This window comes from Miscanthus floridulus, chromosome 2, assembly GCF_019320115.1.
Source record: "Miscanthus floridulus cultivar M001 chromosome 2, ASM1932011v1, whole genome shotgun sequence".
NCBI lineage: Eukaryota > Viridiplantae > Streptophyta > Magnoliopsida > Poales > Poaceae > Miscanthus > Miscanthus floridulus.
In genome coordinates this window covers 141,447,818-141,519,906 of record NC_089581.1, presented here as the reverse complement: position 1 = coordinate 141,519,906, position 72,089 = coordinate 141,447,818, and the positions used below count along the sequence as shown (strand labels likewise).

At 45.7% G+C, this 72,089-nt stretch overlaps 2 protein-coding genes, 1 long non-coding RNA gene and 2 pseudogenes across 4 annotated transcripts in view; 3 read left to right on the top strand and 2 right to left on the bottom strand.

The window, feature by feature from the left end:
- LOC136537176 (uncharacterized) overlaps positions 1-215 on the top strand; it is a 3,044-nt gene extending 2,829 nt beyond the window's left edge. Inside the window, exon 2 of the mRNA XM_066529233.1 lies at positions 93-215. Coding sequence (XP_066385330.1) covers positions 93-215 — 123 coding nt within the window. The remainder of the gene's footprint in view (positions 1-92) is intronic.
- A 24,353-nt stretch (positions 216-24,568) lies between these two features.
- LOC136539905 (uncharacterized) lies at positions 24,569-25,858 on the top strand (annotated as a pseudogene).
- Positions 25,859-32,810: 6,952 nt separating this feature from the next.
- On the bottom strand, positions 32,811-38,293 carry LOC136539904 (uncharacterized). The gene is made up of 4 exons (XR_010779782.1): positions 38,178-38,293; positions 37,836-37,946; positions 34,047-34,171; positions 32,811-33,037 (listed from the first exon to the last, which is right to left on the bottom strand). It is a non-coding gene; the product is annotated as an uncharacterized lncRNA (long non-coding RNA).
- A 4,521-nt stretch (positions 38,294-42,814) lies between these two features.
- On the bottom strand, positions 42,815-45,426 carry LOC136539903 (uncharacterized). 2 transcript variants are annotated; one of them, XM_066531887.1, is made up of 3 exons: positions 45,307-45,392; positions 43,934-44,015; positions 42,815-43,331 (listed from the first exon to the last, which is right to left on the bottom strand). In XM_066531887.1, exons 2-3 carry the CDS (start codon positions 44,009-44,011, stop codon positions 43,041-43,043), a joined length of 369 nt encoding a protein of 122 aa, XP_066387984.1. In that variant the 5' UTR covers positions 44,012-44,015; positions 45,307-45,392; the 3' UTR covers positions 42,815-43,040. The 2 variants fall into 2 exon arrangements, with proteins under 2 accessions (XP_066387984.1, XP_066387986.1); XM_066531889.1 differs by lacking the exon at positions 43,934-44,015 and having other exon boundaries at positions 45,307-45,426.
- A 10,093-nt stretch (positions 45,427-55,519) lies between these two features.
- Positions 55,520-56,308, top strand: LOC136539902 (phylloplanin-like; annotated as a pseudogene).
- Positions 56,309-72,089: the final 15,781 nt, after the last annotated feature.

Here is a 72,089-nt window from a genome sequence, read left to right as displayed (position 1 = left end):
GTTCCTACTACCCAGGTATTCGCTTGGTTTTCTTCTTTCTTCGCATGTTTTTGTGTTTTCGCATTTCTGATACCAGTCTTCTTCCTCTTCAGATTCTTGATGCTCGTAGCCGGAATAAATCCCGATTCCTCCACGAGCAGAAGGCAGAGTGGGATCACCTTTCTGAGGAGGCCCAGTTGCGAGCAGACATGGCCGCACAGTTTGCTGCCGCCTAGGAGCGGGAGGCCTAGGCGCGTTAGGACGTGGAGGAGGCCCATGGGATGTTTGAGGATTTGTCGGTGAGGTCAAAGCTGGATGGGGAGGAGATCGCCAGGCTTCGAAAGGAGCGAGACGAGCTGCTGCAGAGGAATGCCGCGGCTAATGAGAAGGCCGGCGAGGTCTTGAAGGAGCTGGAGATGGAGCGGGACCTCCGGCGGAAGGCCGAGAGTAGGGCCATGGCCCTTCAGCAGAAGGTGGACGAGGACGTCGAGGTGGCCCATTCTCTCCGGGCAGATCTCGGTGACGCGGTGAGCCGAAGGTTGAGCGCCGAAAATGTCTCTATCAAGCTGGAAAAGGAGCTTGCCCATATACGAAGGACCCTTCAGACTGAGAGCGACGAGCACGATCTTCTGCAAGCTACGGTCGGGGTGGTCCTTGATGCCCTGAAGGTGGTGGAGCCAGTGGAGACCAGCCTGCTCGCGGCTCGTGCCGCAGGTATCATGGCTCGGGTGGGCCAGCTTGAGGAGAATGCTTTTCATGCCGGGATCACCCAGGCCTTCACTGTCGCCCATGCTCATTATGAGAAGGAAATCAACCTGAAGGTGATGAGCGAAGGTTTCCCATCCACCTATGAGGATGATGAGCTGGAGGCAATGGAGAAGATGGTTGCTCCCCTTGCGAAAAACCTGGCGGATAATCTGAAAGAGATGGTTCTCCCTTCGCGGGAGTAGTTAGTCGAATAATTTTGAGAACAACTTATATGTAATATGTGAACAAGTGTCGGTATTTTCGAGTCTGGATGCAGTTTCGTGATTTTGCTTTGTAATTTCGTTTTGTTTGATTTTTTGCGATCTTACCAATCTGTTCCCCTGAATCTTGCCGCTGGTCTTGATGCGAGGAGATTGTTTTGAAAGAAGGAAGGGAGGTAGCCGTACCTTAACCAGCCCCCGAGTAAGGTCCGACCCCTTGCATTTGCTGGGGTCGGGGGTTACTGGAGACCGGAACGTTCAGACGGAATCACATTCCATGGCTTTGGTGACAGGGTCGGCGAAGTCATTGGATGGCATTGCAATATTCCCCGCCCTGTCTTCCAACAGAATTCCCCAAGCGGGGACTCTATGGGCTCGGCAAGGTAGGGCCTTCGAACCTGTGTCCCTGTATTGATCGGCTCGAGCCCCCGGGCCTTGTTAGGGTCTGATAGGGGTCGGCCGTAATTTGCATGTTACCCCGTCCTCGATTTTCGCAATCGAAGGGGCTGAGTAAATGACACTTGCCTCGATGGCTCGAGTATCGCGCTCAACGAGCTTGCTAACGGGTATGTTCGTGTGGAATCCGAGTCCATCATTTGCTGATGGGGTCGGTAGAGCCCTCTGGTGGCACTTCACAACTTCTTAACCCGCCTCTCGGTAGATGCCCGAGCCGTTCGATAGGCTCAGGCAGCCCGATGGCCTCTCCTCGATGGAGATTCTATGGGTTTGGCTCGGGGTTAGAATCGAACGAGAAAAGGTTGAGACGTCCCTATCCGCTTCTGAGCGGGGTCGAGCAGGGCCACTGGGGCTTGTCTCAGTTATTTCTCCCTGGCTCTGTTCGGCACGAGGCGGCCTCGAGCCCTTCACAGGCCAGCCTTCGAACCTCGGCCTGCTGCCACCTATATCGAATGAGGCGACGGCCGTTTCGTGATGCGACACGAAGCGTTGGGATGTAATGTTTTGCATATGTAATGCTTGAATGTTTAATTTAATCGAAATAAAGGCAGGGTCGGTAACGTTACCTTGGTGGCATGAGTGATAGAAAAGCTCGTACCAGATGTGTCTGTGCGGGGTTCGGGCCCTGATGTTTGCGATGAGGTTGGAGTAACCTGCATAAGAATCGCTATTCTTTGTTTTTCGTACCTCGGTGGCGGTCCGAGGCGTTTAATTAACTTGGGCAACCTGACAGCTTCTCCTTTGGGGGAGATTCTATAGGCGGACCCCTCCGAACCCTTCTTGAGAAGGTAGACGTCGAAGCTGGAGACGCGAGGGGCGTTGAGTATGATTTTTCTGGTGAACAGAAACACCGTAGCTACCGAGGCATAGGGTCTGCTAGTTCACCCAGTTTTACTCAAAGTTCTATGCCCGTATTCTGCACCCCTGGTTTCAAGCGTACAGAGGGGTCGGGTGAAGAGGATGTCTAGACTGGTAGACATCCTCGGTAGCCCCCGAGTGATGTTCGTGTCCCCGCCGTTTGATGGGGTCGGAAGTTCGGTAATAAATCTTTAACGCGTAAAGTAAGAAGGCAGAGATGCTTATCTTTCTTTAGACGTTCATTCATCATCTCTCCTGGGCCGCATGGTCGACCCAAGAGAGCCATTGGGCTCCCCTTTATAGAGGTCCTATCGTCGGATCGTTCTGTGGTCCTGCATGGGGAGGCGAAGGGTCGTCTGCCCATGTGGGCGCCTTAATTGCCACGTCCGGAGCGGGTCAGTGGCAGGCCCTACCCAGGTAGTGTCTAGTTTGACCGGGGGGGGGTACGCCTCGTCGACCGGGGCGCGTCCCGTTAGTTCTGGCGCGTCCCCTCTGGTGTCTATCAGCATTGATTCCGTATTTAAGGAGGGGAAGGGACAGGGTTTTTCATCCAACCTTTCACCTTTCCTTAGTTGTAGTGTCTCCTCTTTAAATAGGGAGGGGGAGGGGAGTTCTCATCCCACCTCTTCTTCTGCCTCTGAGCCGCTACCTCTCCTTCTCCCTTTCCACCGAATGCGTCCGTGCGTCGCGGCGGTCCCTGAGTGAGGAAGAGTAATGCCAGAGAGATAGAAAGCTCACCAATCCGCTCATGAATCTAGAGCCTGATGTCGAGCCGGAGGTCATCCAACGTAGATGAGATGGTGCGTGCCGCCCTTGCTGAGGAGTCGCTGCTGCCGAAGGAGAAGGAGCGCTGGCGGGCGCCGTATGTTGTCGACTTCACCGTCGTTCGCTGTGTTCCTTCCTTGGCGGGAGGCATTTCTTGCTCTGACGCCATTGTCAGGGTTGTGGCTGGAGGCGATGGCGTAGTCCCTGGACACCCTGGCGGAGGCGTCGCTGTCGGGGTTGCGGCTGACGATGATGGCGTAGTCCCCGGATGCCCCGGCGGAGGCATTGCAGATGACGGCGTCTTTGAGGATCCCGCGAAGCGGCGGGATGTCGCCGATGGAGAGTGTGGTGTGGTGGCCGCAGTAGACGAGCTGGCCTGTGTACACGCCCTAGGCGTCGTCGATGGAGAGCGTGGCGCAGCGGCCGCAGTAGACGAGCTGGCCTGTGTACACGCCCCGGACATCGTCGATGGAGAGCGTGGCATGGCGGCCGCAGTAGATGAGCTGGCCTGTGTACACGCCCCGGGTGTCGCCAATGGAGAGTGTGGTACAGCGACCGCTGCAACACTTTAGTAAAGCTAAGCAAAGACTGTAATTGAATAATTTTGTGGGGAAGCCCCCGAGTAAACAGTCCTCTGAATTTATAAGTACATTCATCCTTTTTGTAATGAAATCACTTTGTAAGTGGAGAATTTGTGCCAAAAATGAAAAAAAATTCATCTTTTGCCTACGGCAAGCAATCTTTTTATCTTTCCCTTTTTTGTCGAAACGGTTTTAGTGCCCTCCGACCCTTCTCATGGTCTAAGTCGTAAGAAACTAGGAACGTGGGTGAACTAATTCTGATTGAGCTGGTGAGCAAAGAGGTTGCAGCCGCCGGGGCGTGGGTCTCCCGTAGTCCTACCAGTTGTATTCAGAATTTATTCCCCAAAATCTTAGCCCTTATGACTTGTTTATGAGAAGAATGAAAAACTTAGCGAATGTTTGCAGATATATAACACAGGAGGTTTTTGCAAGCGTAATATTTGTTTTACTCATTTCAGCCCCCGAGTGATGCCTGACCCCTCACGATTTGCAGGGGTCGGAAGTCACTAAGGATCGAGGTTTTGTAATGACAAAACTGATAAGGAAGAGTATATGCTTATTTTAAGGGTAAAAGCGACGTAGCTGCTCAATGTTCCAGGCATTGGTGAAGACCTCATCGTTGTTGGTTTTCAACCTATAGGCGCCCGGGCGAAGTACTTCCGCGACGACGTAGGGCCCTTCCCAAGGCGGGGAGAGTTTGTGGCGATCCTTGTTGCTCTGCACAAGGCGGAGGACGAGGTCCCCGACGTTGAAGGCTCGACCCCGTACCCGTCGGCTATGGTACCATCGCAACGCCTACTGGTACCTAGCTGAACGGAGGAGGGCGATGTCGCAGGCTTCATCTAGCTGGTCCATGGCGTCTTGGTGAGATGCTTTGGCCCCCTATTCATCGTACGCTCTGATTCTTGGTGCTCTATAGTCGAGGTCTATTGGGAGAACGGCCTCGGAACCGTAGACCATGAAGAAAGGTGTGTAGCCGATGGCCCGGCTAGGAGTTGTCCTTAGGCTCCAGAGCACGGTCGGGAGCTCAGCGAGCTAGCGCGCACCGAACTTGTTCAACCGGTTGAAAATTCTAGGTTTGAGGCCTTGGAGGAGCATGCCGTTTGCGCGCTCAACCTGCCCGTTCATCCGGGGGTGTGCGACGGCTGCCCAATCGATCCGGATGTGTTGTTTATCATAGAATCGAACGAATTTCCTACCGGTGAACTACGTGCCGTTATCTGTGATGATGGAGTTCGGTACTCCAAAGCGATGGATGATGTCGAGGAAGAATAGCACAGCCTGCTCGGATTTGATCGTGGATATTGGGAGAGCTTCAATCCATTTTGTAAACTTGTCTATGGTGACAAGCAGGTGGGTGAAGCCCCCGGGCGCCTTTTTGAGTGGCCCAACCAGGTCGAGCCCCCAGACCGCAAAGGGCCATGTGATGGGGATCATCTGGAGTGCCTAGGCCAGGAGGTGTGTTTGCCGAGCGTTGTACTGACACCCTTCGCAGGTGCGTACAATTTGCTCGGCATCGGCTACCGTGGTGGGCCAGTAAAAGCCTTGTCGGAACGCATTTCCAACCAAGGTTCTTGGCGCGGCATGATGACCGTAGATTCCACCGTGGATGTCGCCCAGCAGGAGCTTCCCCTGTTCGCCAGGGATACAGAGTTGTAGAATACCGACGTGACTCTGTTTGTAGAGTTCGCCCTCTACAAGAACGAAGGACTTGGCGCATCGCGTGAGCCGTCGGGCTTCCGTCTTGTCTGCCGGTAGTATGTCGTGGAGGAGGTAGTCGAGGTAAAGCATTCTCCAGTCATTAGGAGGGTCGGACTCCGCTGCTGGGTCCTCTTCAAGCTCCATAACCTCGGGGTCGGGCGGAGCAGTGGGCGGATCGGCCCCTAGGGTCGGACTAGATGGGCCATCGTTGGCTTGTTCCGACCCCGTGTAGCGTACCGAGGGTTTGTGTTGATCGCTAGCAAAGACACCTGTCGGGACTGGCTCTCGGCTGGACGCTGCTTTCGTGAGCGTGTCGGCTGCTTCGTTGAGGCGCCTTGGGATGTGATTGAGTTTGAGACCGTCGAATCTGTCCTCTAGTCATCGGACTTCTTGACAGTATGCCTCCATCTTGGTGTCGTGGCAGCTTGACTCCTTCATGACCTGGTTGACGACCAGCTAAGAGTCGCCCCAGACGTCGAGGCGTCGAATGCCTAGCTCGATGGCGATTCGTAGGCCATTGATGAGTGCTTCGTATTCTGCAGTATTGTTTGATGAGGGGAAATGGAGCTAAACCATGTACCTCATGTGGACCCTGAGGGGGGATACAAAAACTAGTCCTGCTCCAGCGCCCTTCTTCATTAGCGATCCATCGAAGTACATTGTCCAGTACTCTTGATCAACGACTGCTGGTGGCATCTGGACCTCGGTCCATTCCGCAATGAAGTCAGCCAGTACCTGAGATTTGATTGCTGTTCAGGGGGCATAAGAAATGCCTTGATCCATCAGCTCGAGTGCCCACTTTGCGGTTCTTCCCATAGCGTCATGGCTACGGACGACCTCGCCGAGGGGGGATGATGTCACTACTGTTACATCTCACAGAACCGACCAATTTATAAGAATACAAGTACAATGGCAATCCGCAAGGGGTCGCACTGTCATACTTGAACCCATATAAACCCGGTAGTCCATCGAGTACCACGACGGGTCTCAATAAACGATTTACAACAACCAAGATCATACAGGATTCAACATACATGCCACATATTACATAAAGTTCATAGATACATTTCGTCATCAGAGTACGAATAAAAGTTATTACAAACCGAGTTTGATAAATAAAGCGGAAGCAAATAAGTTTGAAGATAAAGTTTCCAACATAGTTTGATACAGTGCCAAGTAAGATCACGGTCCACAAAAGCAAGGATAGGAATTAATAAAGAAGCCTGCCCAAGGCTTACTCCTCATCCACAACGGGATAGAAGCAACTCTTGCAATAACCATGATACACAGTGTCATCTGCAACAATGGGAAAATAAACCCTGAGTACGAGAAGGTACTCAGCTAGACTTACTCGTCATGAACTAGAAATAAAATGACTCTAAGGATTATGCAAGGCTGTATAAGTGGACGTAACTTGACAACATTTTGCGTAAAAAGGCAATTGACCCGTTGTACAATTATGATTCCTTTATCAAGTTAATTATAACTATCCATTTCTAGATTAGCAGCTATCCTATGCCAAACATGTGGTATATCATTTAGAAGCATACAATAGTAACCATAGCAGGTATCATAATTCCATTTTCATCCGAACCATCATGTTTCATAACACAGTTACTACGATGTTGGAGCTAGTCAAGTTTCTCACTATCCGGGAGAGACAGCGATTCAAATCGATTTCAACTAGCTGGGAATTTATTCCTAACACAAACCTAGGTCTATCAGCCACGATAGCCTTAGGTCACCTTTGGTACAACTCTGGTACACAATTCATGGGTCCGTACTACGCCGCACAATCTGGAACACCAGATGCCAGGATGCTCAGGCCAAGCCTGCCCTTGGGCTCAGTCTGATCGTTCCCCAGAAGGAGCGCACAACAGAACGATTCCTGGCCTGAGTTGAATTACTCGGCTTCGCGGTCGGAACAAGTTATCCGACCAGCTAAGTGAGAGGCATGCGTTCAATCTTGTCAGAAGTTCCAACAACGGTACGGTCCTTGATCAACACAGACGGGGATAGATCCACACCCAAGACCTCCATGTCTTGTTGCTTCTCTATCGACCTCCCGTCCGGTCTTCATTTACTTTTACCTCATGGTTCTGTTCCATGATGGCAGATATAGCCAACCGTGCTCTGGTATCCACCTATATCTCGCAGGTGACAGGACATCACCCGACTTCTACCGGTCTAAGCATGGCTAAGCATTTATTCGATCCTAGACCTATACCGGTTAAAGGTGTAATATCTGGACAAGGAATGTATATGCATCAAGTGGTTTCATTCAACTCTTATAACCTAATGCATCAACCATAATATGTAAGTAAACATTTGTAAATTACTGGGAGACTTATAATGCTCTAGGGCTTGCCTCACAGAAAGGAAGTAGGGCGGTGGTCAAGGCACTCCGGAAGCTCTTTAGGGTTCTGCTCCACGCCTTCGGAAGCTGTGGCTTGCGGATCCTCCTGCTGGTTCCCTTCCTCTGCTTCTTCGAATTCCAGCAACGTGATCACTTCCTCCGATCCTAGATGCATGAGTATGGCATAAGTATTACAAATGCATATATGTTAACAAGTGCATCATGTGTTATTGAGTAGGTGCATATCTCTTCTCGATTATTACTTAACTACTTCTACAATGCATCGACTATGCCACAAATAGTAGCTACTTGTTTTACTCCTAACTGGAGTTCTACTAATCCAAAAATAGTGATTCTAGACTTTCTGGAAAGCTTATCAAATTCTCTACAACTTTGTTATTAACCATTTTTACAGTACACATCAGTTTCAACATGCAACTCATCAAACTCTAGAATCAGTCCGGAAACTATTTAATATGCAATATAAAGTAATGATACTTCTACTTCATGTAATCATTCAAAATTTGACAACATAGAATCTACCAACAGTTTAAGCATACCAATTACATTTAAGATAATATAATGGTGAAGCCCAAACTATTTATTTAATTGCCTTTATTATTTTATTTAGATATCTAGGTTAAATAATAAACATATATCAGATACACTTTATAAATTCTCAAAAATTTACAGTGCCTTACTAATGCTATCAAAGGACTACTATAAAAATTTCAGGTCATTTTACCAAGCAGAACATCCTATACAAAAATGACAAGGAAGCAAGGCTTGAAATAGCATAAATGGAAAATCCTATTGAAAAGTGTCAAGCAATAGATTTCCTATTTTTCTTAGCATCCATATGGTACTAGTATACCCTCCAACAAATTTCATGAATATTGGATTCATAATTAATTTATTAAAATTTATACAAGGATTCACTATTTATAAAAGAAAAATCTATAACTATAGATCTACACATGCACTGATGCTCAAATTTTTACCAGAGTTCACACATGACAAGAATAGCTTACCACAAAAATTTCATAATTTTTGGAGCACAGGAACTCTAGATATAAAATAAACACATTTGCATGCATTCAAAAACACATTTCAAGTCTCTATTTAAATCTACCAAAATCTCTACTGTAAGTGCCAAGATAATATTTTTACTAAATACTACACTTCCTAGTGAACACTACAAAATTTATTTCATAAATTTAGGAGCTACCAAACTAGAGATATGAAAATCACAAAAGAAATCAAAAATTGGAATCAAATGAGTTAGCCTTCAAACACGGAGTTGCTGACCGGTGGGACCCGGTGGTCAGGGGACCCCACATGTCATCGACTCGAAGCAGGGCAGGCGGCGCTGCTCTATGGACGTGGCCAGAACTCGATGGCGGCGAGTTCGCCGGCGGTGACATCTTCACCAGACCTTCTACTTGACCTAGCGCATCTAGTGAGCCAGTTGGCCGGCCCTATTGTCGACTCTAGAGATGACGACGGCGGCCATGGCAGAGCGGCGGGGCTGGACTATGGCGGTACGCCAGTGGAGGCCACGGCAAAGTGAGAAAAGGCGCGGACGAGTATCCCTGGGCTCAGGCGAACCTAATGCGCACGGTTACACAGTCTATGGTGGAAGGACGCGCCCCAGCCACGGTGACGGGCGTGGCGGGGAAGCTCCGGCGAGCTAGCGCACGGCGCTGCTGCTTACCAGGTATGGTCAACAAGCGCGGGTGGAGGCAGTGGGTCGCTGGGGATCCTGTGGTGCTGCTGTGGTGATGAGAAGGCGGCTCGGTGCGAGCTTGCGCGGGCTATGGCGACGGCGGAGCTGTGGGAGCTCGGCGGCTGCTGCGGGCGCTGCGAGATGACGAAGGAGAGCCGGGAAAATGTGAAATGAGGGCGCTGGGCGTTGCGGGCGGGTGCTAGCGTGAAGAAGGCGCGCTTCGGCCTGCCTTGGCCACGCTGGGCAGAGCGCCAGCGACGCGTGGCCAGCCGCGACGTCCACGCGGCGCGCGGACTCTGCCAGTGTCGGCCACTGACGCCGTGATTCAGTTCGTTCAGACAACCCGAAGCCGAGCCTGACAGCGGGTTTTCACGTTGATTTAACTGCTAATCCATGGCTCCAATTCGTAAATGATCTAAATGACTTTCGTAGTCCTAAGTACCAGCTACAAATGTTGTTCAATGATCTCGTGCTAATTCACAACCGAAACTGAGTAAAATCATCCCCAAAGTGAGCCTGTCAGTCGGTCAGTGACCCACGACTTAGAAAATTTTGTTAAGTATTGAAATATTAATTTGCTAATTCTTGTGATCCAAATTCAAGCATGTTAGGAGCTGAATCAATCAATGACCCAAAAATAAAAGTTGTTCCTTATACCAAATACTACAACTTTGCTTTAGTGATCTCCTCCATGCAAGGTCTCTAACACCTAGTTCCAAATTGGTCAAACATGTCACATTTAAAAGATGAAACACATCAAAGCATGGCTTAATGACCAAACTAGCCCTAGCCCTAAATACCAAAGTTGTTCATGATGATACTCTAAGCATGTTTAAGCAATTTGCAAGGTCATTTAAGCATTTCATGTAGTAGTCACTCATAGAGCTATTTAAAGTAATCACATGAAATATGCCTTAAAGGCTTGATTATGAAAAGTGACTTTCATGAACCATGCCCTAATTGCTAACCCAAGTGTGGTTACATGTTTTTGTGACTCACATCTACCAAGTACATGTTTTCATTCATGATTATTTGCATAAGTACAAAGAAACATGCAAAAACAAGCAAATGTTGCATATGTTTCAAGAAACACGAGATAACAAGCAATGTTTCATATGTTTCCATCAAATGTTTCAATTGTAAATGATGATTTATGAATGCTTGATGCTCATGCTCATGTTATGCAAGGCTAACACCTGAGGTGTTACATTACAAGGTGTGATTCGAAGTAGTGGCGTAGCTTCCTCTTGGTGATGAGGACGGTGTAGAGGAGTTTCTGGATTTGGGAGTAGCGGGCTTTGGAGTCGGATAACACCTTGCTAATGAAATACACAGGGCGCTGTACCTTAAAGGTGTGCCCCTCTTCCTCTCGCTCTACCACCAAGGTGGAGCTAACCACTTGGGTGGTGGCCGATATATACAGTAGGAGGGATTCTCCATTGCATGGAGGAACTAGGATGGGAGGTTTAGTTAAAAATTGCTTAACCATGTCAAGTGCCTCCTAAGTCTCGGTTGTCCACTCGAAGCGGTCAGATTTCTTTAGGAGTCGATAAAGGGGGAGTCCTCGTTCGCCGAGGCACGAAATGAATCGGCTGAGGGCGGCCAGGCACCCTATGATCCGCTGAACCCCCTTTATGCTTTGGATCAGGCCCATCCTTGTGATGGCTAATATCTTCTCTGGGTTGGCTTCGATGCCACGCTTGGAGATGATGAAGCCGAGTAGCATGCCCCTCGGGACCCCGAAAATGCATTTTTCGGGATTGAGTTTGATGTCGTTTGTCCGCAGTTTCACAAAGGTTTGTTCAAGGTCGGCGACAAGGTGGTCAGCTCGCTTGGACTTGACTACGATGTCATCGACATAGGCCTCAACGGTTCGCCCAATGAGGTCTCCGAAGCAATTGAGCATACAGCGCTGGTAAGTCACCCTAGCATTCTTTAGACCGAACAACATTGAAATGTAGCAAAACGATCTGAAGGGGGTGATAAAAGATGTCGCGAGCTGGTCGGACTCTTTCATCGCGATTTGGTGGTAGCCGGAGTATGCGTCAAGGAAGTAGAGGGTTTCGCACCCTGAGGTGGAATCGACTATTTGGTCTATTCGTGGCAAAGGAAACGGATCTTTTGGACACACTTTGTTGAGGCCGGTGTAATCGACACACATTCTCCATTTCCTGCTCTTTTTTCGCACAAGAACGGGATTTGCTAACCACTCTGGGTGGTATACCTCCTTAATGAATCCTATGGCTAGCAGTTTGGCTATCTCCTCGCCGATGGCCCTGCGTTTCTCCTCGTCAAAGCGGCGCAGGCGTTGCTTCACCGGCTTGGAGCCCGGGTGAATTTTTAAGGTATGCTTGGTGACCTCCCTCGGGATGCCTGGCATATCCAAGGGTTTCCACACAAAGATGTCTTTGTTATCACGGAGGAAGTCGATGAGTGTGCTTTCCTATTTGGAGGAGAGCGCGGTCCCGATACAGTCTTTTTTGCCCTCGGAGTTGCTGGGGTCCAAGGGGACCTCCTTGGGTCCTTCCACTGATTTGAACGACCCGGACGACCTCTTCGCGTCGGGTGCCCCTTCAACGACCTCCTCCCTATGGGTGGCGAGCTCTTCGGAGGCGATGACTGCGGATGCGTGTCTACAGCATTCGACTTCGCACTCATAAGCGCGCTGGAAGGAGGTGCCAATGGTGATGACCCCACGGGGGCCCGGCATCTTTAGCTTAAGGTACGTGTAATTGGGGACGGCCATGAACTTCGCGTAGCATGGTTGTCCCAAGATGGCATGGAAAGTCCCCGAGAACCCTACTACATCGAAGGTGAGGGTCTCAGTCTGATAATTGGACCGATCCCTAAAAGAGATGGGCAGATCGATCTACCCTAGTGGCACGGCTTGCCTACCAGGCACGATGCCATGGAAAGGTGCTCGGATAGGATGGAGGTTCGTTCGGTCGACGCCCATCTCGTCGAGCGTCTTGGCGTACATGATGTTGAGGCCGCTGCCTCCGTCCATCAGTACTTTCGTGAGCTGCTTTGGACCGATGATCGGATCGATGACAAGCAGGTACCTTCCCGGATGTGGGACGACATCCGGATGGTCGGTCCGGTCGAAGGTTATGGCGGATTCTGACCACCGGAGGAAGGCTGGCATGGCCAGTCCGGCTGTATAGACCTCGCGGCGCGTGACCTTCTGGCGGCGCTTGGAGTGGTAGGCCATTGATCCTCCGAAGATCATGAGGGCGCCGGTCGGCATTGGGAAGGCATCGTCCTTCTCCTCTACGTCGTCTGTGGTGGGAACAGGCTCCTTCCCCTGCTCCCCTTTGTTAAGGCCCCCGGACAAGTATTTGCGCATGAGGCCGTAATCCTTGTATAGATGCTTGGCCGGGAAGGCGTGGTTTGGGCATGGCCCCTCGAGCATTTTCTTGAAGTGGTTCGGAGTGCCCTCCGCAGGCTTTCGGCCACCTTTGCGGTCAGCAGCGGCCACGAGCGAGTTGTCGTGCCGTTGCTTCTTATTTTTCTTTTTGGCGGGACGGTTGGAGGCGCCTTCGCCGGCGTCCTCGTCCCGCCTCGTCCTTCCATCAGATCAATCGAAGATGGCTCTGACCGCCTCCTCTCCAGAGGCGTGACTGGTGGTGATGTCTAGGAGTTCCTTGGTAGTCCGCGGGCCCCTACGTCCTAGCTTGTGGACCAAGGATTTGCAGGTTGTCCCGAATAAGAAGGCTCCTATCATGTTGGCATCGGCAATGTTAGGGAGCTCGTTACACTGCCGAGAGAAGCACCGGATGTACCCGCGGAGGGTTTCATCGGCCTTCTGGCGGCAGTTCTTGAGGTCCCATGGGTTTCTAGGGCATTTGTACATGCCCTAGAAGTTGCCCACGAAGATCTCTGTCAGATCCACCCAACTTTGAATGGCGTTAGACGGTAAGTGCTCCAGCCATGCTCGCGCCGAATCGGCCAAGAACAGCGGGAGATTGCGAATAATGAAATCATCATCACTTGCTCCACCGGCCTGACATGCAAGCTAATAGTCTTTGAGCCAAAGCCCGGGATTTGTTTCGCCAGAATATTTAGGGATGTTGGTAGGTGGTCGATACCTTTGGGGGAACGCAGCGTTGAGGATGTGCCGACTGAAGGCCTAAGGACCTGGCAGGCCAGGGCTCGGGCTTCGGTCCTCGTTGCTGTCGTAGCGTCCGCCACGTCGGGGATGGTAGCCATGGCGTGCTGCTTCTCCATCATCGCCATGGGCGTGTTTCCGAGCATCGATGATGCTGCGTATGTCGCGGCCATGGCCGAGGCGTTGATGTACTGGGATAGCGGAGGGCTGCCTGCCGCCTGGCGGTGTTTGGTGAATGGACGCGTCCTTAGTGGGATGCACTGAGGGCGTGCGTTGGCTGGTGTTGGGTTCGCGTTGTCGAGACAACGAACTTTTCCGCCTGCTACTCTGCCGCACGCTCAAGCAATGTGCAAATCTCCCTGTGGGCCCGGCGATCCTCGGACGTCGTGGCCTTTGGGAGGCCGTGAAGCAAGGCCGTCGCGGCGGCGATGTTCTGGCTTGCCCGAGCGAAGTGAGGGAGAGTCCCATCATTGGTGAGGATCCTCTGATGCACATCACGGGACGAGGCGCATGCGTGCCCACCATCTCCGTGACGCTTGATCTCCTCCTCGATGTTTCGGTACTCCCGGACAAGCTATTGTCCGGCGTCATCGATCTCCAGCTTTCGTGCTCTTAGTTGCTCCATCCTTACGTGAGATGGAGCCACCATCTCCGCCTCGATCCTGGTGTTGGGGTTGCCAGTTGGGGTTGTCTCCTCTCTGGAGATGCTTTGGACGTGCCCCTCGGGGGTTTGCGTCATGAAGCATTCCCGGGAAGGGTGATGGCTCCCCTTGCTAGAGTCAAAGCTGGAGGATGACTCTGGTTCCTCCGCGAGGAGCCCATAGAGTGTCTCTGGATCGTGTTCGATTACCCCCACGAACTCACTGTCTGTAGGCGGCTGAACCATGCGTAGAGCCAGAAGGTGGCCAGCGGTCGCCGCGGCGTTGCGGAGACCGAATGGAAACATTGTCGGGGCGCTTCGTACGGGACCTTCCGAAAAAAGGGGGATGCTGCGTGGGGGCTCCCTGGATAACTGGGGTCCAAGGGAGTCACCCCGCGGGCCCTCAAGCCTCAGACAGCTGAGGTTGATGGAAGGGAGAGACTATGCGGCCATGTGGGTCCGCACCAGTTCTCCTCCTAGTGTGACGATAAAATCTAGGTCGCCGAAACGCACGTGTGCGCCCGGGGCCCAGCTGATTACGTGGGTGGCCATCCGAGGCCTGATCTGGAACGCACAAGGTCCCCTACCTGGTGCACCAACTGTCGGTGTTTCGTACAAGCACCGACAAGTGAATTTATAGTAATGCGCGTTAGGCTCGGATGGTGCGCTAAAGGACACAAGATTTATACTAGTTCGGGCCGAATGTCCCTACATCCAGTTTGTTGCTGCTTGTGTTATTAGCACCGAAAATGGTTCATAGTAGGGGGTACAAATGATTGAGAGAGGGACTGGTCCCAAGTCTCTGATGGAAGGGTTGAAAGGAGGCTAAGAGCTTGATCGCAGCTTGACTGTGTGAGTGTTGTGTGCTATGCCGTTAAATATCGGTCCCCCTTGGTGGAGGAAGCGCATCCCCTTTTATAGATGAAGGGGCTGGCTTTATAAGGGTGAGGGCTTTAGGATGCGTATTTTACCTAGTCTTGTGGCTCACGTCTACCCGACCTTCATTCTGATGAGTGCGAAGGAAGATAAGCGCCTACAATACTATCGATGCCTCTGTAGAATATCAGGTTGGTTACAGAATGCTGCCCTACGTAGGGTATGGGCTCCAGTACAGTGGTTTTGACTTATAAGTCTCCCTCAGCCTTGCTCCGCACGCCTTCTGGTTCCTATGAGTCTTCGTTGGAGGGACGAGGGGTCGGGAAGCGGGCACAGCTCCCTTGGGGCCATAACGTGGTGACGGAATATCCGTCATTCGTGGAGATAGCAAATCCTTTTCTGGAGCGTAGCAGTTGTCGTGTATCTTCGTTGGGTTTCATGTCCCAGAGCTGAAGGCGGCGCCTACAACTCTATAGGGCGAGGGGCACACACCTGAAATACCTTTCGGGCTCTGCGGCGCCCGGAAGGGTCTAAAGCACCTGTCCCGTCGTTCTCTGGCAGTACTCTTCTTGCCAGGGCGCAGGGTATGGTTCTTAGAGCCATGGTTGACCTGAACGTCTTGTCTTCTCCCTGTACCCATCACCATGAGGGAACGGGGAGAAGTTGTCAGGTAAGATGAAATCCGTCTTTAGATACCGAGTAGGGCGAGGCTTGTTCCTGGCCATCGGGTGAAGCGGAGGCCAGTCCTTATCTCTTGGTCGAGACCGAGCCCACCCCTCTGGGGTCGGGCGAGGCGGAGTCTATCCCTCAGCCCTCGGGCGAAATTGAGCTCACCCCAAAGGCATCGGGCGAGGCGGAGTCTATCCCTCAGCCCTCGGGCAAAACTGAGCTCGCCCCAAAGGCGTCGGGCGAGGCGAAACCAAACTCCTGTCATTCGAGCAAGGGACGCTATTGCACCTTTATCCGTCTAGAAGTTTTTAACGCTCGGTGGTTATTGGTTCCACCTTCTGGGGTACCCCGATATTAGGTCCCCGATAGAACTATATGCACTAACCGCATACTAGTAAGGGATGAAATGATCATGCACATTACAATGATATCTTTGCTATGTTGGAGTAGAGGATAGTCACATAGATTTCAATTCATTACTCCAATAGCAATGTGAAGTCCAATTATAAGCTTGGTGAAGATCAATAGATACCATGTTGAATTCCATTCTTCACCCATATGAAATAAATACCACTTATGATTAAGTGCACTTTCTTGTTGTGGTTGGCTTGCTTCATCTTTTGATCAATGCTTGTATGAGAGCATCAACGTGAGAATACCACTTGAAATATTATGACTAGCTCTCTTTTGGGTGTTGCTTGCTTTTCTTGATCAACCCTTTTGATTGCTTAAACTAAGCATCTCAAATGTTCCTCGGATCATCACTTCCATGTTAGCCTTCCAAGTACCACACTTGGTTCACCTACACATAGGCGGCAAGCCCCTACACTAGGGAGAAGTGACCTCTCTCCAAAAATCATTCTTGATACTCACTTGAAATGACTTGATTGATTGATCCAAGTGATGGACTTAACTTGGTGAGTAACCTTGATTCCTTCTTTAAGTCCTTTTCTTTGTTCTTGTTTAAGTCATTTTCTTTCTACCAAATGATTTCCAATAGTCACTAGAACTTAAACTTCAACTTCATCTTGAGTTTGATCTTGATCTTTCAATTTGAGTACCGAATGTGTGCAAAGTACACTCCACAATCAAATAGCCTTGTACTCATTGCTTGTCATGCTTCTAGATCATCTCAAAACCAAACTTAGGTGCCTCAATTACTTATAAACATGTTTCCAACTTGAGGACCTTGGTTAGCTCATGATCATCCAACTAGCAAGCTTCAACTCAATTATTTGCAAGTCATCAAATATATCCAATGAATTACCAACAACTTGAATTATAGCACTTGTATGTTGATAGTACTTGGACTTCACTCAATTCTCACTTGGCATTGGGTTTGGATGTGCACTAGGCTTCATATCTTGACTCAACATATGATGATCAAAATGAAATCAATTGAATCAAGTCTCCAATGCCAATGGTTCCTACAAACAATCATCCACTTTTTGATGGTACCCAAACTAGTTTGGGTCCTCTCAAGTTAGGAGCAACATACTTAGGCATAGCCTTAGTATGAATAGCGGGATGTTTTGCAATAGCAACCATAGAGGTACCATTTTCATCATTTCTAAGCACATTATTATCAACAATTGAAATAGGCTTAGAAGTTTTACCTAGGGGACATGAATGTGCCATGTGTCCCCTTTCCCGGCATGAGTAGCACTTTCTCTTTGATTTAGCCTTCTCTTCCTTGCTCATATGGTGCTTCTCATTGCCTTGCCTCTCATGGATTGCTTGAGCCTTCATTTCAAGCTTGGTAGGACACTTAGAGGCAAAGTGTCCCACACTTCCACACTTGAAGCACTTGATGTGAGCATAATCTTTCTTCTCATCTTCATTCTTGCTCATCATCTTGGCATCTTGAGTTTGCATTGGATGTCTTGCCTTTCCACCCCTTCTTATTTTCTTCTTCATCATCAATTCACCACCATCTTCATGGTTGATCTTGATTTGCTCTTGGGGTGTCTTCTTTTGCTCAACTTGTGGCTTTGGTTGAGACTCTTCTAGTTGCATCACCAATTACTTTGTTGGGCACATTGAGGTAAGGTGACCCCAAGTGCGGCACTTGAAGCACTTAACATGCTTTAGCCTCTCTTCTTCTTTTATCTTCTTGAGCTTCTCAATGTTAGGGCAACCATTTGCAAGGTGTCCCGCTTCATAACATCGGTAGCACATGGTATGAGAGAGCTTTCTTTGTTGTAGCATCTTCATCTTTCTCTCTCTCTTTCTTTCGCCTTTTGTCATCTTCTTCTTGAAGCCAAGGCCACACTTGTCACCATAGTTTCTTTGAGTCTTCAACATATGCTCAAATGTGACTTTGAGTTGTAGCACCTCTCTAACTTGTTGCTCAATTTCTTCACTTATTCATTGAGCTCATTGTTCTCCTTCAAAAGGTTAGTCTCACAAGACATAGAAGTAGAACAAGCATCTAATTGTAAAGAGCATGGCATATCTAATAAATAATCACAAGAGGTGGATACATGCTTCTTGCCTACATCACAAAGGTTAGCAACATTTTGCAATTTATCATTTGATCCATGTGATGAGCTCTCATTATTTTTAAGTTTATTTGTAAACACTTTAATGAGAGAAGCATATTGTTCTAATAATTCATCATGAGATGCAAGTAGTATCTCATGATTTAATTTTAGCTTATCAGGTGAAGATTTATAAGCATCAAGTAATTTCTTATGTTCTTCACAAGAGTTCTTTAGAAATGAGTTTTCATTTTCTAAGTATAATGTTTTAGCTTTCTCATTTTCTAAAGACATGGTCATGCTAGCAAGTCTACTAACAAGCTCATCATATGAATCAACATGATCAACCACATTACCATTTGTTACCTTGGTGTCACCTTGTGACATGAAGCAATGTGGTGATGTAGTTGGAGAGCTTGTAGTAGCATCTTCATCATGGCTTGAGCATGAACCATCATCACCATCAAGTGTGCATGGGGTAGCATCATCACTTGCAACACTTGTGGCATCATCATCAATCTTGTCAAGTGAACTTGTAGTAGATCGATCATCATCATCATCACTTGACCATGAGGTGGAGCAATCTTCCACAATCACTAAATTATGGTTATGCTCAACACACTCATGCACCTCCTTCTTGGGCTCATCCTTCTTCTTGAATTTGCCATCATCCCATGTGGAGGAATCACCAAAGGTTTCCTTGATGGACTCCCATATCTCATGAGCGGTTCCCTTGATGTTTACTTGTTTTATCAAATCAAAGCTTAAAGCATCCATTAGAAAACAACAAGCATGTGCATCAAATTCATAGAGAACTCTTTGAGCTTTGGTGAGATTTCTATGGTCCAAGACATGGGTGAGACCAATTATGACAACCCACCAAAATTTAGGTCCCTTTGCACGAAAATGATCAAGCATGTGATTTTTCCAAAGTGCAAAGTTTGTGCCATAAAAAATGTGTGCCTCACAAACATCTAGCCCATTAGACGCCATCCTCTAGGGTCGGTAAAGACCACAAATGAGAGGCCTCGCTCTGATACCACTTGTAGGGTCGAGATGGCGGACTAGAGGGGGGGTGAATAGTCTTTTCTAAAATTAATCGCGTCAGCTAGCCGAAACAAGTGCGGAATTAAAACTATCGGTCTAGCCAAAACTACACCCCTCCATCTAAGTTCTCTAGCACCTTCCAAAGATACTAATCAAGCAACAAAGGTGCCGGGCTAGCTAAAGTTCACCTAACCAATTTTAGGAGCAATGTCACACAAACCTATGCCACTAGTACTTTAAGCAACAAGGGAGCTCCTACATATGCTAGTAAGCAAAAGCACAAAGCCAACTAAGCTCACTAGCAATGCTCAATAACAAGGCAACCAATGCCAAATTAGAGAGCGCAAATACTTATCCACACAAACTAAGCAAAGTGACTAACAAGGTTACACAAACCTAATTAGCCACGTAAGGGAGCTACTTCTATGCTACACAAGCAAGAAGGTAACTTAGTAAGCTACACAAGCTAACTAGTTACAAGAGCAACTACACAAGCATAATGTATATGAAAGTAATTACAAGCTTGTGTAATGAGGATGCAAACCAATGGGAAGAACAAGGTTGACACGATGATTTTTCTCCTGAGGTTCACGTGCTTGCCAACACGCTACGTCTCCGTTGTGTCGACCGCTCACTTGGTGGTTCGGCGGCTAATTGGCATCACTCGCCAAGCCCGCACGTCGGGCACCGCAAGAACCTACCCCGAAAGTGAGGGTACCTCAATGACACGCTCAACTAGAGTTGCTCTTCGCGGCTCCCGTGGGGCGAGCATAATGCCCCTCACAAAGCTCTTCTCCGGAGCACCGCACAAGCTTCTTGTGGGCTTCAACAGAAACCATCACCAAGCCGTCTAGGAGGTGGCAACCTCCAAGAGTAACAAGCACCACCGGCCTGCAACTCGATCACCTAGTGCCACTCGATGCAACCTTACGATGTAATCGCACTAGAATCGCTCTCTCATACAATCGAATGATCACTATCAAGTATATGTGAGATGGAGGGCTCCCAAGCACTACTACACAAGCCACCAAGGCTCTAGTGTGCCTAGCTACCGGCCCAAGGCCAACCATGGCTTCTATTTATAACCCCACGAACAAATAGAGCCGTTACCCCTTCACTGGGCAAAAGTCGGGACGATCGGACGCTCTGGTCCGATCGACCGGACGATGGACCTCAGCGTCTGGTCGTGCGATGCACGCCACGTGTCCCCTTCTTCAAACATTGTTCATCCGATCTCAACGGTGATCTGATGACCGGACGCTCTAGCTTGAACTGACCGGACGCAGCAACCCCAGTGTCCGGTCGTTTCCAGTAAGGTACTAGACATGACCGGACACATCCGGTCGGTCATGATCGGACGCAGCACTAGCGTCCGGTCACCTCCAGCGACACTGCTCTGCCTACATCATCACACGTCACCTTGACCGAATGAACCCTATCAACGTCCGGTCACTTCCAGCGCCAGCGTCCGGTCGAAGACCGACGCCTGCCCGCTGACTGCCACTACTGACCGGACGCTGGAACCCAGCGTCCGGTCACTACATGACCAGTGTCCGGTCCACTCTATGAGACCCTATCTTTTCAGAACAGGGCGCCGGTGGCACCGTCGAACTGTCCGCACTCTACGGGCGGACACTCCGCCGGTGGAGATTCAAACCCTTCTCACCTCCGTTCCATCGCCGAGTTGATCCACACCAACTCCAACTTCATCTCCTTTGTAAATGTGCCAACACCACCAAGTGTACACCACCATGTGTATGTGTGTTAGCATTTTCACAATCATTTTTCAAAGAATTAGCCACTCAACTTGCCACGCCACTCAATCCTAGCGACGATGCAAAGTTAGATCACTCAAGTGGCACTAGATGACCGATATACAAACAAGTTTGCCCCTCTTGATAGTACGGCCATCTGTCCTAAACCCGGTCATCAACTTCTCTACACACCTATGACCGGTGAAATGAAATGCCCTAGGTTATACCTTTGCCTTGCGCATTCCATTCCATCTCCTCCAATGTTGATGCAACACATGCACCAACATGATCAACAATGATATGATCCACTTCATATCATCACGTGATTATATTGGTTCATCGATCTTGACATCACTTGCTTTTCACCGTTGCCTTCGTCCATCGGCGCCAAGTCTTGCTCAAGTTTCACCGCCACGCGGTCCATCGCTCCAAAGCCTCTGACTTGCCCTTCACGCTTGCAACCGGTCCATCAAGCCAAGTCTTGTCTTGATCTTCTCCACCTTGATCACATGACTCAATGTCATGTCTCATGTGCAATGAGCTCCTTCATCATCACATGTGTGAGCTTTGCAACATCTCCAAGCCATTTTCACCTTCATGGCATTGTTGCTCACACATATGTACCTGTGGACTAATCACATGTGTATCTCACATAAACACAATTAGTCCACCTAGGTTGTCACTTAATTACCAAAACTACACAAGGACCTTTCAAAGGCAGGCTGGGAGACGACGACGCTCTGCGCATCAAGCGACCTTGGGGTGGATCATATCCAGGCCTTTGGAAGGCGGATCTGGCGGAGACCGCAGTGGTGGCAGCCTAGCCACCACGTAGAGCCGGTCCGGCCGCACCCTAAACCATAGTCAAGCAACCATAGTCTGGAACTTTTTGAACAAATGATGGACCAAAATCATCGACATCAGATCGTGATTCAGCATTTGATGTATCACTTAACATGCCCTGCCACTGAAAAAGGACAATATAGTAGTAGTTTAGAACAAGAATCCAGAAAAGCAATATAACGAAGGCTGTAATTTTAGAATATTACTTTCATCTGTTCCAGCCGAAAGGAGGAGCTGCTTTATTTCTTCCCCTCAGAAACAGGTTTGATTTCCCTCACACATCCAGCTTCCAAATTGTGGATCAGCTACAAATAATATAAACAAGGACAACATCTAGATAAACTATTTTCAGGTAAACACAAAACAGTAAATGTCACCTTCAATATATAAGGATCATTCCACCGTCCGAACTTGAGAAGAAGAAATTCTATTAATCATTTAGAGCTTCTCCCATTACGCTTGATCAGACACCGAGTATGCCAACAGCAGGCTGCATAATAATCAAATCGAAGTTGCAGAATAACACCAGCTTGTCATTGGTTATCCATAGCAAAAAAATCTCGAGATCCAATCTGCCCTTTGATCAAACAAGGAAGGAGAATCAAAATTGGCAAGATGGCAGGACATCGAGAAAACAGAAACCAAATTTTCTACCAGAGCAAAAACCGTCGCGTCGTAGGCGGCCAGTAGTAGACGTGGGCGGGCAGCAGGGTTCCTCGGCCGGTCATGGTCGCCGCTAGCGCCCCTGTACGTAGCGCGTGTGATGGTCGGGAGGATGCCGCGTCCAGGCCCTAGGTGCAGCCCGTCGGCGTCGTCCTCGGCGATGTCGCGTCCAGGCCTACAATCTACACGTTGCCGTCGATGTGGCCGGCCGGCAGTAGCCGTGAGCGGCCAGCAGGGTTCCTCGGCCAGCGATAGCGGCCTGGTTGGCGGCGTCCATGGCGCGTTTGTTTTTTTTTTTCATTTTTTCGGTGATAGGAGGGTTCAATCGTGGGTGGTTTTGCGGTAGACGCGCGTTGAAGCCTTGCGGTGCCGCGCGTTGAAGCCTGATTTGATACAAACAACCATGGCCACATGATTGGGTTGACGCCTCTCAGGGTGATTTGTAGCCCTTGATTTTAATAAAGACGATTTTCTGGGTGCAATTTCTTTGGTGCATATGGTTGGAACCACTCAGCAGGGGGACACTTTTTTGGGTGGACCTAATATAGTTTGGATTGGTCCCTTACAGTAGAGATGGATGACGGTATGTGTATGCTGTATACTGTAATACTAATAAAAGGTGTAAGAATGGGGAATATCTTTAAAACTGTGTTACTCCTACCCTATTCTTTTTATGGACCGTCCTGTCAAAATTGGCTGCTCTGTATAGAAATTTATTCATTTGTTAGAAATGTTAGGGAAGAATGTTGGGGTCTTGAGAAGTGATCTAAACTTAGTCTGACTGAGAAAGCAATCCAGCTGGAGAGGAACAAAAGGATCACTCCCTCGATGTGCTTGTATGCTCCAGATATATATATATCATCCCTGTTCTTATCTTTAACCCCGTGAAATTTCTTGGCTGTGACCTTTCACTATCACGTAACAAGATAAAAAATATCGATAACTGATGATGATATACCTGCTGAACAAAATTGGCGTTTCTCTTGAGTTTCCATTCATTCACTTAGTTTGTACAAGTGTGATTATTAACTGGTGGGCCGGGGCTGATGTAACTAGTCAGTGCTCTTTGGTTAGTCATTAGGAGCAACTTACTGGTCCTTGTGGCTAGTGAGTGATTTTTTTTCAATAAGAGCATATGATTTCCAAATTCTTCTGATATTTATTTTAATAAAAAATGTGTTTCTGCAGCACTTGGAGCAGCCTCTACAGGTGAGGGACCAAGAGACAGTTTGACAGTTTTTGACTGCATGAAAAGAATCAATGGCGCAAGGCCTTCTAAACAAGAAGCAAGTATCTAGGCCTTGTTTAGATCCCATCAAAGTTCCAAGGTTTTTTACTCTCTCTCCATTACATCAATTTTTAGCCGCTTGCATGGAGTATTAAATGTAGGTACAAAAAATAACTAATTACACAGTTTAGTTGGAAATCACGAGATGAATCTTTTAAGCCTAGTTGGTCCACGATTGGACAATATTTACCAAATAAGACGAAAGTGATACTATTCATCAAGTTGAAAAAAGTTGCAATCTAAACATGGCCCTAGTTGTGATTGTAGGTGGCATTAGTGGGGTATTTCTTCCCCCTCCTTAACTCGTAGGATGTGTGATTTCGCTACTGGTCTTGTTCTGTTGGCCTTCATGCTTCGGCTAGGAAGACATCATATGGTAGAGATGCGATGCGACACCAAAAGGGATCCGAAACGGTGAAAAGTTTGGGGTTGTCTTGTCTCCTGATGCTGACGTATAGATGACACAGTGCACAGTGACTGCAGGGCCAGCACGCGACCGCGGCGACGACGGGGCCAGCGAGACGCCCGACGCCGCGACTGCGAGTCAGGCGGACGCGACCAGCGCCTCTCCGTCCGTGAGTCCGCAAGCAGGTCTGGTTCTAGTCCTCACACGGTCACTCCTCGCTCCTTTTTCCTCTACATCTTCCTCTGCCGATTGCTGAACTACTGTGCTCCAGGTCCTCAGCCGCGGCCATGGAGGGAGAGAATAAAAGGAGAAAAAAAATTCAAAAACAAAATCTCACAAGTGTACAGTACAGCTCCCTGTCGGCTCTGGCTGCCTCCTGCCTGCAAGGCCTCACCTCTCGAGCTGGTTGAACCCAACCAGGCTAGCGGCTCGCCGTTGCCAACCGACCAAAATCACCAAACCCTACTGCCGCCGCCGGGGTCCGATCAGACCGAGCGGAGCGGGATGTCGCTGCCGGTGCTGATGGACGATCTCGTCGACGAGATCATCCTCCGCTTCCCTCCCGAAGAACCGGAGCTTCTCGTTCGCGCCTCCCTTGTCTTCCGCCGCCGGTTCCGCGAGCTCCACCGCGCGCCCCCGATGCTGGGCGTCTTCTACACCCGGGGGTTGGTATCCTCCTTCGTTCCTACCTCCTCCGTCCCAGTCCCCCACGCCATGCGCAGCAATTGGTGTGCAGCCGACTCCCGCCGCGGCCGCGTCGTCCTCCACAGTTTGCCGCCCTGGGGGAACGACCTCCCGATGCGGTCGGCGGGTGACCTCCTTGTCTGGGATCCCATCACGGACGAGCAGTGGCCGCTGCCCAAGTTGCCGGATCAACTTTTTTTTCCGGCTACCGTGTAGCTGGACCGCTGCGGTGCTCTGTGCTGCGGCAGATGGCATCTGCGATCACATCGACTGCCACAGCGGAGGCTCCTTCCTCGTGGTCTTCATGTGCACTGCCCCCAGGGAGGCCTTCGCCTGTGTCTACTCATCAGAGACTGGTGCGTGGAGCGAACCGACCTCTACTAAGCTCCGCCGTGCCTGGGTCCGTTTCTCCCCTAGCGTCCTTGTGAGCAATACACTCTACTTTATCTCTGATTACTGTCGGAGGAGTAAGAAAATTCTGGAACATGATATGGAAACACAGGAAACATCTCTGATTCGTCTGCCACGTACAAACTATATGTGCATTGCTCTAGTGAAGATGGTGGATGGTAGGCTGGGATTTACTGGCGTGCATGAGTCCAAACTCTACTTGTTGTCGAGGGAGGCTGGTTCTGAGAAATATGCAGGATGGGCACAAAGCCGAGTAATTGATCTACAGACACTGCTCAGGCCGTTAGGTATCCTGATGGACGTGCTCGCTGTGAATTGTTTCGTGGATGGTGTTGCTGCCATTTTCGCGGGAACAGGTGGTTTCCGATTTGCTATTGATCTGAAGTCTGGTCGGATTACAAAGATAGGTGAGCGCATGGGCATCTACAACATTGTTCCCTACATGAGCTTCTACACACCAGGTACACCTTTGCTTAGTTTTGTATTAGCCAATATTTATGATAAGCATCCTAGCTAGTGACATGAAAATATTATTGATGAATTAAGACTTTATAGAAGAGGAATATGTATAAAACTGTGTTAACACTATGATGTTTTCTCATGGATAATCTTTAAATTTGCTAGATATCCAGAAGAACTCAGTTACACCCTGTTCGTTTGGGCTTGTTTGGCTGATAAGCCATGGCTGAAAGTATTGTTGGCTAATTTGGTGTGAGAGAAAAATACTGTTCGTTGGCTAAAAAAGTACGGCTTATAAGCCAAACAAGCCCAAACGAACATGTGTTACATGTCCAGGACATGCGATCTGATCTTAAAATGACTTTAAATTTAGGCTGAGCCGGTGAGTTATCTAACATGAGAGGAAACTGAAAGTCATTTCTAACATGAGAGGAAACTGAAAGTCATTTCTAAAACTGAAAGTCATTTCTAACATGAGCTTCCACACTCCATACGAGACCTGACACTATTTTTAATCCTGTAGATTCGTTGGCACGTCCGAGGGATCCTTACATTTCTAATTCTTAGTTTGTTAGGTTGAACGAATATTGACGTCCGAAACTTGCAGGCTTAGTTGGTTATGATATGTCGAACTTATGTCAAACCAATGAAAATGTTACGTGGCAGCTTGTCAACTTGCGCACGGACTTCGTTTATTTGCTTCATATTCGTTTCAATGCGTCGCGGCTGCATTAACGGCGAGATTAAGTAGCAACTAGTTCGGGAACCGGCAGTCCCGGCGTATCTCGACGCCGGTGTCCGGCGTCTTGACCCCGATCCTCCCGAGCTTGGTCATCGCCGCCACGAAATCGCCGAAGAAGACACCCTCGTTAGACGCGCAGTAGTCGACCGTGCTGCGCGACCTCATGTCGGACTAGAGCACCTGGTCGGAGCCCACCGGTGAGGGATCGAGGAAGCCAGGGTCCATGGTTGCGTCGCTGGCGATTCTCACCGACAGCAGCCAATCTTCTGTCTGCGTCCAGGTACTGCTGCGCCAAGATTGGTGGCGCAGCAGACCCTACCACGTTACTGGTCAGCAGCCTCGATCGTTGCCACGTCATTCTCCTGCCGCGTCACCATGCCGCGCCAGAACAATAGGCGCTGGTAAAAGTGTTAGTTTTTTTTTAAAAATAATATTAGATTTAAAATTAGTTTAAAAAAGTGTTAAAAAAATTCCTCGAGGTGCAGTACATACACCACTCCAAACGTAACTCTCCGATTCCGCCAATGGCAACCAACAAAGCGTCCATTCTCCTCCTCGCCGTTGCAGTGGCCACCGCGGCGTGCTCGACCGCCTCCGCGCAGACCAGGCTTGGCAAGCTCGTCGTCACCGGCGTCGTGCCGTGCAACACCGGCACGCTGATCGATGCCGCCACTTCTCCGGCATACTTACCTCTGCACGTGCAACTGAAGTATATGTAATAACGATACTACTCAAACGTTTACAACATCACGTCACGTAATAACATGTTCGTGCCTGCAAACCCCTCTGCGATGCCTGCAGACGCCAGCGTGGAGCTGCGGTGCGGCGGCAACGTGATGGCGGGTGGGACGACGAGCCGCAACGGGTCGTTCGCGATTGAGGCGGACCTGACCAACGCGCTGGCTACGCTCGTGGGCTCCTGCCAGCTGGTGGTCGACACACCTATGGTTGAAAACGGGAACGGGAAATTCCCGTACCGACCGACACCGAATACCGAAAATCCTGACCGAATATCATTTTCTCGGGAAAAACGGATTCGGGAAGAAATCCGGGAAAATACGGCGAATCCGGTGTCGAAATCGGTTAGAGTGATTTCCTGACCGAATTAGCGGATCCCGTATTTGTTCGGGAAACTACCGCAGGAAATTCCTGTTTTCAAGGCCTCCAGGCAAACGGCCCAACTCACCCCGCCGGCCCACCCAAACCCCACGCCGCGCGGCCACATCTGTCGCCCAAACCCTGAAACCCCACGCCGCATTGCCGCAAGTCTTTCAACTCGCCCCGTCGCCCGCACGCCGCAAACCCTAAGCACCCAAATCCCCAATCTTCGCCTCTTCGGCTTCGGCAGTCTCTCTCAACTCGCCCGCACGCCGCACGCCGCCGCCCACCGCAACTCGCCCGCGCCGCATTCCCTCCTCTCCGGCTCTCCCTCTCAGACTCTCAGTCTCTCTCAACTCTCAAGCGCCTCTCCAGCTCTCCTCTCCTGGGCTCCTGGCGCCTGGCGGCCTGGCCTCCCTCGGTCCCTCCTGGTGCCTTGCCTGGCGGCCTGGCCGTCCGATGAGGCGACAACAGATCCACAACTTGGGGGGCTAGGGAGGCAAGCCGGACGCCAAGATGAAGCCACCACCAAGTGAGCAAGCTTCTGGTTCTGCATCTGCCTCATCCGCCTCCAAGCGCCGCCTCTTCCTGGAGCCACCCCCGCCGGTGAACAGCAGCACCCTCGCGCCTTTTCCAACGGCAGGTAAAGATGTGTGAATTAGTGTATGTTTCATTTATTGGCAAAGATGTTAGATGTGTGAATCACTACATGGGATTGCTTGTTGTTAGGGATGAAACTAACAGATGAATATTGTCCCCTTGTGTTTTATTGCTTGTGTGTTAGATGAAACTATCAAACTAACAGATGCATGAGTAAAAGTAATTGAGTAAGGTCCAATTGCTACTATCATTTTGATTCCCAAATGAATGTTTTAGATTCATATTGCAATTGCAACCAACAGATGCATGAGTAAAAGTAATTGAGTAAGGTCCAATTACTTTGGTCATTTTGATTCATACTGGTGTCTTAGATTCATATTGTTGTGTTCTATTCTTGTCTTGGCAGGATCTAAGAGGTCAAGTGAAAGCCCTGGTAATTGTGGTAAAGATCTTGGTATATGTCTGTCTGTATCATCTGCAAGTGCAACTCCTGCATCTAGTCCAAGTCAAGGTGGCAATGCTGCTGCTGGTGGTAGTGGTTCAGGTTCAGGTGGTGCTGGTGGCAGTGGTTCAGGTGGTGCTGGCCTAGAAGGTGCTGGTGGTAGTGGTGCTGCCATTGCAAGTGACATACGTGCTGCTGGTGCGAGTGATCTAGGTGCTGCTGTTGCAAGTGACATAGGGGCTACTGGTGCAAGTGATAGAGGTTTTGTTGCTGCTGGAACAAGTACTGCAAGTGCAATCAGCGTTGACGGCGATGAGCCTGTGCAAGAGGGAGATGTACCTTGTGGAAAGAGGCGCAAGAGGTGTACATCCAATGTATGGCAGTACTTTACCAAGAAGAGAGTGGTCGTTGAGGATAATGGCAAGACATATGTTCAGATGTGGGCTTATTGCGATTGGCCCAAATGCAATCACAAGGGCAGATGTGAGAGCAACTACGGAACAACTGGATTTTGGACCCATCTGAGGGTGTCACATAGTATAGTGAAGGGCCAGCAGTAGCTCAAAGTGGAAAAAGATGGGGGGAAAGACATGACTGCTGTGGTACCATACAGGTATGATGAAGAGGCTAGCTTGAGAAAGTTTTACTTGGCAATAGTCATGCATGAGTACCCATTTAATATATCTGAGCATGAGTATTTTGTTGATTTCATCAAATCCCTGCGTCCTACCTTTCCAATCAGATCTCGTGTTACCATTAGGAAAGAAATTATGAACATGTTCTTAGCTGAAAAGGAGAGGTTGTATAGCATGTTCAAATCTGTCTCTTGTCGGTTTAGTGCCACCATGGACATGTGGACTTCAAATCAGAACAAGTCATACATGTGTGTAACTGTACATTGGATAGATGACAATTGGTATATCCAGAAAAGGATTGTGAACTTTGTGCATATACAAGGCCATCATACTGGTACAAAGCTCTCTAAGACATTTACTGAACTTATGGTTAAGTGGTATATTGACAAGAGAATATTTGCTCTGACCTTGGACAATGCATCAGCAAATGAAGTAGCAGTCAAAGACATCATCTCTGATCTAAGGGCCAATGCTAGTTCAACGGCTTTGATATGTGATGGACTATTCTTCCATGTGAGGTGTGCTTGTCACATACTGAACCTTGTTGCTAGGGATGGTCTGAGTGTAATCACACCCACAATTGAGAATATTAGACAACTAGTTCTTGCTGTCAAGGGATCCCCATTGCAATGGGAGGAGCTCATGAAGCGTGCAACTGAGTGTGGGCTGGATACAAACAAGGGTCTTTCACTTGATGTGTCAACCAGATGGAATTCCATGTATTTGATGCTTCGAGATGCTTTGTACTACAAGAATGCATTCATGAGGCTTAAATCATCAGATCACCGTAGGTATGAAAAAATCACTCCTCTTGGTGAATGGGCCATGGCATTTAAATTGTTCCAATGCTTGAAGAAATTCTTTGATCTCACTGAACTGTTGTCTGGTACTTTATATCCAACTGCAAATCTGTTCTATAGAGGGTTTTGTGAGATAAAGATTTTACTAGATGAATGGTCTGTTTGTCAAGATATCACTATTAGTGCAATGGCTACTTCTATGAGTAGGAAGTTTGAAAAATATTGGAAGAAATCATCCACTACACTTGCTGTTGCCTGCTTTCTAGATCCTAGATATAAGAAAAGGCTCATTGAGTTCTACATGAGAAAATTCCATGGCATCTCATCTCAAGTTCATGTTGATGAACTTGTTGATGTCATGAAGAAATTGTACCAGTTCTATGCTGCTGCTACTCCTTCATCTTCAAGGCCTAAAAGTGGATCAAATGATGCTAAGGATACAGATGACATGTTAGTGGACAGTGGAGATGATGAACTAGAGAACTTCTTGTATGAGTCTAGTGGGCATGGTGCTGATGATATGAATGAGCTGGACAAGTACATGGCAGATCCGCCTCTGAGGCTCAGTGGTCAGTTTGATATCTTGGCATGGTGGAAGAACCAGACCGATGAGTATCCTATTCTTTCAAAAATAGCTCGTGATTTGCTAGCTGTACAAGTCTCAACTGTGGCTTCTGAGTCTGCTTTTAGCGCTGGTGGACGTGTTGTTGATCCTTTCCGTAGCCGCCTTGACCCTGAAATGGTTGAAGCTTTGATATGCATGAAAGATTGGGTTGCTACAGAAAGAAGAGGTTAGAAAAGCATCTTAGTTTTAGTTGTACAATATTTTATCATAATCATGTTTGCTGATATATGAGTCTTGGCTTACTTTGAATTTCAGATAAGAAGATTGGTTCTATTATTGGTGATCTTGAAGTTATTGAGGCCCTTGTTTCAAAGCTGAACATTGAGGTATTGTCAATTGAGTTATCTAGTCATTTGGCTATATTGTTTGTTATATATATGTTGCAGTTGTATGTGGCTGGGGCTGTGTAGTGTACTAGATTACTAGTGTTTACTCTAGAGTTCTAATCTAGGGGAAAGGATAATAATTCTAGTATTTATACATCACTTGATAGACTATTAGCAACTGAACCGAAGGTTAGCTTCAAGCAACTGTGAGTTGGTAACTGAGCAGAAAAGTTCAAAGTAAGAAACAAACTGTTAGGAGTTTTTAGGAAATCTAAATAAGCACAACTTAGAAATCAAGTAAGCATGAAAACAAAAAAAAAACTTACCTAGAAGTGAATTAACACCCTTAAATTAGAGCAACTTAAAAATAAAGATTCTATTAAACTTAAGAACTTTATGTGTCATGCATGTGCTACATATGCTTCCTACATATATCTTGATTCAGAATAACAGAGGGACAGAGCTTCACCCTTGTCTATGAAGGATCAAGTTCTTTCCAACACTGATGCCTCCTATTTTTTTAGGACGACGATGTCGTGGACAGCGATGACGAAGGAGATGGACCACATGGAGATGATCTGGGCTTCTTTGACATGTAGTGTTGTCTGCTTATGCTCCTTCATCTATTGTGTGTTTGGCTGTTGGCACTTGTCAGCTGGGCATGTTTTATTTTTAATTTGGACTTGTACTTGTGAGTTGAGTGTTGGACCAGTAGGTTGTCTCTTGTCTGTGACTATGAGTGAGTCGAGTGTTGGACTTGGACCATTGCCTGTGTGTGGTTGCCTTGCCTGCATGTGAACTGTGATGTATGGCTGTGACTTGTGTGCTATGTGATTGTTGCCTCATTGCCTATGAACTGACGAACTGTGATGTACTGTGTATGGTTGCTTCATTCTGATTCTGTGTTGCTTTCATAGTTTCATCCGTATATGCTTCAATCCATGGTTGCAATTATTGCGTCGAGCTAACTGTTTTAAGTGGTTACATGTATATCGATGTTTCCGTTTTGTGTTATCGATTCCCGATCGTAATCGACACGTTCCCGATCGAAGTATTCCGTTCCCGATATCCCGTAATATCGAATTCGTTTTCCCGTCTGGCTTTCCCGTTCCCGCCACCGTTCTCGGTCATATAATGCAGGAGCGGGAATGATTACGGTGTTTTCCCGACCGTTCCCGATCGTTTTCAACCCTAGACACGCCGCTGGCCAAGTGCAGCGCAAGCCTACCAGCGGCAGGGGCACTGGCCCCCTACCTACAGGGCTCGCTCGCCGGGATACTCGGTGGCGTCTTCCGCCTCGCCCCGGCCAGCTTCTCGTTCTGCATGAACTGGCCGTTGCAATTGCAATGCATCAGTCATCATCAGTATCTAAAAAGACCAAAAAGTAACGAATGAGTAAAAACTTCCATGTATTCTGGCGACGGACCACGCAGTTACACAAAATACAGTGCCGTGTACCTGAAAATAAATGAGCATGGGTAAGGATATTATGTGATGGAAATGGAACAATTAGTAATAGTCTGCTCATCATCAAGCGCCGTGGTTTTATTATTTGGTTCCAAACTTGTGTTATACGCGTTAGTTGCGTCTCAATCGCGTGTTTACCCGTTTTTGCCTTGAAGCTCTTTGAAAAAAATAAATGCAATGATATTTGCATAAATAAATTGTGGCAGAACCACCCAAATTATATGGCTCACGTGCACCTGTCATTGTCCTAAAGACCTCTGACTGCTGCACACCAGAGCCAGATAACTCCGGTAGTCTGTCGGGTGTCCTCGAAGAACCCCGAATCATTCACATTTTACAACTCATTCAGGATCAACATGGAGTTACCACAACATTACAATATTTGGTACAAAAATATCTTACATCGGAGTGCGAAAGACTTATAAAATTAGTTTACAAAACATGTTCATGTAAAAACTTAATCTAAGTTCCAAAAGGTGAGTAGATCTACAGAAGCAACTTAGATGAAGCATCTAAGGTAGAAGAGACAGCTAGATCATGTCGAACCCACCGATATGACCTCGATTAGCAACACGAGTCAGAACCTGCAACATGGGTTAACAAACCCTGAGTATTTGAGGGTACTCAACAAGTCTTACCCGACTAAAGAAAAGACTCCAAGGGTATATAGGCTTAAAAGAAAGTTTGAAGCAAGAATAACTTTTGCAAAAAAGCTTACTATGAGTGGATCCTTACTTTCAATATTTTAGCTTCGTATTAAATCTTTATCGGTATCCAGTTTGCACCTGTTCTAAATCAATCACTTCTCATCTCATCTTATCTCATAACCATAAGTAACCATGTTTCCCTTGATTAATCTGCGATGATGATGCGAGGATCAAGTCTCCAGTTATCGTAGAGCAAACGACGATTCGAATCGATTAGGGTCAGCTGAGGTTTCCTTACCACACGACATATGCAAGTCCTAGACTTACATATATCAACGCTCACTCGGATCCTCCAAAATAAGAACGGATTCGCGCCACCTGAGAGCACAGACTCCACCGCCGTACGCCATCCCTGATGTTTACGTAGGGTGGGTACACGCTACTCTCGCCATCTCTCCACACCCAGTGCGTGGTTGTCCTTTCTCATAATGGAATAGCCAAGGTATTAGGCTTACCGGAGTATGTGGCCAGTACTTGCAAAAATCTTGATCCAAGGGCCAACAACGATCGGTCCTTAACCGACATAGGCGGAGCACTACATGGAGACTCCATTCTCGATGCAAGCTAGCCGCCCGGTCTTAATTTAACATTATCATAACCATGGTATTTCACAACCCATAACAGAGTTGAGAAGAGCAAGGTAAACATGTTTCTCTCGAACAATGAAACCATCATTCGACTTCTATTGATGTCTAAGCATTACTAAGCATTGGAGGTAATGACCTATTCATTCTAACAGGGTAGAACTAAGTATACCTATGTATCAAGGTAATCATGCAACAACAATATTCAACCAACTCCTAATACTTAATGCACATCTCACAAGACTTAATGTATAATAAGGATTTGTAAATACTAGAGAAGGGTTGTATGCTCGGAGGCTTGCCTGCGTTGCAGAGAAGGTTAGATTGCACAGAGGATCATAGGGGTGAGATTAGCTTGGCATCAACACCACTAGTGGATGAACCTTCTCCGAAACTTGATCAACACGAACCTTCTCACTCTTGTGCACTACACGTAATAAATGATGCTTGCTTAACATGATGGAATGCATGTCATGATGCATGATGAAAGACACAAGTGCATAGCAGAACTTAAACAAAGTTAATTATTTTGAGTACAACTTTCCTTCGCTAAGAACTAGGGTTATTATTCTCAAAGAATTCTAATTATTTGATTACAAGTCAATCACGTGCTTTACCCAAAAAGCAATACTTACCATATTACAAAAGCTAAGCAAGACAAGGGCAAGATCACATCATTTGACTTGAGCACTAGAAACAAGGTATCTAACTAAACATTATACAAACCTACCTTGTTACGATAGCAAAGCACATCAAGTTTAACATATACAAACACTTCACTCAACCAGCAGATTAGAAGTAAGTAAAGGTTCTACTTTTATGTTAAACACCTCATGTGCATCTAGTGATAAGAAACATAATCAAAGTCCTATAACTATATATATAATAATCATTTCAAAGCATTATGCAACATGACTTATTATAAGCTGATGACATGCTCAAATTAATAGCAGGATCACAAGATGTCATAAGTGTACTAAATTAACACTAATTGTAAGGAAAATGGACCCTAGACCCATTTACTTTGGATTTTGGTGTTTGATGACCAACACAACAAAATTGGACTAATGAATTTGCAAGTGTTTGTTTTGTAGTTCAATAGGGTGCAAGACGTGACTTGAACAAAGGCGACATGATGATCCGATGATCAACCCCTTAAGCAAGACCCCAGGAGCACAAGAGAAGACCCAAGATATCAAGCGTAGTCCAAGCACAAAGATGGGAACCAAGCCGGACACAAGATCGCGAAAAAACCAGCTCGACAGAGGTGACCGAACACGGCCCTTATAGCGACCGGACGTGTCCGATCGACAGTCGGAGACTGTGGCAAGCGTCAGCAGGCGACTGGACGCTGAAAAAACACATGACCGGACGTACCGATGGCACTGTTTATCACCACGACAATATTTTCAGCATGACCGGATGCAGCGGCACTGGATGACCGGACGCAGAAACTGCATCGTCCGATCGAGTCCAAAGAGGTTCTAGAGCGGCGCCAGTGCGATCGGACGCATCCGATCAACAATGATCGGACTCAGCGCAAAGTCCGATCAACGCGCGCGCTCCAACGGTCGTGATGACCGAACGTGTCCGGTCAGGACGAAAGCAGCGTCCGGTCAGTAGCAGAAAGCTAGGTTTCGCCCCCAACGACTACTTTCTTAGTGGAGCTTATAAATAGCCCCCCAACAGGCCATTTGAGTGTGGAGAGCTAAGGAAACATATCAATGATGTTGATACACCATTTTAGTGATCTCCACTTATATAGTGCTTAGTGATTCATTAGGTGATTAGCGTAGGTGCTTTTGTAAAGTGTTTAGGTTGATTAGACCACTGCTTATGCGCTTACTCTAGGTTTAGGTCTAGTGTTTAGTAAGGTTTGCACACCTCTTATCACTCGGTGCTTGCGCGCACTATTGTTGTACATCAGAGGGGCTTGTAGTCTTGTGAGATCACACCAACCACGTTTATGGTGTGGCCGCAACCGTGTACCGAAGGGAACAAGACCCACGGTGGTTCGGCCGAAAGCTTGATAGTGAAGACGGTGGGAAGCAGTCCGAGAGAGGCTTGCCGGAAGGCACACTAGAGACCCACTTGCGTATGGGGAAGGCCCGAGGCTATCCACGGAGTTACCCGACCGAGAGCTTGGCCCTTGTGAGGGACTCTAACGAGGGCTAGGGGCAAGCTTGTGCGCTTCTCGATACCTCAGTAAAAATACCGGAGTCGTCGATGAGAGTTTGCATATCTCTACCTTACTCTTTAGCTTCCGTATTTATATTATTTGCATAACTTCTTTTGCGGTAGAGATAGCAACACACTAGCAAAACCGTAGTTGCATATTTAGATAGTTTATCTTTTGCATAGGTTTTGCTAAGAATAGAAAAAGAGGCCATAGTTTTAAGTTAGAGTTTTAAGTTGCCTAATTCATCCCCCCTCTTAGGCGTCATGGTCCCCTACACTAATGAAGCCTTAAGCTATACTTATCCCCACTTAGTCAAGAATAAGCTAAAACAATCAACTCTATGTACCACAAATTCAGGACAGCAGCATAGCAGTCACTTCTATCGATTAAAACTGAAAGTATAGAGATCCTACAAGGGCAATCCTAGACTTTATGAAAAGATTAAGAAACTACCTACAACTTTATTATTATCATCAAGAGCTGATTCCATAGTTAATAGGGTCAAACAATACAAGGAAACAACTCTACCCAGATTTGGACAGAATCTGGCATTGAACTTAGAACAGCTATAACTAGAGTTCTAGATTACCAAAAGTTGTGATCCTTAACATTTTGGAAATATTATAAAAATTACTAAAACTTCTTAGTTGCTACCAAAAGGTGATTCAAAGGTTAACTAAGCCATTAAGCATCATCTACCAGATCTATTTAGAAAGTAATCAGAAAGAGACAGGGAAATTTTAAAATCTATGACTCTTAAACCAGTAGGCCTCAAATCATGAAATTCTAGGAAAATCAATATATGGGAGTTATCTACAACTTTTATATTCAACACATTCACATAAAACATGATTATCATTATGAAAACATCCACTTAGCAGGAACTGCTCATGCAGCCATTTCAACATACAAGTGCAACCAAGTGCTTCTCTAATCTCCTATCAAGATTATGTATGAGTAATTAACTTCATGGATCATCAACCACTATTAACATAACTACTCACCATAAGGGTAATCAAGGCAACATCACATGACTTATACACATGCATTTAGTAACTAAGTAATTGAGTAAATCATTTTAATTATTAACCAACAAGTGGATTACAATCAAATCATGAAAGTAATCAAGTAGCCGAGGAATAGCAGGGGTTTGGATGTTCCAAGGTCCACAAACAATGATCAAAATGCACCAAAGTCATTGAAGTATTTTCCTAATTCATTTTAATATTTATTAATCATGGAAAAGGCATTTAAAAACACTTAAAGTAATTAACCAAGTCAATTAATTCAAAACAGTGCCAAACTTTTTGTGAAGGCAGGTATAAACATGTAAAGCATACACAAAAAGTTTCATGATTAAAGGATTATTATTTTAGCCTATAAAAATTATGCAAGGTCTATTTAATAATTAAAAAAGATAATTTTTAAGCATAACAAAACTACTGAAAATGACCAATTCATATTTTTTTCATGGTAGAGCATCTCATGACAAAGCTACACAAAAAATTTTCAAAATTTTATCACACTCCAATAATTAGTTATGCATTTTATAAGAAATAGCACATGTTTATATTTTCTGAAAAAACAAAACCGACGAAAAACCTTTCTTACTCATCCCCCCTCGACCCACGGTCACTGACAGATGGGCCCCAGTCAACGTCGGCGAGACCCCCGCGCTGACCGGCGGGTTCTCACCGGCGGCAAGGTCGCCGACGACGAGATCACCACCTACGTGCTCAGGGTAACCACACGGTCCTATCTAGGGTGGCAGTTGATCGATTTTGGGTTCGCAGCATGCTTGGCCGCGACCATGGCGGTACGGTGGCGCAAGGTGCGGCGGCTCGACGGCAGAGCGGCCGCTACGGTGGTAGGAGGACCTATATAGGACTCGTTGAAGCCTAAGGATGCTCACCGTGACTCGAGGACGCTCGCGGTTGAAGGGTAGACGACGCAGGGGCGGTTGCCGGCGCTGAGGGCGAACGCGGCGGCGCGACCCGACGGCGACGAAGCGTTCCGGCGCGTACTACATGGTAGAGATAAAAATAATAAGTCTATGAGTATCTCAGCGTCTCAAGTAAGCTTAAACACAAAGGAAGGGAGCGAGTGAGCAGCCAGTGACGGCTGGCCACGGCGAGGTGGTGCGCGGTGCCCATGGCGGGTCGCCGCGGTGGCAACTGACGCCGAGGACGATTGCGGCGGAAATAGGTGGAGCGAGCGGGTTGGTGAGAAGCGCGAGTATGGGGCGGAGCTGTACGTGAAAGGAATTTGGCCCGGATGGATCGACGACGATGAATTCCGTCGGTGAACCGAGGAGCACGGCGGCGGAGATGAGAGGGAAAGAGAGGAGTGGCGACCGGTGTGGCTTAAAACGGTGCGGACGCGACTTCTAGGCGAACCAGCAGCAGCTTAGGCGTGCCAACGCGAAGCAGGTGCGTGTCACGCGGGCGGACGGCGGCGCATACGGTCGGCGGCAAGCAGCGATGCTGCTGCCGTCGAGGTACTGTAGCGACCTGTCAGCGCCATTTCCTCGCCCCTTTTCTCACAAATCCAAATAGAAACTCGACGATCTTCACTAACAGAAGTTGTTCATCTATCCCTGATCTTCAATTTTGATTAAAGAAGTAAGAGCAGAAAAGCAAGGATTTAAGAGATAAGGAATTTTGAAAACAAGCTTTTCAAACTGGAACTGAATTTAGTTTCAGTGTCGGAAAACAGTTTTGGGTTAAGCTTCCTTGGGATTTAATTAGTGAACAACCACTAATCAAACATCTCATCCAACTACATATTATCAAAGCTCAAGCATCACCCCAATTAATGAAATCAAAGTTGGACAAATTTTATTCATGAAAATTCATTTGATAATTCACCAAAATTTGAACTTTGAAACTGAAACTGCATTCAATTTCAGGGGTTTGAGAACAGTTTTGATTACACCTTTTCAGGTAATTAATTAGAGACTAACGGTCTGTTCGCTGGTTGGTTTCTGGGCTGATACGCCCAGCTGGTGTTGGTTTGTTGTGAGAGGAAAACACCGTTGACTGACTGATAAGCCCTGGCTGAAACCAACAAACGAACAGGCCGTAAACAGTGATCAAGCAATACAACCAATTGATCATAAACATATCTCAAGCATACTACCAATCAATGGAACAAAAATTGGATAACTTTTATTTATAAAAATTGCTTTAAGAAACTCCCAAACATTGAACTTTATAACTAATAACAAGCACTTCGGCAAAAATGACTTAAGGATGAAAATTAGTTATAGAATCCAATCTTTGAGCTCAGATTCAAACATGCTTGACTTGGAAACTCCAAAACCTTTTTGTTCTCTATTAAAAAGCACATTTTGAAGGGCGGGCCTGGTGCAAGTGGTAGAGTCTTACCGCTTGTGACCGGAAGGTCCCGGATTCGAGTCGCAGTCTCCTCGCATTGCACAGGCGAGGGTAAGGCTTGCCACTGACACCATTCCCCAGACTCCGCACAGAGCGGGAGCTCTCTGCACTGGGTACGCCCTTTATTAAAGAGCACATTTTAAACTACAAAGTTTATTTTCAAAAAATTTTAAGAGTAAAATGCACCCAGAGTCCTTAAACTTTTTGGGGTTTTCCATCTGGGTCCTCAAACTAAAAAAGCGACTATCTGGGTCCCTGAACTATTGTCACCGTGCACCAATGGTCTAAAACCTGCCATGTCAGCACTAACATCTAACGTGGCAGTGCCAGAGTGACAGCTGGACGACGTGGCCATACTACCTTCTAAAACAAACCCTGCCACGTACTCTTACTCACTCCCATGGTCAGTACCCTGTGCTCAGGATGGCCGCCGGACATGGTGTCCTCCATCGTTGCCTCATCAAGTTGGCGCTTGGCCTCGGTGGCCGCCTCGTCGATCCCCATGAGCGTCCGGGACTGCAGCTCACGCTTGCCGGCTAGCTCGTCGGGGAGCTCCTCCGCCGCGAGAAGCTGGCGGTTTGCCTTGGCGGACGTGCTGGCGATGCTCTCGAGCTCGGTCGACAGAAGGTTGCGCCGGGCAGCGTGATCGGTCTCGTCGTCGGGCGACATGCCCAGCTTTTTCTAGCGGGCGAGGACGTCCTCTCCCTGGGCGCTGGTTATCTGAGACCACAAGGTGCTAAGCAGGCGCCGGCCGTTTGCGCCGTGGGCCACGTCCGCGATCTCGCCCAGCTTGTCATCGACGGACAGAAGCCCACGGCCGCCGTTGGTCACCTCCTCGGCCTCGCCCATCTGCCAGCCAAGAAGCCGGCGGCCGTGCCCCGCACCCGCCAGGGTGGCGTTCAGAGCTTTGGCTTCCTCCGGCGGCGCAGGTGTAGACGTAGGTCATGACGCCGGAGACCCAGACCCGGAGGTCCTTGATGTGGCGCACCACGTCCTCGGGCTTGAGCCTCGCCATGGCCCTAAGGTCCTCGGTGGAGTCGTCGAGGAGCTTCTTGCACACGTCCATGGCATTCCTGGTGAGGTTGTCCGTGGCGCCCTTGCCGATGTGCGCGGATCGCTGGAAGGCGGCGGCGACCTCGTCCAGCGCCACGTTGAGTGCGGCCTTGAGGACGTCCTCCGGGTCGGAGGTGTCGTTCACGACGGGCTTCAGGCTCTGCTCGCACTTCTGCGGGTACAGTGTGGACGCGCACACCGTGGAAAGCTTCACGCTAGAGTACATGCCGGCGGCGTCATTGTCGTCCACCTTGTTGGTGCTGGTCACCGCGGCGATGGTGCCGATCACGGCCACGATGCCCACCGCGGCGATGACGCTGGCGACGGCGACTCTGTTGGCCATGGCTGACGATCACGTCACCGGGAAGAGGGGGGTGGAGTGAGTGGGTGGTGGCTGAGAGGATGAGGCTGTCGCCCTTGCAGGGCCGCAACCATGGAAGCGTGGTCGGCGCCGGCGTCTCCGGGCTGGTATCCGCCCGCGAGGGCCACGGTCATGGAGCAGAGCGGCAGCAGCGGGCATTGGCTATACAACCCGAAGACCGACGCCAGCGATCCTCTCGGTGTCGGCGATGCCGGCGTGCACATAGCGGCGTCTCCGCCTCAACGCGCCTAGGGATAGCATATGGGCTTCTCCGACTTCCGAGTTCCGACTCCATCCCGGCGTTGAGCAAGGAGCGCAAGGGCACTCGCATCGGGACTTCACGTTCCGATTCTTCTTGGAGAAACAAGGAGTGACCGGGTATGCCTGGTTAGTAGCCATTGGCTCCGCCTTGGTTGAAACACCCGCCGCCACCGGTACCTGGGTCACGGCGAGTACCTCAGGTACATCAGGGACTTCTGTGATGCGTTCGGGCTCATGAACGACGTTGTCAGGCTCAACACCAAGGTCCTGCACGTCGGCCTGGCGGCGCGGCGCATAGCTGACGATGGCATGATGCGCTGGACGGTGAGGTGCTCGTCGAGACATGGTGATCGACTGTGACGGCGAGGTGGTCATCGCGGAAGAGGTGTTCGACCCTGTCGTCGTGGCTGTGGACACGAGCAGTTCTTGGCTGAAGCACCACCCTGCTTTGGTGTGGGGTTCCGACTGTTTTAGGCTACTGGCTTCGATTGGTTTGCATGCCAGTCTCTCCTCGGCCTGGCATGCCATGCGTCGTATATTTTACACCACACATGCTGCTTGCCGTGTGTGATGTGTGTTGTGTGTGGTGTTTGTACGTGCCGTACCGGTGCGCCGCAATTCATGCAATGGAGCTGCTAATAAACATGAAGTGTACGTCGTCCCGCGCCCTAAACGTACACGTACATACGCTCGTGCGTTGCCGGGGCACGTGTACGTGTATATGCACAGTGACACGGCTACACGTAGAGGGAGCAACAGACGGAGGAGGAGGCAGGTTTTTTTAGAAGATAGCATGGTCACGTCGTCGAGCTGCCACTGTGGCACCGCCACTTTGGATGCTGTGTGCGGACGTGGCAGGTCTTGGACCATTGGTGTATGACGACAATAGTTCAGGGACCCAAATAGTAGCTTTTTTAGTTTGAGGACCTAGATGGGAAGGCGGTAATAATTTAAGGACCATGGATGCATTTTACTCAAATTTTAATTGTTTAAGCAAATTTACATATATACAAATTCACAAAGAACATTAAATGATGTTTATAAACATTTCATGTATCACTTGAAGCATATCACAACCAACTTTATCATGTCTATAACTTAAACATGAAATGCATTAGTGACTTAATACTAGATGACTATGCATGATGATACTCATGATCAAACTTTTAATGGCATTTAACATCTGGGATGTTACATAAATCGAGACTAGTTTGACTACCGAATCAACTAGCTAGCTGGCTTCTATATAAAAAACGTTCAGTTTAATCTGTTGGACTCATTAACAAAACTGCTCCTCTGCCATAACCGTTTTAGTTGCACATCCCAATATCCCATGCTAGAAGAAGAGCCCACACACCGGCAGCCATCTCGGCCACGCTCTCTCTCCGAAGAACAACGGGCGGCTCCACGCTTCCACCACCGCAGAGCGGTGGGCGGTTGACATGGAACACGGAAATGGCGCACTCAACTGTCGAGATTGGGCACGTCCTCGGGCTAGGGCATTCGTCGTCGCCAAAGGCGGTCGTATGGGCCCAGCCAGGGCAGTCTCAGGCTCTCAGCTCGCTCTACCAGCACTCCAGCAGGACTCAATGCCAGTTTAGGCCCTATGGTATGCTAGTTTAGTACGGCTCTTCAGCAAGACTTCTACTAGTTTAGACCCTGGTACAGCTCTCTAGCAAGACTCCTGCTAGTCTAACCTAATATTTTCAGCTTCATCCAACACCTACCAAAAAGATAAGGACAATGAAAAAGAGGTGTACGTAGTATGACCCAGCCGGAGGAGAAAGAAACCTGTAAGCTATACTAGTTTTTGCACACAAATTGTGGAAAAGATGAGCCTCTTCTTTTTGGTCTATTTTTGCACAGGTGAGTTGTTACAGAAATGCCTCATGTAGCTGGACATCTTAAATCAGTCAAAAGTGTGGATAAGTGTTATCTACACAAGATAATCATGGTTACTGATAATCTACTTTCTCACCTGAGCCCGTAGTTAGTTATTAACATTTTATCCTATTTCTACTGGAGACAATATAAAGTGTAGACACTTCTACCGCGACACTGTGGTCTGAAGTGGCAAGACACTTTCAGATCCAGCTTCCTCAGCTTCAGAGGATCTCTCAGTGACAATCTTTGACATCTCGAACATCCTCTTGATAGTCTTTGTGAAGCATGTCCGGTGTTCATCTGCAGAGGCGTTGATGAACTCGTGGATGTGATCTCTCAAATCTGAGACGAACGATGTACCAGGTACATTCTTTCGGCATGAATTCACAGCACGTTTTGAATCAAGTTGGTGTGGTCCTTCAGGTTGGGTATGACCAGACATTGTCACGAAAAACTGCAAATGAAGCAAACAGATGTAAGCCATAGCACGAGAAAAATCAGTTCATCGCCCAAAAGAAACACATACAAAAAACATGCAGTACCCCCAAAGGAAACTTAACTCGCTTCACACAGCCTAAGTGACTTGTTTAAAAAACTATTTCTCAATGGGGTTTGGCAGAGTGCAATACAATCATACAAGTACGAACTAGGCTTTCAGGAGTCACATTGGTAGTGTATCCTAACAATTGGAGTATTTCTTAAATTTAGAATAAGCAAAAATGCATATTCCAATCAACATCACGGGTAAAAGTATGAAAGCTACATCACCCAAAAGAAACTCACAGAAAAATGCCAAACATGCAGTACCCCCAAAGGGAACTGAACTCACTTTAAACACCCTAAGTGACTTGTTTTAAAAAATATGTTTCTCAATGGGGCTTGACAGAGTGCAATACAATCATACAAGTAAGGACTGGGCTTTCAGGAATTAAGAGTCACATTGGTACTATATCCTAATGATTAGAGTATTTCTCAAATTTAGAATAAGCAAAAATGCATATTCCAATCAACCATCATGAGTAAAAGTATGAAAGCCACAAGGTTATAGAGACATGCCATTAATTGAACCAATTGACTCCAGGATGAGATAGTCTGTTTTGGACGTCTTTCTGAGCAAGATACTAACCACACCATATATCTGTAACCACAGATGACATCAAGACAGCTAGGCTGTGGATTACCTAGTCAAATATTCAGTATTGATCGAAAATAGGACATCATATCGTTGTCTGTCTGGAGATATTATGTCCACTCAACACTGGCAGGTCATAGAATGTCTAGGCACAATTGAACACTGGTGCTAAGAAGAAACGTAGCATTGAAACATACTGCACCAACAGATGCTCATTTTCATTGTTAAGACACAAAAGTAGAAAATCGTGCACCAAAAGATGCTCTCCTTTTCATTGTCAAGGCATAAAAACTGTGAAATGGACTAGTGTATGCAAGAATGGTGAAACATATAGTCCCTCCTTATTTTTCAAAGATGGGCATAGCATGATACCAACAGTACTTGATTAAAGTTAGGACTGAGGATATCTTAGATTAATAGCAAAAATAATTACTAGTGATGAGCTGAAAAGAAAGAGCAGTTTAATGGTACCCCTTAACTGTTTAGAGATTCTTCTGTAAACAAACTTATAGAGAGACGGCTAGAGGTACAGTCACAGTATGCAATAAGGCAGCACTGTCTGCAACTACAGCCTAAAGGGCCAATTAGCCGCTCCACCCATCAGCCCATTATACAATACATAGCCGTGAAAACCATATCTAGGTGAACCTACTACCAGTTGCACAACTGAAAATATGCAACCTAGTAATAAGGCACCATGCTTCTCTCTCTACCCATAAACCTCAAGATAAAACACGAAGACGTTATGGAACATCAAAACCAGAATAGTCCTTTTGCATCAAATCCAGAAGAACACTACAGGCACTAAATTTCAGCATCTCTTTTTTTTTCTTTTGCGAGGAAAACATTTGCCGATTGATCTACAAGAAACTATAAAATTAGTTGGTTCACGCCGAGTTGTGAGTTGGTGTGTCAGAGAAGGAAACACACTAGGCAGAGTAACCCCTTCGATTGGCACAACACGAGTTAATATAGGTGGGCTTACTGACCATCCACACAGGGTTTGCTGCCATGGTGTGACTGCTGTGTGTAGTTGGCTAATTAGCCACCAAGACCAAATACAGACTTAACCCGTGCCAACTGCCAAGGCGCGGATCTAAAGACATGTACACCCAATAATATTTTCAAAATAAAATCAAAATTTGTAGGCACAATACATGTATACACTTGTAATTAGATCAGATCCGAATACATACAAATAGCTGAAGTTAGGGTTTGATTGCTCGGTTTCCGCACAGCATTAAGGAAAGAAAAGGGGTGGGCGTACTCGTCACCGGCAAAGGGGCCCGAAGAATACCTGCCGAAGTGCCCGACGAAGACGTGGCTTAGGGTGGCGGCGGCCGCGCACGCCGGGGCCGGGTGAGAGCGAAGAAAAGGCAGAGCCGCAGAACCGTGGAGACGCAGGGGTAAACGCGGGGGTCCGGGGCTGTATGGAAATTTCCATGGGCCCCGAGCAGACCTGGATGCTGCTTTGTTCTGATCCAGCACGTCGTAGGCCCAGGCCCAGCACACTTCTGTATAACTGAATTTCTAATGATATATATATGTTTATTTTTAAAAATTCTGATTTTTTTCATGTCCTGATTATTTTTATGTAACCTAGTTAAACTTACATGGATTTTTCTTACTAGAAATACTTTTTGTTTTATAGAGCCTATAATTAAATTAAAACTAACCTGCACATTTTATGTTCATCAATGAATTATAATAATTTCTACAGTGCCAATGGATTTCTTGCAAGCTTTGGACCGTAAGGATTTACACTTAAAGAGAAGCGGATGTACAGGAGAAGGCCATGCCACTAGGCTAGCCAGGCAATTGAGGATGGCCAATGAGTAGGTAGGGATATGGTAATCAAATCAAAAGGGGTTAGGGTGACTGGCGGAATGCGTATATAGATTAAGTGGCCATGTTCGACTGGCTGAAAAAACGGCCGATGTTGATGCTGATTCGTTGTGAGAGAAAAATACTATTATTTTGCTGAAAAGGTACGGCTGATAAGTTCAAGTGAACAGGACCAGTGACGAGACCCGCAAAAGATACGGGACGAAGCATGAGGTTGCAGTTGGTTGGAAGGTAGAATGTGAAGTTTTGAGGTTTGGATATTGAAGAGAAGATATCATGGGAAAGAAATGGATCCATTGTAGTATTCAACTTAGGGTTGGAAAAATTGCACATGGATGGCCCTTATTTCACTCACTTGATAGTAGTGTTGACTCCTCTCAATGTAATAGTGCAAAGTGTGTTTTCTTTTAACATAGACTAGATGAATTCCCCGCGCGTTGCCGCGGGAACTTGAAGTTAGTTTAGGTGATCATTCATTGAACGAAGGGAAGAACTAAAAGGTTATTTAATGAAAATTGCATATGCACAAACTTTAGGGGATTAATGGAGAAACACTATAGATGAAATATTGGTGATATATGAAATCAATGATTTAATCTGTAGATGATCGTGACCAAATGCAGCCTAATGGGCATACCCATAAGCTATGAGCTTAGCTAACTTATATAGGTGGCTTTATAGTAGAAAAAAAAAGTGCAACATAGCAGTATCCATACTGCATATAGATATGAGGTGAACTAATCCTTAATCACGTGAAATACCCAAGCATAAAAAAACAAAAGCGTGTGATCAGATAAACAAATCGATGTGATCAAGTCAAATAAATAAATCCCAGAGAAAAAGCTGCACTGATAGAAATTTTGAAGCATATAGCACGGCCTACGCCACAGACCAAAGAGTTGATCGCGACCACATCATTAGGAATTGTTACACTGATAGGACTGGAGGTTCGTGAAAGTCCGTGAACAAACAAATAAGGAGTAAATGGATAACCATATTCTTGGCTAGAAAACTTACCGGTATCGTTATTTCACAATCATACTCGATCTGCTCCGATCCAACAAAAGGAGGGAAATAATATAACTATTTACCGCTGGAATTGCAAGATTATACTTGCGGTACAGATGAATGGAGACATTGGGTAGCGCGTGGCCTCATCAGTCATCAGGGGCTCGGAGAATTGTATGATTGGCTTTCAGGGAGCAGACTGCAGTTGGTTCGCTTGTACTGCAGGGCAGGTATATTAGAAGATAAAGAAGAGATTTAGGGATACGGACGTGCCTACTGATTATAGGCGTTTTGAGTAATTATTACTTGCACGATAGTAGAGATCGTGGGAAGGCATCAAAAGCAATCTGATACATGATTTGAGTAAGGGCTGGGACTTGCTCGGTGGAATTTAATGAAGAGTACCAATGGGATGGTATACACGAAGTCTCTAATAGACGGATAGAGAATCAGATGTTAAGATCGAGAAGATCATCTAGGGTTAGGTCTAGCGGGTTCTCTATATTGTGAATGCGATATCGAGAGTAGAGGGACAGAGAGGAATAGAAGAAGAACGTGTTGAACCTGACACCGCAGAGGGAGATGGTCATCTCGTTCGTCGGTGAAGTCTGCGTACGGACAACGACGTTCGGAGAAGAGGTCAATGAAGTCGTCGACGTCGGTGGAGCGGCGCGGCGCAGCTGGTGGCTTCCCATCACTGGCTGCGTCCCTCTCTGATCGGACTTAGGGTTTAGGTTTTGGTGGGAAGCTCAGCTCAGGCGAACCTTGTACTCAGAGCCATCAGCCTCACCTCTATATATAACGCAGTGTGACAGGGGCCCTCCAGCCATAGTGGGCTTGGCGCCCCCGATCAGGGCGTGGATCAAAGGCCCAACTGGGCCGTTGGGCCCAGTTTAGGATTAAAGATCAATCTAACAATCTCTCCCTCGATCTCATACCATCTTTCAATTTCATATCATTAACTTTTGTTCATTCTATTACAGATTAGCGCATAGAGCATGCTTCATCGTCACGGTCAATTGCCGATAGATTTAACAACTACAACACACCACTCTGTTTTGAAATAGATACTTAACTTTGGGCCTTCTTTTATCCAGGAATTATAGGTTTTCCCTTAAACCTATGCCGGCTACATGTTCTCTGAACACGTTGGGTGGTAAGTCTTTTGTAAGCGAATCCGCGAGCACCTTTTTGGTACTTATATGCTCAAGACTTATGACATAATCCCGGACTTTATCTTTCACAACATAATATTTTATGTCAATGTGTTTGGCAACACCACTTGACTTATTGTTGTGAGCATATTGTACTGTTAGATTATTATCGCAGTATAATTTAAGTGGTCTATAGATATCGTCAACCACCTTCAAACCGGGTATGAACTTCTTTAGCCAGTTCACCTGTCCCGTTGCCTCATAACACGCTACAAACTCGGCATACATTGTGGACGATGTAGTGACGGTTTGTTTTGAGCTTTTCCATGAAATAGTTCCCCCTGCGAGAGTGAATACATATCTAGACGTGGATTTTCTATCATCTCCCGCATAATCAGAATCTGAATATCCTACTATATGGAGTGAATCTGATCTTCTATACGTCATCATGAGGCTTTTCGTTCCTTGTAAATAACGCAAGACTTTCTTTACTAATTTTCAGTGTTCTGTTCCAGGATTGCTCTAGAATCTGTCAAGTTACCTGGTAACAAATGCCAAGTCAAGGCACGGACATACTTGAGCATATTGCAAGCTTTCGACAGCTGAAGCATATGGAACCGTCTTTATTTGATTGATCTCATACTGATTCCTGGAGCATTAAAAATCCCCATATCTGTCACCCTTGACTATAGGAGCAGGTGAGGCCGTGAGGGACTATATTTGTGCATATTGAATTTCTTTAAGATCTTTTCTATGTATGCCTTTTGTGACAGTCCTAATACCCCTTTACTTTTATCTCGGTGAATCTTGATCCCTAGAACGAATGAAGCTACATCAAGATCTTTCATATCAAAATTTGAGGACAAAAACTTCTTTGTCGCCTGTAGTAGACTAACATCACTACTAGCAAGTAAGATATCATCCACATATAGGACAAGGAAGATAAACTTCCCATTCTTAAACTTTGCATAGACACAATTGTCCTCTACATTCTCTTTAAACCCAAAATTACTTATTGTCTGATCAAACTTCAAGTACCACTGTCTTGAAGCTTGTTTTAATCCATAAATGGATTTCTTTAGGCGGCATCCCATTCGTTCTTTTTCTTCCATAACAAAACGAAGCGTTGTCATTACGAAGGTTGTGCCATGTAAACATTTTCCTCCAACTCCCCATTGAGAAATGTTTTTATATCCATCTGATGTAATTCTAAATCGTAATGTGCCACTAATGTCATTATGATTATGAAGGAATTCTTACATGAGACTAGAGAAAAGGTCTCATTGTAATCAATGCATTTTCTTTGCGTAAAGCCTTTTGCCACAAGTCGCGCATTATATCTCTCTATATTCCCTTAAGAGTCAAGTTTTGTTTTGTAGACCCATTTACAACCTACTGTTTTGGCTCATTTAGAAATTATTTCTAAGTCCCAAACTTTATTGGCATTCATAGATTTCATTTCATCTTCCATGGCCTCAAGCCACTTTGATGAATAATCACTTCTCATGGCTTCTTCAAATGAGGTGGGATCATTCTCCATTTGAAATTCCTCAGTGTTGTATACCTCATAGTCAGCAGGAATAGCTGATTTTCCAACTCTTTGAGACCTTCTTGGGGCCTCCATATTTGGCATATCTTCTGTTTGAGGCTGTTGTTGCTCCCCCTCATGTGTGGTAATAGGGTGTACAGGATCCTGAAGAACAGGTTCCTCATCGTCATTCATTGTTGCCATAGGCGGAATAACAACAGATATTGGCATCACAGTATCTTGCACTGTCGGTGCAGCGACAGTAGATAGTGAGAAAAATGGCTCATGAATCATCGGAGTGGGCGCATGCACCCGCTTCTCTTCATGGTTAATTTTTCGAGCTACCATGCTCCCCCTCATCATTTCATCCTCTAGGAAGACAGCATGTCTCGTTTCCACAAACTTTGTATGTCTGTCTAGACAGTAGAATTGAAAACCTTTTGACTTTTCTGGGTAGCCAATGAAATGGCAACTTACTGTTTTGGGATCTAGCTTCCCAATATTTGAGTTAAATACTTTAGCCTCAACAGGACTTCCCCACACACGTAAGTGGTTTAGTGAGGGTACTTCTCTTGTCCACAACTCATACGGTGTTTTGGACACCGACTTACTTGGTACTCTATTGAGAATATGAATGGCGGTTTTTAACGCCGCCATCTACAGGCTCAATGGTAAGGTGGAGTAACTTATCATACTGTGCACCATATCCATCAGAGTACGATTGCGTCTTTTAGCTACTCCATTCTACTGAGGTTCGCCCGGTGTAGAATACTGGGCTACTATGCCATTCTCCTATAAAAACCTTGCAAAAGGTCCAAGAACTTGGCCATATGAGGTATGCCGACCGTAGTACTCCCCCCCACGGTCAGACCTGACTATCTTAATCTTTAAATTGTGTTGGTTTTTAACTTCTTCCTTAAATATCTTAAATTTACCCAATGCTTTTGTTCTTTTTTTGATTGGATAAATGTAGCCATAACAGGAGTAATCATCTGTGAATGTTATGAACGAATCATAACCATCCACACTCTTTACAGGAAACGGACCACATATGTCTGTGTGAATAATTTGTAAAATTTCTGCGCTTCATTTGACATATTTCTTAATTTTCTTTACATACTTTCCTTTTATGCATTCTCTGCATTGTTCTAAATCTGAGAACTCTAATGGAGGAAGAATATCATTCTTAACTAGTCTTTCTATTCTCCTCGAAATATAGCCTAAACGACAGTGCCATAATTTTGACAACGCATCGTGAGCTCTCTTTTGTTTTCTGTTTACATCTGCAGACGAGGATACATTCTCATTGTTACATGCAACGTTCCCATCATCGCATACAACATTCACATCATCACATAGTGATAACAAATAAAGCTTATTTTGTAAGATAGCAAGACCAACACATGCATTATTAAATGTTATCTTACATTTGCCATTTCCAAAATGGCAATCATATCGATCATTGTCTAAGCTTGAAACACTAATCAAGTTTCTCTGTAAAGAGGAAACATAAAGTACATCTCTAAGTAAAAGTATGAAGCCATCAGCAAGCTCCAGAGAAAGATCGCTAACGGCCTCAACATCTGTTCGGACTCCATTTGCAACTTTAACGTGTCTTTCTCTTCTTTGCGTAGTCCTCGTCGAACGGAATCCCTCTAAGGAATTAGCAACATGAACAGTTACACCTGAGTCAATCCATCAAGTAGATTTTAAATACTGTACATACATGGATTCATTTATGAACGTAATAATGTTCTCATATTTCTTTGCCATGATCATCTTTAAGTAATCGTGACAATCTTTCTTATAATGTCCCGTCTTCTTGCAATAGAGACACTGGTCTTTCTCTACTATGAACTTGTTCTGCTGAGGCTGATGCAGCATGGGACCCTTTTCCTTTGACTTTGAGGAGGAGTTAACATTATTATTCTTTTCTTGTTGTCTTTCACATAATTGATAGTGTCATCATTGGCAGCTTTCATTCTTTCCTCTTGCACACACATAGCCATAAGCCTCTCTAATTCTCACTTCTCGGGCTGTATGTTGTAGTTGACAATAAAAGTGTCAAATTTCTTTGGCAAGGAAGCAAAAATCAGATGGATAAGGAACTCTTTCTTGAGAGCCAGATCCATTGGTTTTAGCTTGGATGCCAAATTGCCCATCCTTATTATGTGCTCTCTTACGCCATCATTTCCAAAGTACCTCTCTGTCACCAGCTGCTTTATCAACTGGGTAGCATATGTCTTTGAAGAGCCAGTGAACTGACTCTTTATTCTATCAAGGTACTCGATGACCGTGTCACACTCTCGGATTAAGCCCACAATTGCAGGTTCAATCGTGTTCTTTTTCACAGCCAAACATTTCTTGTTGGCAGTGATCCACTTCCTATGCTCAAGGTCATAGGATATCTTTTGGGATTCAAAATCCCTCTCTCTAGTTGCCCAAGCGACATCAACCTCATTTGTCTCCCTCACCGGTGCCACAGGCTCAGTGGGACACGGTGAGGTGACTACCCAGTTCAGCTCAGCCAAGATAAAGGCCAGGTCTATCTTTTTCTTCCACTCTGTGTAGTTGTCACCTTTAAGAGTGGAGATATCTTTGATACAACCCATCAAGTTGTATCCGCCTAAAAACACAATTCATATAGAGTGAGAACATAAACAATAACAACAATTGCATGTCTTGATTCCAACGTTGGTCAAAATTAAAACATACAACTGTTTATACATTAAATCTACATCACCGTTGGGCAGAAATAAAAATAATGCATAAAATCATTAAAATTATGATATTGTTATTAACGATGTTGGTCAGAAAATACCAACATCATAATCATGTCAAAATCTCTTTTTCTCCAATTAAATATCATGTTGTTTCAAAATAACAGGAGAATAAACTATTTTTTTAGTAGTGAAAAACGTAAAAAATTATTTATCTATTTTTCAGAAGCATTTTACTTTACTCATCTACTCTCTGAAAAAATTATCCCGTTGGTTCAAATTTTGATAGAGATTCAAAACTTGACAAACATTCATCGAAACTTGCTTCTGAAATTGTCAAAACTGCTTCTGAAAAATAAATAAAAGCTTAAAACATTAACAAATTGTTCATTTGGCCCGGCCTCTAGAAAACAGTACGTGGTCCAGCTCTACAGCGCAGCATCGCGCGGTCCATTCTTCGAAAACGGCCTACGCCGATCGTGCGAGCCGGCCTCCCCCACGCCCAGGCCGCAACTTGGGCCTAGGCCAGGAATTCGGCCCACAACGCGCGCTGCTGCACCACCCCGCCTGGGCTAGCTACCGGTCCAGACGATCTCGGCCGTTGGTTTCCATCCGACGGTCAGGCGTCAATATCGTGAGAACAAAACCGTCGCCGTGGCCGTCTCACCTAAAACCCTAGCTCACTCGCCCCTCCCTCTTCTCTCTCTATGCCCGCTATTGGCCGGCTCACTTCTCTCTCTCCTTTCTCCTCTTCGCCGCACGGCTTAGCCAGCGTAGCCGAGCTCAAGGCGGACGCGACGCAGGGGATGGCGGCTCCGCCATGGCACCCCATGCCGGCGCACGCGTGCGGCCGGAGCCACACGCGGCACCGTCGAGCGGCATCACGGTGGTGCCCTTTTGGCCCGAGCCCGAGGCGGAGATCATGCAGCGGCGCTTCTCTCGCCCCGGCGGCTGGGGTTAACTTCCCGCGTGGCGTCCTTGCGACGACCGGCGGTGGAGATGGAGCAGGCGGACCCCGAGTAGGAGCTTCTTCCCCTTTGTCCGATTCGCTAGTTAGGGTTTCGTTAGGGTTAGGATTAACCCGATTCATTTTTTCTTTCGGTTTTGATTCGGGATCGGCGAGGTAAGCTCCTTCCCCTCTTTTCTTCATCTCCTTTTGGATCTTCTTCTTTGTTCTTCTCAGATTTCATCCGATTGGGGATTACGGTTAAGGTTAGGGTTTCTTTTCTTCTTCCCCGCTGGGTTAGGGTTCGGTTGACCTCTCTGCATCTCGGTTTCTTTCCCGATTAGGGTTAGGGTTTCAATCCGAAACGGATCGAACCCTCTGTTCCTCTTTCTCTCCTATTTCTTTTCAGTTTTCTACCCCAACCTAGATCTACACCCTAGAAGAACTTGGCTCTGGTACCATTGTTAAGATCGAGAAGATCATCTAGGGTTAGGTCTAGCGGGTTCTCTATACTATGAATACGATATCGAGAGTAGAGGGACATAGAGGAATAGAAGAAGAACGTGTCGAACCTGACACCGCAGAGGGAGATGGTCCAGAAGCCGCCATCTCGTTCGTCGGTGAAGTCTGCGCACGGGCAGCGACGTTCGGGGAAGAGGTCAATGAAGTCGTCGACGTCGGTGGAGCGGGGCGGCGCGGCTGGTGGCTTTCCATCGTTGGCTACTCCCCTCTCTGATCGGGCTTAGGGTTTAGGTTTTGATAGGGAGCTCGGCTCAGGCGAACCTCGTACTCAGAGCCGTCGCCCCCCACCTCTATATATAACGCAGTGTGACAGGGGTCCTCCAGCCATAGTGGACTAGACACCCCCGATCAGGGCGCGGATCAAAGACCCAGCTAGGCCGTTGGGCCCAGTTTAGAATTAGAGATCAATCTAACATCAGAAGGTTGAAATTACTTAGATGACGTGGAGGGCCGTGGAATCAGATAAATGGGCTAATGGAGTTTTGCTTTATAAGAGTATATGTAGGTAAGATGTGCTGTTTATTAATATAGGGGAATGTTCACCTAAGCCAACAAAAAAGCCAAAAGGCAAAATAGAAATGTACATACACACAATGTTTTTTTGAAAAAAAATCGCAAAGAAAGCGGTGTATCTTTAAGAAAAAAAAGGTGTTAACTATTCCTTATGTTTTAAATTATAAGTTATTTTTTACTTTTCAGATATATAGCAAAATCTATATATTTTCTCGTTCCAAAATAATTGCACGTCTCGTTTTTTAAGGAATCAAACTTTTTAAAATGTGACTAGAGTACCTAGCAAAAAATTGACTTCAAAACAACCGAATGTATAATTATTTTGAGACAGATAGAGTAGCTAGCAAAACCAAAACAATATATAATTTTGGACGTAGGAGCAACAAACATCATCGTCGCGGAGGATCGATCTATGCTTTGCATTGGTTGTTCCGGCTGTACGCATCAACAGTGCCGCAGGAAGGTGACAAAGTTTGAGCATGCCAGACATTGAGACATACGACAGAGGAAATTATCGGCACAAGTGGGAGCTTTCCATTCTCTCCCTCCCACTCCAGCCGGTCTCAGCTAGCGCTCTCAAAGAAATCAGATTATATTACTCATCAATGATATTCTTTTTTTTTGAATCAACATCAATGATATTCTTGAACGTAAGCAATACAAGAACGATGTCGATCTCCGTTGCTGCCATCTTCTTGGCATTGTACGGCTCGTGAAGAAGTGAACCGGAGGAATTCCACGGGCTCGCGTCGAGGGTGGAGCGGCATGCCGGCGGTGCATTGCCACACGATCGGGTCGGACCACACGCCTATAGGCTTTCTCAGGGCAGTACCACCCTACCGCCATCCCTATCAGCTCGATCTCCATGCATGACCACCAATAATTATCAGACTATATAATCACTTAATCAGCTGCGTGCTAATTTATGACCACTCATTATGAGTAGGACTGCTTACTGAGTGTATCCTCGCCTCAACAATCATCAACAAAGACACGGCACTGAGAAACAAAAGAGAGATGTGTAGCTCCGTCGGCTGCCCCGCACCGCCCGTCAGTTGCTCGGGATTTTCTCGCTGGGCCCGTCCCGTCAAGATCAAGTTGGCTGCTGCTTACATGCACGCCCGACGACGCGCGGACAGGGACAGCAGCGTGAGGCCTTCCAACACTGCAAGCACGCGCGCACACTTGCATTGGCCACGCACGCGCCGCCTATTATAAATAGCGGATCAATGCAGCAGCATGAGCTACAACTCATCAGCTCAGCACAATCTCAACCTCGCTCCGTACAACAGACCGAGAGGCAGCTGGTAAAAACACTAGCTAGCGATCGAGCAGCAACCAAGCAATATAATGGCGCCGAAGAGCCTTGTCCTCGCCGCTCTGCTCATCGTAGTCATCGTCTCCGCCGGCCAGCTGCCCCGCGGTGCGGCGGGGTTGGGGGCGAGCCCCAACACCAACACCAGCTTCGTCGTCTCCGGCATCGTGCCATGCGCCACCGGGAACTCCATCAACCTAGCCACGGTCCCGTCGTTCCCCAGTAAGGACACACGGATATGGGCCCTGTCGTCTGAATACGTATTATCTGTAATAACAGTTTTTCAGGACGTCGATCTTATATATGTTTCCCCCTGTCATCTGGTCGTGCCAGACGCCCTGGTGTAGCTCGTGTGAGGCAGCAACGTAGTGGGCAGCACGACGACGGACAGCACCCCTCTTCAGCCAAAGCAGTGCCAGAAGGGATCTGGTCGCCGCCATTCTGGGCAACCTGTGCAAGGTGGTCGTGGCCACCCCGCTGGGCGCGTGCGACAAGTCCCTGGCCGGAGCCACCGGGACGCTGTCGGCGCCGCTGAAACTCCTGGACATCACCACGGGCAGCGGCAGCGGCAGCGACCTCGGCGGCCTCATCGGCGGGATCATCGGTCTCGTTGGGCAGATCCTCGGCGGCCTCATTGGCGACATCCTCAACCTCGGCACCCAGCCTTTCTCATTCGTCTAAGCTCGCTCTCAGTCTCAGGTGGGCTGGACGAGCTGTCCATATGTTAATCTATCGACGACGGCAAAGAATTATATATATTTATTATCTCCTACAACTAAAAAGAATAAAGTGTGGATATTTTTTAGTGCGACATTTGTTTTGGTTCGTCTGCGATCCCACGACATCTCCTGCATGCTGCGTCCTTTGGTGCGATTCTCCTTGATTGAATATTGTCTGTCATGTGATAGAGGAATCATGATAAAATAAGAAGTAGAAAATTATTATGCTATCCATATACACATTGCATGTTTGCATGCACCAACATATATGACAACGAGCAAAAGGAAAGAGAATTAACACATAAGGAAAGAGAATTAAGACAAAAGGAACATCTTTGCGTTTCTGAGAACCTTGTCAAATATGTCTACATTTAATTACTTCCCCTCTTTGCATTTGCAAAAGAGACCGCTTTTTCTCTTTTCATTTGGTTTTACGCTCACGTGTTATATCGCCCTCGCTTGCTGTTTCTTGCTGAAATTGCCCTTGGGTCTGTTCATTTTGAATCATTTTCCCATATTCTAATTAAACTATAAAATTTTGAATTAGGATACGAGGTAAGACATGCAAACAGATATTTCAAAACTACCTGTAGAGTCCAAAGAACTTAATAAATAAATCATTCTGGAGGCAATGCAAATTCTTTATAATCTTTCATTTGGTGTAGTTAGTGTTACCATAGTACCCGCATGTATTCATAGGAAATAAATCGTGGACAAAATATGGACACTTTTTAGTACGACATTCCAACATGGGTCCATCGTCCTGCCAATATCCTTAGGGCAGATCACATAAATGATGAGAGTCCCTCTATGAAATTGCTCACAAGAGACTAAAACTTATATCTGATCATGATAATGTTGAATTGCTTTGCATCAAAAGCATCGACAATGATAAACGAGAACATAGGTTTTAGTATGCATAATGGAGGAAAACTCAACATTGGCCTTCTCGGCAGCTTTTCTGAGCCTTTATAGTACTAACTTGTCCTTACTCAGATAGTCAAGAGGTGCAACATAAAATTATGCACCACTAAGAAAAGTGTCTTGACCTGAAAAATATGTCGAAATTAAGAATTACAACACCTAATTCAACATCTTGGAACAGACACTCAAGTGGATACCTTATTCTACAATATATGTCTGTGTGGAATAGTTCTAAAGCCACACATATTTATACGGTGAGTATAACATACTTTGTTTTAAAATTTTATGAGATATTTTTTAAGACACGCAGTATTATCCATGTGACAGGCACTAATATTTACATATATACTCGAACCTGTGTGTACATGATTATATGGAGATGCAGCGGAACTTATTCATGGATTTATTGGCGCATGAAAGAAATGGATATCGGAGAATTCTTTCTGCCGATATAAAATATTATCTTAGTCATATCACGAAAACGCCTATACAGTAGAGTTTGTGAGCCTGCAACGCCGCGTTCTCCGTGACTGTGTTAATTTCACGAACTTTGCTTTTTGAATTAAATATCACTTTAACGTCGGTATTTAATTTAACAGTATTGTTATCTTATCGGACGATCCATGTGTTTTTAGTACAAAAGATTTAGTTGTTCCGTAGCAACACACAGACACGCTACCTAGTATATAAATAACTAAGCATAAATCAATACGTGTAGCGGTGCATTTGGGCTGCTTTATTAGTTATGCTTTGTGTCCCATATCACATGTGTTACGACATATACTGTACCTATTAATCTCTTACCATGCATGGATGCTTCAAAGAAGCACATGCATATATATATATATATATATATATATATATATATATATATATATATATATATATATATATATAGAGAGAGAGAGAGAGAGAGAGAGAGAGAGAGAGAGAGAGAGAGAGAGAGAGAGAGAGAGAGAGAGAGAGAGAGAGACACCCCGGGTGTATCGCTCTTTGTTGCCTCGTCGCTTGTTTGTGAAAAAGGAAAAGGTTAAATGTTTGATTATTATTATATTGATCCTGTTGCTGCTAGTGTGCATCGAGCATTGTTGATCTTCTGCTTGATCAGGGCATTCTGGGAAGACACGTGGCCTGTCTCATTTGCTAGACCCGTGTCATAGTTTTTTTTAATGGAAATCAACAATCAACTAACACATGTGCCCCGAGCCGCCATGTATGCCAACAGCCCTGTTTTTTTATCATATCTCACTGCTACTAGTGTCTCTCTTTTCTCGCTTTTGATGTTTCGAATATCCAGCCTACTCAACTTGTTCAAGACTGAAAATGATTATTTTTGTTCATTTTGTTATTGTCGTCGTCGTACTTGCCATATTTTTTTAAAAAGAAAAGGTTTGAATAGATAGTTGCATCAACACCATCAATAGATGGAAACTAACATGCATATATCAAATCTACGTCCTATGGAAAAATCAAATCTGTAACCCTATCTTTCAGTATATAAGGTGCGGTAGGATACCCTCGATTGACATCGACAAACATCCTCAGAACACACACACCAACACCCCGTCAAACTCTGGACACGACTCACAAGCAATACAACTCTCCTCATAAAGTGGACATTATGTCCTATGTACATGATGTTCTCTCTGCACTGCATTAGTTTTCGATTGACCGACCGAGCAGGCCTGGTCATGGCCGAGACCCAAGCAGTGGCACCGGTTCCATTGCAGGTTCAGGTTTGTTCTTTCTCCATTTTCATATGATCATTGATCAGTATATTTTGCTTAGTCACGCTAGTACATATATGCATGTCACGTCACGTCGTCTTCATTAGTTTATACTGCCTCCGTCCCAAATTATAAGATGTTTTGACTTTTTTAAATACGTAGTTTTTATTATGCACCTAGATATACACTATGTATATATACATAGTGAAAAACAATATACCTAAAAAACAAAATGTCTTATAGTTTGGAATGGAAGGAGTAGATTACAATGTGTCATGTTTGCCTCAATAATATGTAATTAACGAACGTAGAGGCCACGATATCAAATCAAAGAGCCATGCATGCTAAATACGGAAGGATGGTCAAAGCAAGCAACACGTTGGTCCATCTCCCCCTCATCTAATAAGGTTGGCACGATCGATGGAGGTCTTCCACCAAACTGGCAAGTTGAAGCACGCGCGCGAAGGATTTGGTACTGTGCACAAGTGCACATAACGGCACGCACACCGCACCACTCCCGCAGGCTCACTGTTGCAAATATGCATGTGCACTTCCGGTACGGTGCCGGGGACAAGGACGTCCTCCATGTGTGACGCTGATGTGCGCGTCCGTGATACACATACTCCTGTGGCTCGAAGCACGGCAGCACGCATGCAGGGACGGGCCGTGACCCGGCCGTGAGATGGGCTGGTGGTTCGTTCCACTCCACACGTCGTTGGCATGCATGAGATGCCCGGTTTCCAACGTGGCCACTGCTTTTTTGGGGCACCGCTTACACGCTGTGGCCGGCCTAACCGATCTCGGCGCGCAGCTTGTGATTGGGTGCCGCGCCACTGCCATGAAAATAGACGAGGCGCTCGATTCGTTCGCTTGTGATGATTGTGGATGCATGGACCATCTGGCCGGCCGATCCGCATGCGCGCACCTCGGGCGACGCGCGCCTTTTGGCTGATTCGGACGAGAAAACGAACGAGAAAGCGATTGATCGAGGCCTCCGGGATCCGGCAACTTGTTGCATCGTTTCACAAGTTGGTGTGGACTGCGGAGCTCCATGCTATCGATCGGTACGCATTGTATTCACCGGCTAGTGATTGAGCTCCATGAAAGAATATCCAACGATTGGCAAATATATAGTGCCATTTAGCCGGTCAAGAGTGGGACCAATTCCTGCTCCCGATGTAATTTTTATTTTCTTTTTCAGACTTTGTTTCAGAAATAGCTGCTGCATGTACTTTTTTTTTTAAAAAAAATGACCTAATGCCGCCATTGTTTTGGCAGTTTTAAGAAACCATCAATATAAATCCATTCACCTTATTCGTAAAACCGCCCACTGCACTGCTGCGAAAAGTAATTAGGAGATAGGCTCCAAGCCGGACATTCAAGGTGATCCCATCTGTCAATTAACTATTTATAGAGACGGTTGCCCTTAGGATATCTGTTTCTATTAATCGATTAACAAAGACAGATATTTTAAAAGGACCTCTCTAAAATTGGTTTTTAATAGAGGAAGGCATTCTAAGGGCCCACCTCTAGAAATCGATTAACAAAAGCGGGACTCTTAAGGGGCATGCCTCTAGTCTAGAAATAGTCGCTGAAAAATAAATCATAACTTTTACGAATGAGAAGTTAGATGAAGATGAATTTAATAGAAAAATATAGAGCTTGACGTGATCTGCAACTATGTAGTTGGTAAGTTTTTTATTTAAATGTTTTAGTGCTAAAAAATTATTTTACATTTTACATTTTTTATTTTTAAAATTTAGAATTTTCAAATAATATAAAACTGTAGTTCACAATACAATCCACAACTTTGTATTTGACAATTGACGACAATGATATGTGTTTTGTAGTAGTGGATAGGTCCAACTGTTCATTTTTGTGAGGGTTAGGTCCTAGAGCTTGAGCGATTGGGCTTGTGTATCCTTGTATATATTCTTGGTGAGCTAGAGCACTTGACGTCTTGGGGTCTTCCGGTGTTGACCCTCTGAGTTTGGCGTGGAGACTTGTTCGGGCTTCATAAAGACTCCTATAACGGTGACAATTGGCTACGAAATAGTATGTTGAGAACATGACGCTAAAAATATCATTTTTGGTAACAGTACAATACACATTTAAGCTTGAATCATCACAATATTATTATTTTTTAGTTTTCGTTGCAACTTACGGGCACGATCCTAATCTAGGTACAAAGACATGAGGTGTGAGAGAGATTCAGGCATTATTCTTTGAACACACAAATATTATCCCTCAACCCTGATATGAGTATGATCTCATATCATTATCATGCTTTTCTATACCTTCTTTGTTCTCGATTCAAAGTTGACGTGGAGCGGTGACAACGAGTGTCAGAGTTCATTGAGAATGAATCGATCTAGGGGCAGATCGAGCCAAGAAATTAATTATAGAGCCTAAGAAAGCCCAAGTAGGAGTTCACCAACCCCTCACTCCTTGTTAGTGTTGGATATAATATGGGCTTGCCCATATAATATTTAATAAATCAAATAAAACTGTATGGTACGTAATATTAAGCGTTGTATGGTTTAATACCATATGAGATTTTGACTGAACGTTGACTCAGCTTATATGGTTGGAAATTATTCATCTTAATTGAGAAGCTAAGAAAAGAACATAGGCGTGCCACACGCGCGCGCGCCGCCGCCGCCGTCAGCCGTGGGCGTGGGCGGGCGTGGCCAGTCTTTTGCCACTTAATCCACATAAATCACGAAAGTTACTTCCTTTGATGGTGGAGGCGAACTGATTGCGTCAGTTACCGTCCTTTCCGCTTCCGCTTCTCCGTCTCCTGGGATTCTCCGCTGCCTTTCTCTCTTTCCGTCGCAGCCATATATCCGTAGTCCTCCGTCAGTCCAGATCTTCATCTTCCACAATCGCTCCCGAGAGAAACCACATCTCAGCAGCCTTCTGGCTTCGTCGTCCCGTACCTCTGCGCGCACAGAGTAGCAGGAGAGCAGGTGCCTCTGGAACCCTCGCCCGCCTGAGAACCTTGCACGGGGTGTGCGGCGATTAGGTTTTTGGGGAGCGATCCGCGACTGCTCGTCTACCAAGGCGTCTTCTTCCTGGTGATCCATTCGTGGGACTGCACTACGAACATCGTCATGCATCGACTGTGGTCTACGACTTCGAGCAACGCACTATGTCGACTAGTGCGAATGGAGCCTCCAATGCCCTCGGCATGGGACCCTCCACTGGGTACACTCTAATCTCTGTGATTACTGTACTTTGCGCTTTTACAGTATTCATCTGTATGTTATCTCTACATACTGTAGCGTTCATTAGAGATATACACATGCACATATATGCCGTCACGAACCTGCTGATGTTATATTTCTGGATTAAATTGACAATAAAAATGCCTAAATATCTAACAATCCAAAAACCTAATATTAGGCAATTTTTTGTCAGCGGTTTCGTTGCTACTTTGAAGCTAAATAATTTTGATGACAAGAATTTCATGATATGGCGTGCCAAGATAGTATTGTGGTTGACTGCGATGAACTGCTATCACGCCGCACAGGGGAAGCCTTAACAGTTTACTTCTGAGGAGGAGCAAAAGTTCTTGGCTGCCGATAACCTGTTTTGAGGCGCCGTGATTAGTGCACTTCATCCCAAGTATGAGAAAAACTACATATCTTGCACATCAGGCAAAGAGTTATGGGATGCTCTTGAGGCAAAGTTTGGAGTTTCTGATGCTGGTAGTGAGTTGTACCTTATGGAGCAGCTGTATGTGAAAGTGCATCTAGCTCTTTAGTGGGTTTTGGATGATTGAATGACAACGTGATTAAAGGTCTAACCCATTTGCTAAGTGTGGACAGATAATAGGTTATCTCACAGGTACTTAATGAAAGCCAAAATGATGTGTTGTTGTATAAACAATCTAGTTCAAGCACAAGACAACAATGCAAATGGAATTCATGCAAAGGCTTATTTATTGTGGGATTTCCATGTACTGTGTGAAAGCAAACTCGTAATAATTAATTAATGAGACACGAGGGATTGCATATGGAATGGTCTTATATTTGAAGCTTGCTAAATTGAAATGAAAAATATAACAATATAAATGAATGGCTGATTCAACACAAGATGTGACTTGATGGCTTGAGATGGTGAAGATAGCAAGGAAATGCTTCAAGGTACTAAGCAAGGGTGAAGGACAAGCGACGGCTTGGCGACTGAAGAACCTAGCTAGGGTGAAGAAGAAAGTACTTGCATTTAGTTGAGGTACTAATCAAGCTATGATGGTCATGTTAATGTGAAGGATCAAATCACTATTAGAGTGTTTGATGAAAGTGACTTGATACATTTGGGATTATTCAAATTTGATGAGTGGAATCAAGTCACGTGCTCAAGATGGCTATTCTCAAGTGAAAAGATCAATATCAACATGTTGGCACTCTTACTTGATGAAGATTGAAAGAGACGGCATTAATTCAAAAGGGGTCAACTCAAGCGGTATAAATTCGTTTTTCCTTTAATCTTGAGTTTAATAGGTATATCGTACTATTAAGAGGGATGCATCATGTTGATAGATAATGTTTCATAAGTGCTCAAGCCAACCCATGTGAGTTTTGAGTGTTTGAGAGACAAAAGAGCTTATCTGTTTTTTGCTGGTCTGGCATGTCCGGTATTGATACCGGACGTGTCCGGTATTTGCCCAGCAATGGTAAAAGTGTTGTTCTCGGGTTGGTTCGTCGGGAGTTCTGACATGAGTCAGAAGTTTCGACAATCGGGAGTTCCAGCAATGGTCGGGAGTTCCGACGTCTCATGCTTAACTGACTTAGGTGGTTCGCTGTCCTAGTCATACTAGACGTGTCCGGTATTCATACTGGACGTGTCCGGTATGGACGACCAGAGGCCAACGGCTAGTTTTCAAAAGCCTTGAGGGTCGGAAGTTCCGACGTGAGTCGGGAGTTCCGATGATCGGAAGTTCCGGCATGCGTCGGGAGTTCCGACATCTCACAAACTTCAACTCAGTTACCTAGTTTTCAAAATATGCTGAGGGTCAGGAGTTCTGACATTCATCGGGAGTTCCGACCCCTCACATTGTCACTGTAACTTAGTTACCATTGGCACAGTGTAAGTCATACCGAACGTGTCCGGTACCCCGATATGGCAAGGGCTATAAAACAGCTAGTTTTTCCAAGGGGGCTATAAATACCCCCAAGCCTCCACCTTTTGAGGCTACTGATTCTGCTGGCTGATATACACGTTTTTAGCCTTGCCAACTCTCCTAAACCCTCTCTTAGTGAATGTGTGATCCAAATCACAAAATCCATTTGTGGGTTAAGAGAGAATTTAAAAAAGAGAGCAAGCCACCACTTGAGCACTTGTGCATATTGTCAATCTTGTGATTTGCATTTGTTACTCTTGGACTCTTCGGTCCTAGATGGTGAGGCGTCGCCGGAGAGCACCCGAGAAATTGTGGTGTGCCTTGGAAAGTTCGTAACGGTCGATTCCGCCGCCTCAGAATCAACTAGTGGAAGGAGGTATAGGAGTTGAAAAAGACTCTGGCTAGAGTGACCTTCATGGTACCCTCTAGGGCTGACCTTCATTGGGTCGCCCGCAGCCCCCTCAACGGAGAGTAGGACTCGAACGAGTCTGAACTTTGGTAAAACAAATATCATGTCTCAATTTATATTTTATTTGACATTTGTGTTGCTCCGCTCTTATGCAGGTTCTCTGTATACATTGTCATCTCTAGTAGGTGCCTACAGTTTGGTTTGAAGATAGAAATAAAAAGGAGCAAGTTCGGGGCTGATCTGCAGAAATCATGTATATCGGACACGTCCGACATTCATACCAGACACGTCCGGTATTGATCACTGTGCCAGGCTGTTATGCTGAACACGTGCATATCGGACACGTCCGGTATACCTACCGGACACGTCTGGTATTTTCTGCCTGTGCTGAATATATTCATTCTGTATTCTAACTTTGTGTTACAGGGTTGTAGCTTCTAGATATATTCTTTATACCTTGTATACTCTGTGGCTAACTTGTGAGGAATGGTACTACTCTTTATTTGGAGTTTCCATTTTGGAAACTCCCTTTACTAATCATTTTCGCATTTAAAAGTGTTCATTTTTAGAAATGCCTATTCACCCCCCTCTATGTGGCATCCTAGGTCCTTTCAATTGGTATCGGAGCAAGGTTCTCACCTAAAGCTTCACCGTCGTGAGAAAAGGATGTCGACACCTATCGAGTTGGAGCCAGTGCTTCTCCAAAATGATGGTTCAAACTTTCTACCTTGGTCAATTCATGTACTCAATGCTTTTAGGGATATTAGTCCTCTTGTTGAGCATATTGTGGATGCAAGCATACCTCTTCCTATAGTTGATTGGAGCAACTACAAAAATTTGTCAAAAGAGGAAGAGATATGTGTGCAACTCAATGCTCAAGCTATTAATATTATTTTGAGTACATTGAGTGTAGAGGTTCAAGATGAGGCAATCTTCAATGGACAACCACCTCCGGAGAGTGCTCATCTCATTTGGACTAGACTTTTTGATTTATATAGAAAATCCAAATGTGATGATGCACTTGAGATCAAGTCAATGGAAAGTATGTCCATTGTGTCTTCATGCAGCGAAGAAGCCTCACAAGACCTCAAGAGCACCGAGCCGGAGCAAGAAGTGCAAGCAGTGCATGACTTGCTGTCTGCCTGCACATACCGGACATGTCCGGTATGCCTACCGGACGTGTCCGGTATGGCCGAGGCAGCAGACCAGCAAGTAGTTGTTTGCAACGATGCTCAAGCCCGGTGGCGACTAAGTGATGGGTCAACCTCAGTATCTCATGATACTCATCACTTGTGTCTCATGGCCAAGAAAAGCAAGAAAAAGAGTAACAAGAAAGATCAAGAAAAGGAGAAAGCACAAGTAGATGATCAAGATGAGAGTGATGTTGAAGTTGAAGACAACTACAACCTTGATCAACTCAACCGCAAAGACAAGTTCATCATCATGAAGATAGTTGAAAAGAATGATGAGCTTGAAGAAGAGATTGAGAAGCAAGAGTAATCACTTCAAAAGCAAGAATTATTTCTCATCTCCAAGATGGAAGAACTAAAGGCTCTAAGTGAAAGGTATGAAAAATTATCAATGGAGCATGCTTTAGTTACTAACTCCTCTTCTAGTGTTTCACAACTAGAGAAGGAAAACTTTGAGCTCAAGGCAAGGCTAAATGAACTATCAAGCAAGTATAATGTACTACAAGCAAACTATGTTCATCTAAAGTGCTCTCATGATGAAGTAGTAGAATCAAGCATCATGCTTGAGGTGGCTCATGAGATTGTGATCACATCAGTAAAATTTTCTCAACCTCTCACACATTCACTCACTAGTACACCATCTCAATTGAATATTTCTTGTACTAATGAATGTGCTCCTCAAGTAAGCCAATCTTTGATTGAGCTAAATCTTATAGAAAACATAGAGCTCAAAGAAGAGATGGAAAGATTAAAAAAAGATGTGATTCGATTGAAGGGTAAGGAGAAAGCACAACCTTCTCAAGATAACCGTGATAACATGGTGAAGAAACTTGAGAAGGGTTCAAACCTTGCTTTCTCCTAAACCCAACAAAAGAATCACATTTCAAGCAAGGCCTACACAACCAATAGCAAGAAACATGTAAAAAGGTTTTGCTATGGTTGTGGATTATATGGACATGAGTGGGCCATGTGTCCACATAAGAGTTGGGCCGACAAGTGTGAAGTGGCCGAACAAAAGGCCTCAAACAAGTTGGCCAACCAAAAGAAAAGTGATGGACAAAGCACTTGTCTCATGAGCAAGAAATTGGGGCATCCTACCAAGAAATGCCTAATGTACCAAGAGGCAAGAAAGGAAGCCCAAGTTGCAACAAGAAGATGCTATGGATGCAATGAGATGGGCCACAAGGTTGATAGATGTCCATACAAGCAAAACAAGCATAGAGCAAACAAAGGCCGCATATGCTATGCTTGTAGAAGAAAGGGGCATCTAAGCTATGAATGCCCAAATGGTAACGCTCCTAAGCCGAACACATTTGTTTATAATGATAAGCTTAGGAAGACCACAAATGGAGTTAGCACTAGCAAGGTGATGTGTTCACCACAAACTAGTGCTAAAGCCATTTGGGTGCCTAAGCATTTGTTGACTAACCGAAAAGGACCCAACAAGAGTTGGGTACCAAAGTGTGCTTAGGTTAATGATGTAGGTACTTGGTGATGAGATGAAGGCTTCGGGGTGGTTGAGCAAGCAAATTGATAATACTCACTATATCTATCAACCGATTCTTATCATAATCTCTTATATGGTTGACCCAAAGATAATTTAATGAATATATCATTTACTTCATCTTCACCATTGGTAACAAGTACCTAAACCTTATAGGATAGCCACTTTATTTGTTTTGTGCTCAATGACTCACAAATAGGCATATTTGTAAAAAATTGAAAGTCGCTAATTAGTTTTACTTGATAATTAGCATGTTTGACATTTGGTGCTTTTAATAGCTCTCTAGTAGAGCAATTAATTTGTTGAGGTGCAGGGCATAAATTAAATACTATAGCTAAAATGAAGAATCACAAGCAGTAGGTTATTTATTTCTATTCTGCGTATTTCGGACGTGTCTGGTATACCTACCGGACGTGTTTGGTATTGCAGGAACCAGAACACTAATAGGATTACAACTGAGTCTTTGATCCATATATTTTTATATATCCTCAATTTACTCAGAAGTTTGGTTTACCAAATCTAAGTGGATTGTGAGCATCTCTTGAACTCAAATTTAAATATGGCAAATTATTTGGTTATGGTTCAAAATAGAAAATTGTCTCCCATATTCTTAATAGAATAAAGTGCTAGTTGAAAGTCATTCAAATTACTTAAAGCACTTATTTAGGGGGAGCTCAGTTTCTATTTTGCACCTTTATGGACTAACACATTTATCTAGCATTATTTGTAGTCCTTTGAATGAAAATGTATCTAGCATGATTATGTGGCAATTAAGGTCAACATAAAGATTATCATGCTATGTATTTCTTAGTGGTATTCTTGTGGGCTCAAGGCAAAGGTATGTCTTTACATACATGCATTGTAAGTGCATCTAAGGCCCTTTATATGTTAGAATGTGCATTTGTGTGACATAGGAGAGATATTTTTCAAAACCCATAACTAGCATGTGTAGGTGGTGTGAATTTAAAAAACTATTTGAATCTTAGTCTTTGTGACCTAGCCTTGTCATGTGATAATTATAGCTCCCCTTGATTGTTTGATTGGCAAATTACACATGACATGACTTTCTTAAGTCCACAATCTATTATGTCTCACAATCTCTCTCTCAAGTAATCAAAATCTATATATGCCAAATATTTGGAAAAGAGAAGTGATACTGGCATTTAGATAAGAAAAGTATTTACACCTTGTTTATATCAAGGACATACATGTTTTTGGATCAAGAAATGATAGAGAAGGGGATTGGAATTAAGTGAATAAAATTTGGAAAAAGAACAGCCAGCCCACAAATACCGAACGTGTCCGGTAGGTATGAGTGGGATTATAAAAACGGTCGGTACCCCTTTGGCCAAGTTAGGTTTTTCTTCTTCCTGCCAACCCAGCCACCTCCCCTCGACCTTCATTGGCGATTTCAAGTTTCCACCATAAAAAGGAAGAGAGGAAGATTGGATCGGAGGAGATTTGCATCAAGATCGATGGCTCCAGGACTTGGATTTCCAATTGTATCTTCATTCACTCTCTCAAGGTACCCTAATCCCGGACCTCATCCGATCTAAGCGATTAGGGCATGATTTTGAAATCCCTTCGGTAGGGATGCTACATTATCTATCTAGAAGCAATGCCTATAGTTTGGATTGGATTGGTTGAAGATTGAGCAAAGGACCCCGGTAAGGGTTGCTATCCGCTCTTACCGGACGTGTTTGGTATGCACATGTCCGGTATGGGACAGCAGAGAAGGTTTTGCTCCCTTGTTTCAATCTTCTCAGTGGTTGATTCATAGGACTAAGTTTGATTGTCTATTGTGTTTTGTGAACCTTGTGACCTAGTTTGGTTGAGGTGATTGCAAAGCATAGGATAATTATTCTTATTTCTATATTTCAACTAAAATAAGCTATCGTTTAGGCATGTATCTAAAATTCCTTGCATATCTTTGGATATAGGACAACAATCATGAGCGGAAGATAGGAGCCTAGGTCCAAGCATAGGCATGATCCAACTTTGGAGAAACACAAGAAGGCAAGGCAAGACATGCATCCCAGATTTAGTCAGCAGGAGACCCTCTAGAGCCACTAGGGGTGCTCCACAGTACAGAGAGGGTGGTGATGGAGCTAGCAGCCCCTCTTCTGGTGATGAAATTGTGGATTATAGACTTGAGCATAGGAAAAGGAAGAGAACTGATAGAGACTCAGACAGAGAGTCAGATGATGGTGATAGCTCTAAGGAGATAGAGGAGGAGCAGCAGTCACCTCCAGTGCACCACCCAGGTCAGGGCATGGACTATGGCCTTCTTGAAGTACATGCTCCCATTTTACCCAACTATGTTATCAGAGTCAACTACAAAGGAAAGGGTATGACTATGAGAGCAAGAGATCAGAGGAGGATTGATCCTAGAGGTTTGCCTAGGATTCAATATGATCTTCGCTTTCACACTATGTTCTATCTGGATTATTATACTAGTGTGATACTTGCTAGAAATCCTATGGAAGCCAAGTCTCAATGGATAGATTGGAAACATGTCAAAGAGCTACGGAAGTCCTCCATTGACTATGATATTGCCACTTGTCAGCGCACATGTGTATACATGCTCATGGAGTTTGTGCATGATTGGAACTCTGAAGTCATTGCATAGTTTTATGCCACTCTATTTGTGAAAGAGGAGCCAAAGCATACGCATTGGATGCTTGAAGGCCAATGGTACAGTGTTGACTATGACGCCTTTGCAGCTTTTCTTGGCTTCTCAGAGGAGGACCTCCAGAGAGACAGGATCCACACCGAGCAGGTGTTACCTCCTAAGCAGCTCGCCTACATGTATCCACCAGGAGGTGAGAGAGGAGCAGTGGGGAAGGTTCTAGGTCTTCACCCTACTTATAGATACCTGGACAGGATGTTCAGGAAGACTATTGACTACAAGGGTGGGGACAAGGGCAATATTGCAGATTATTCTAGGAACCTGCTCCATAGGATGGCACCTGATGCTCAGCCATTCGGTGTGTTTGACTTTATTTGGTCAGACATCAGGAGTGTGGGAGAGAGGCCCCTCAAGGGTTGTGGATTTGCACCTTACATCATGTTTATGATTGAGAAGGTCATAGGACACACATTTGAGTATGACAAGAAGCATAAAGTCCTGAAGATTGTAGATGACTTGACAGAGATTGGGGTACCTCTAGTAGGACCAGGAGGAGGAGCAGCAACACCAGAGGCAGATTCACCTGCAGGTGGTGCAGCAGCTAGACAAGCTTCTCCTCTACCACATGCTCCTTCACATTCTTCTTCACATCGTCGTAGTCCTCCTCCTATTCGCAAGATGTTTAGTGCTATCTTTGGGATGTGCAAGGACATATGGACATGTCAGTAGAAGGAGAGGGACGCTAGGAGGAAGGATACTCAGACTTTGAAGCTGATTGCTTCTAGACTTGAGCTTGATCCTCCTAGGTCTCCACTATCAGATGAGGCAGCTAGTGAGCCTGAGACTAAGAAGCAGCAGCAGGGCAGGTACGACGTAGAGTTTGCTGAGTTCCTTCTGTGATAGCAGCAGCAGGCTCCAGAGCACCCTGACACTTTACCACTACAAGCTTGGGTGCCTACTCACTCTCAGCCACATCCTAGTGTAGCAGACGACTATGCTTTAGACTGGTCGAGTGACCTCACAGGTAGTTTCTATGACCCGTCTGGTGCGGGTGGTTCTCGTCCAGCCAGTGCTACACGCTCAGATGATGAGGATGTTGGTAGAGATGAAGATGATGATGAGTGATCATAGCTTTTAGAGACAGCTTGTAGCCTCTTTGTCCTTAGTATGTCATTGTTGGACCTTTGTGGTGATAGATGACAAAGAGGGAGAGAGACTGATTAAAGCTTCAGGATAGTTTTATTTACTTATCTTTGTACCTGAAGATATGTACTATAGGCTGTAGTTTCTTGAGCTTCATTAATGTAATCTTTTGAGCTAGATTGTATCTTGTGAGAGATGAGACTCACTTATGCTTTATCTATGTATCTCTTGAGACATGATCTTTATTTATATATTAGTGGCTTGTGGACTTGAGAAAATGTGTAATGAGTGCTATGTGTGACATACATGTTTTATATTTATTTTCATAAGGACTATGCATGCTAGAATGAAAATATTTATTGTGATGCCTTTATATTTATTCTTGTGTGATATATCTTGTCATATGCATCACGGTTTTACTTTGTCACACACACATGCACCCTATGGATGCAACGATTTTGGGGGAGTCTCCTATATGTTTTAGTATGTGCAATTGACATTTGAGGTCATTTTGTGAATTCTAATCATAAGCACATATTAAGGGGGAGCCTCTCATAAATCATTGAACCCAAAAGCTTAAATGTTTATATTCTTTTGTGAGCTTTAATCAAGTTGTCATCAATCACCAAAAAGGGAAAGATTGAAAGTGCATCTAGCCCTTTAGTGGGGTTTGGATGATTGAATGACAATGTGATTAAAGGTCTAACCCATTTGCTAAGTGTGGACAGATAATAGGTTATCTCATAGGTACTTAATGAAAGCCAAAATGATGTGTTGTTGTATAAACAATCTAGTTCAAGCACAAGATAACAATGCAAATGGAATTCATGCAAAGGCTTATTTATTGTGGGATTTCCATGTACTGTATGAAAGCAAGCTCGTAAGAATTAATTAATGAGACATGAGGGATTGCATATGGAATGGTCTCATATTTGAAGCTTGCTAAATTGAAATGAAAAATATAACAATACAAATAAATGATTGATTCAACACAAGATGTGACTTGATGGCTTGAGATGGTGAAGGTAGCAAGGAAAGGCTTCGAGGTACTAAGCAAGGGTGAAGGGCAAGCGACGGCTTGGCGACCGAAGAACCTAGCTAGGGTGAAGAAGGAAGTACTTGCATTTAGTTGAGGTACTAATCAAGCTATGATGGTCAT

Coding starts and splice junctions, on each gene's coding strand:
- LOC136539903 (XM_066531887.1), bottom strand. CDS start 44,011: ATGGTGTGGTTAGTATCTTGCTCAGAAAGACGTCCAAAACAGACTATC. Junction 43,332..43,933: donor GTCAATTGGTTCAATTAATG/GCATGTCTCTAT, acceptor CTTCATTTGCAG/TTTTTCGTGACAATGTCTGG.